The 72089-nt window shown below is 38.7% G+C and overlaps 2 protein-coding genes and 1 long non-coding RNA gene across 4 annotated transcripts; 2 read left to right on the forward strand and 1 right to left on the reverse strand.

Annotated features, from left to right (window-relative positions):
• The first annotated feature begins 31393 nt into the window (after window positions 1-31393).
• LOC126585823 (uncharacterized) lies at window positions 31394-53489 on the forward strand. 2 transcript variants are annotated; one of them, XM_050250371.1, is made up of 23 exons: window positions 31394-31641; window positions 31816-32147; window positions 32379-32482; window positions 33216-33284; window positions 33730-33790; window positions 34778-34917; window positions 35650-35839; window positions 36307-36368; window positions 36585-36673; window positions 45621-45693; window positions 45787-45846; window positions 45936-46082; window positions 46203-46241; window positions 46364-46398; window positions 47083-47169; window positions 48161-48326; window positions 48982-49059; window positions 49375-49511; window positions 49981-50057; window positions 51318-51387; window positions 51590-51655; window positions 52848-52997; window positions 53077-53489. In XM_050250371.1, the coding sequence occupies exons 1-22, from the start codon at window positions 31582-31584 to the stop codon at window positions 52974-52976; spliced, it is 2271 nt and encodes a 756-aa protein (XP_050106328.1). In that variant the 5' UTR covers window positions 31394-31581; the 3' UTR covers window positions 52977-52997; window positions 53077-53489. The 2 variants fall into 2 exon arrangements, with proteins under 2 accessions (XP_050106328.1, XP_050106327.1); XM_050250370.1 differs by having other exon boundaries at window positions 31395-31641; window positions 53124-53489.
• LOC126585826 (uncharacterized) lies at window positions 36685-45311 on the forward strand. Its single transcript, XR_007610658.1, has 2 exons — window positions 36685-37379; window positions 44130-45311. It is a non-coding gene; the product is annotated as an uncharacterized LOC126585826 (long non-coding RNA).
• A 262-nt stretch (window positions 53490-53751) lies between the features above and the next one.
• LOC126585825 (transcription termination factor MTEF1, chloroplastic) lies at window positions 53752-54763 on the reverse strand. The gene has a single exon (XM_050250373.1). The coding sequence runs from the start codon at window positions 54670-54672 to the stop codon at window positions 53818-53820; it is 855 nt and encodes a 284-aa protein (XP_050106330.1). The 5' UTR covers window positions 54673-54763; the 3' UTR covers window positions 53752-53817.
• Between the last annotated feature and the right edge of the window lie 17326 nt (window positions 54764-72089).

The following is a 72089-nucleotide window of genomic DNA, read 5'->3' on the forward strand; positions in this document are numbered from 1 at the left end:
ACCACTCAATGAAATACAAGGCATGATACGATTCCTGACCACTCAACGGCATCGCGGAGCACGAGGGATTCTGGACCACTTAAAGGAATCCAGACGGAGCAGGGAACCGGACCACCCAACGGAACCCCAGCCAGTTTCGAACCACTTAACGGAACCGAGCGGAAGTCCAAGGAACATAACAACGGCTCGAAGAAACAAAACATGAATCAAGTGCTCAATTTACAAAGGCTTAACAAAATGAAACAAAGCACAAGTACTAAATTTAGAATGGGTCAACGAAGCAAGAAATGAAACAATATCGAAACAAACAAATCCCACACTGGGTTGACGATCCACTACTAGTCCTCACATTTCACAAACAATTCAACATGTATTTCAAATCACATTTCACAAATATTCCCAATATATATGTCAAATCACATTTCATAATAAAAAATTGATGGCTAAACATTTAAAATCACATTTTAATAGAAATCACATTTATAAAACCAAGTCATATCCACAAAGAATACTAAATACGAAAACAGGGTAATAACCATATCACATATATTCAAGTCACTCACTAACCAATGTAGGCCCACTAGACTTCACTTAGTCTACAGTAATACTAATTTTAGTATTTAAAACCATTCAAGACATGTTGACCAAAAGTCAACTCTCAGTTAACGGTAAGGTCTACAACCCTATGTAATTCGATCCGGAATATCCAACCACTGATTTTCGATTTGTAATTTCCCAAGAGTCTCATTTATCTTCTAGAACAATATGCTAAAATTTTGGAACGATCCAATGGTCGGATCTCCGCTAATTGCTAGAATTAGGTGGCGATCAACAATTAGTTTTACAAACTTAAAAATTCAAGTAATCAAAATCCGTATGTCGGATTCCTGATCCATAAGTTTCTATTATCCTCAAATATTACGTACTATAACACATCGAAGTTTGGCGACCATCCAATGGTGTGGCGTACCATAATGAAAATAGGTCCAAACAATCAAATTAAATCAAGCAGATATCAAATCTGAAATCAAGACATCTAATTTAACTTAAAAAGGCATCGTTAGTCCACTAGCCACGCACCGTCGCAGGTGGCGGTTTCTGACGAACGGAAACCTAATTTTCCGACTAACTCTAAAAATTATCAAATTTTGTAGGCAAATGGAGCTCAATGAGATTAACAACTTTCATACATAGGCCGAAGTCTAATTTGGCTGGGAAATACCTAAAAAATGCCTCGATCATTTGGAAACCTTAGAAATGGATACTCTTGATTCAACACCAAAACGAACTCTGACGCCCCAGCCAATGCATGGGCTTTGTTCCTGAGTTTGAGGGGAGTCTATTGGTGGTGGTGGTCGATGGAATTGGCTTCAGGAATGGTGAATTGCCGCCATGGGACCCTCGGTGCCACCGACGTCGTTCTTCGCAAAACTAGAGCCAAAACTCGTCGGGTTTGAGTGTAAATGCAGGAAGGAGGGTCGTGGAGTTAGTTCTAGGTGGTGGTTTGACTAATTTCGTCGGAAAAATCAACGATTTCATGTCGAAAATTCACGCAGGGACGGGGTCAGGTCACGTAGGTGTAATGGGTCGAGAAGTGACCTGGGTTGGCTGCCCTTCCCTTTTTCTTATTTCCTTCATTTCTCCCCCATGATTGGCCCGTCTCTCTATCTTTTCCCTATTTTCTCTCCTCATCTCTCAATCCTAGCTACACACGTGGCATAAAATAAATGCTCCAGCAAATCTGGAGCCTTCCAGATAATGGCCAAATGACCATTTCACCCATGTCTTTGCTCGTTTATATCTCATTCGTTATAGCTTCGTTTGGCGAACGGTTTTCGCCTACACACTCATGAGGTCGAGCTTTATCCAAATATGTAAATAAAAGTGACAAAACATATAGGAATTAAATACGTCCGTGAAAAGTCCATTTAGTTCATTAAGGGTGTTTTCGTAATTTTACTTACAAAAAAATATACGCCATAATTATAAACATGTCAAAACTAAGAATACAAAATACGTAATTTTAAATAGTGAAATTCGAGGATGGATTTCACATCCTTTCCCCCTTATAAAAATTTCGTCCTCGAAATTTCCATTGTCATCCCCACCTACTCAACACTTCAATAATTCCACTGAGAACGAAACACTAAATGGTGTTCACACTTCATCTATTCTCAGATTAAGCTAACCTCAAGTTCAACAGTTCCAAACTTTAATTCACCACACAAAAATAATCATAAACATAGCCATGTCATCAAAGACAATACCACTTCCACGACACAATTATTAACGTCCACAGGTAAAGGTACTTAGACCTAATACCTAAGCTCTGATACCACTAAAAGTTGTCATGCCCTGATCCCGACATATGTCCAGGATCGACACGTGACGTCACCAAGTACTTGTATATCAAACATACCCCGTCTCCGGGATATGGATAAAGCAAAACTCAAGATTCAAATTGCATAATAATTTCTCATTTATTCTATGGCTGCATCTAACCTATTTGTTAGACTGCCTATGTACCCTCTGATGGGATCAAGGCATTCGTAGTTCACCATTTGTTAAAGTTTGAACTTTTCGCAAAACACTTCCTAGCAGAAAACATAGCGTACCACACTACACATCAACCATAAGCCAAACAAGAGTTGTCGTTATGGATGCAAATTTTCTCCTCCTCGATCTTGGACGATTTTGCACCTACAAAACAACTAGCACTTTAGGTTAAGGCCAAAAACCTCACGCGCCCATGATGAATGGGGGGGGCTTTGGCCGAAGAACCTCCGATGCCAAAGCTAGAATTTTAGAGAGAAAGAGTGTTTAGAGCATTTGGGATTTTTTGTAAGAGAATTGGAATTAGTGTTTGGTGAAAATGGGAACCAATATATAGGAGAGGAAGGGTGTGGCCGGCCTTTAGGCCAAGGAAGATTTATTTTGGGGGGTTATGGAGATAATGGGCTAGTTATTTTGAGGAGTTATGGAAATAATTGGCTAGTTAATTAGCAAATAATAATAACCTAATTAACTAGCTATTTGAATGTCATAAAAGGGAAAGAAAATGGTAGCAAAAAGCAAAAAATAAAAGGCATGGCCGGCCCTAGTGGGTAACCGGCCTTTGGTATGTTTTTTGGTTATAATTTGATGGTTTAATTGATAATTAAGGGATTGATTAGGTAATTAATCCCTTAATTAGTCAACTTTGGGAAATATGAAAGGAATATATTATTTAGCTAATTTATTAGCTAAATAATGGAATATAAATAAAACATATAGAATAAATTATATTTTGGGAATTACCTTATAGAAAGGATTTGATGAAATAGGCTTTAAATTGTTACCTATTTTGGGCACTTTTGACTTGGTTGAAAGATGATTGCCCGCTGCTCGTGCACAGGAATCCCGGTATGCCTCAAGGGTATTTTTGTCCTCTTTTGTCCAAAAGTCCACGTGTCGCCTAGTGAATATTTTTGGCTCCACAAATGCCCCCACAGTTGTTGGGCTGCTTGCAGAAAATGGCAACAGGTGTAGAGATTTTCTCGCTTTAGGAAACTCTGAATTGCTTCCTATTTTGTTGTTGATTCTCTCTTTTAATAGGAAATTAAATCCTTCTAGGAAAAGGAAATAAATTTCCTTAAAGTTTATTTAAGTCCACCTTAAGTGGATTATTAAATCAACTTTTAGAGAGAAACTTATTCAACCTTACAAGAGAGAAAGAGAGCTTAGAGGATATTTGTTCCCCCTCCTCTAGCAATCTTCTACGTCTTGCTCGTGTAAATGATCGTCTTTCGTTGCGTGCTTCGTCTTCTCATTGTTTCTAGGTAAGAAAAAATTAATTTTTCTTGGAAGTCTTGGGACTTGAAATTGGCTCAATGGGGGTCGAGGAGATTTGACAATGGACTTAGGGAGGTTGCGGCACTGTTGCCGTGCCTGGGCTATGAGGAAAAAAATGTGTGGGGGCGCCTACCCCCTGTCAAATGAATTGGGCCCGTGCCCTAGGAAAGAATTGAAGGGCCTTATTTGGGTTTTTGTAGCTAGGCTTTAAGCCTTTTTGTCTTTTTTTTTTTTTTTTTGAAAACAACTTTCTAACAAATCTTCCTCGTACTTTTATAGATTTTTCAGGCATGTCTTCCTCGAGCCACAAGAATGATGATGGTGTGCCCCCGATGTATCGTCAAGGTGGGTCTTTGAGCAAGGTTGACTACTTCAAAGCTACTCACTTTAAGATTAGCTTCGATGATTTGTTTAGAGATTTTCTTGAAGCGTATTGGCATGCCATTCCGTCGGGAGTGCGTGTGAGGCGAGTTAAGGATGGTAGCAGCCGGGAACCATGCAGTGGAACTCGGAGAGCCATCAAGTTCCATCCTTACTATTTTGTGTTAAGGTTTACTTTCCTTATGCCGCGTTTCTTCCAAGAAGTGCTCTGCTCCATGAAATGTGCGCTTGCCCAATGTTCCCCAAATGCGGTCCGAGTGATGGTGGGGTTCCACAATTTGAGTCAATTCTTTGACTTGGGACTAACCACCAACAAATTTTGGTATTTCTTTGACATAGGTCACATTGATGGAGTTGGGCAACTGCAATCTTGTCATAAGCTTTTTGATAACTCAAGCAAAGGAGATCATGACTGGGCCAAAGAGACTTTGGAGATAAGTGGAGAATGGGAGTCTGATTCTTCCCCCGAGCTGCGTGTACCAACGGTCTTCATATCTGGTAAGCAAACTGCTTAGTCTTCTTGACTGCTTTGCTTTAGTGCCAAGTTACTCTTCAATTTTCTGATTGTCTTCCGTTGTTTTTTGTAGATTCAGAATTCGGCTCAACTCCTAAGGTTTCTCCAGACATGAAAAAAGTACATGTCGCTTTGGGTATCCCTTCCGAATATCGTGAGTGGCGTTGGCTGCTTAGTCTTCTTCGTAGGGAAAAATGTGGGCTGCCCCCAAAAGAAGAAATAAAAGGGATCAAGGCAGACGCGATGGCTCGTCCTATTACTGTGATAGAGCCTACTATCAATAAAGGTGGGAAAAAGAAACATTCTCCCCCTGCTCAAGAGATGCATGTTGAAAAGAAAACGAAGACTGCTCGTGAGGATTCTCCAGCTGTTCCCAAGATTGTGATTGACTTGACTTCCTCTAAAGGCGAGAAAGAACGAACTGCTAGATTTGTGTCGGTAACGCCTATTGCTTTGAAGGCTGCTAGGTCGATTGCTAAAAAAATTGCCCAGCGCAGAAGTTCCTCCATGCTTTCGGTACTGAAGTTTATGCCAAAACGTCTGTCTGAGGCTAAGTCTGGCTCACCCTTGAAGAGGCTTGCTAATATGAAGAGTGATAAGGTGCCCCTGCTTGCTAAAGTGGCACCAAAACCTGCTTCTTCCGCTGCTGCGACCAACTTGTCTGCTAATAAAAAGGAAACTGCTCGCTCAGGCAGGCTTGAAGAATCCACCAAGGCTGTTTCTTGGAAATTGCTGAGATTTGTGCGTTTTTTAAGCCAAATCTTCTTGAAGACATGGATGTATGTGCCAAGTTTGTTGATGGCGTCAAAGAGATTGTTGGTTCGAGTCTTCTCGCGAAGCACACACCCGAGTATAGGAAGACTGCTCTGCTAGCCATGATGCAGAAAACAACAATTCTGGCAGCCGAGTCTATGTTCCTTGACCAAGAGGATAACAAGGCTGCTAAAGAGATGGCAAGAACCATGGCTACCGAAGCTTACTCCTCGGTCAAAAAAATCAAGAAATTAGAATCTGAGCTTGTCGCTTTGAAGGGATCCAATATTTCAGCCCCCACTTATCTGTAACTTAAGGCTGCTCGCCAAGAGATCATGGATTTGAAGACCAGGCTTGATGCAATCCAAGTAAAGTATGAAAGTGCAGAGAAGGAAATTGAGCGTTACATACCTTAGATTCAAGATCTTGAGCATTCCATCTTTGAATTTCGCTCTGTTGCTTATGCCAAGGATGAAGAATTGATTGCTACTTACAACCAAGTGATCCACTTTAACAAGGTTGTTGATAGGCTTAAGCCTCAAGTGTTGGAACTTCAAAGTGTTTTGAAGACCAACGACAATCTGAAGAAGGAAATTGAGGAGTTACGGTGGGTTTGTGCTTGCCTGCTTGAGGAGAATGAGCAGTTGAAGGGTGAGAAAGATGGTTTCGAGGCTTCGCTTACTCAGAATCAAGCCGATTTCTACAAGTTGGGCTATGTAGATCATTTTTATGGGCGGCCGTCTGACTTTGAGTTTTCTGGTAAAGACTTCGAGACCTTCTCTATTTCTCCAGAAGACTTGCTCGCTTTTACTTTTGAGTCTTCTATCGGTGAAGTAGTTGGAGGAGTTGGTACCCAGGCTGGAGCAGCCAAGGGTAAAGAGTCGGAGGATGCCGCTACTGAGAACACCAAGGCTGCTGAAGGTCTGGCGACTTAGTAGTTATGAGATGTCCAAGCTATTGAAGAGTAGTCTTCTGGGTAGCCTTTAGGTTTTCCTTTGTTGCTTTTGCTTGAACTTCTTCGGTATTTGCTAGTTGTTTATCAATTTTGCTATAAAATTTAATAAACTTGCTTCTTTTTCTTTTCCCATCTTCGCTTCTTTTTTGTCCATGCCCTAACCTTTAGATCTTATAGACCAGTGGCAGGAGTGCTACTTTTCTATAAGTAGACAGGCCCGCATAGCCTACGCAGCTGTAGGTGTTGGTGTAGAACTTTTGCAAAGTTGTTAGCCATAAGGTTGGCAGCCGGATGCCTTGCTTACAGAAGCAGACGAATCCGCATAACCACTAGGCTGTTTAACCTTGGCTCTTTTCAATTCCGTAGGTTGTGTAGCAAGTATCACAACACTTTAGGACTTGGTGTAAGTTGTTCTGCGTTTGGTAGAAGTGAAGCTTATCAACTACGTAGCATGTCGGCAGTGGATAAAATCTTCGCGTATGCACGCTAGCTTGTTTAACCTTTCACAAGAATGTGCGGTTGCATAAGTCTAGCATGGTTCTACTGCTTGAAGGGCAGGCCATAGGTAGTCTTCCGAAAATCTGTAGGCTACCTTAGTGCACTCGGTAGCAGCTTTAGGTTTCCAGGGCAGCCGTTCGTTGGGTATGCTGCATAATGTGCCCCCTCCGTCTCTAGGGCCCGGTTCCCTGCAGATTAGGACAATAGACCCATAATCCTTCAACTAGCTAAGTGATAGGAGCATATTTATGCGACTTAGTTAGCTTGTTCTTGTGCATTTATGTTGTTATTTCTTAGTTGATTTAGTATGTCAAGCCATTTTCGTGTGGTTGTAGGTACAAAGGGTTAAAGAGGCAAAGAAGTGCATTTTGGTGCCTTTTGGAGCAGTTTTGGGCATAGAATGGATATCACATGCATAGAGCAAAGTGGTTGGACGAAATTAAAGATCTAAAGAAGCTAGGAATGTGCCAAGGAGAGGAAGAAAATAAATTGAGGACCAAGGAAGACAAGGAAACCATTAAGAATGAGGAAAGACTAGTCAAACTTGCCTTATCTTGTCGTTATCTTTCCTAATCCTAAATTACCAAAGATTTAGACACACGAAGGGTTCCTAAATACTTTGGGACATTTCATTACATATTCTACAAGTCCTAAATTCTTTGGGACACTTCAACTTCATTATTCATATTTTTGCATATGTTGAAACCCTTTTTAAAACACCAAAAACGTCCATCCAACTTGCTCCATATGCATGCAATCCATTTCAGCCCAAAATTGCTCCAAAATGCACCAAAATGCACTTTCTTGCCAACTTTGTTATTAGGACCTACAAACACACAAAAATAACTTAAAATACAAAATTGACTAAGAAATAACAACATAAATACACAAGAACAAGCTAACTAAGTCGCATAAATATGCTCCTATCAAATTCCCCCACACTTAGCTTTTGCTAGTCCTCAAGCAAAACAAAATAAAACCTAGACCTTCCAACATTTGACTCAAGGATTTTCAATGAAACATGACATGAAAAAGATCACCACTCACATAGATTTAAGCAATCATTACCTTTACCACTTCTTTATTCGAAGCCCTCTTCCTTGTAGTGCACAGCTCCTTCAGGAATTTAGCATACTTGGGGACTTGTTTAATTGCATCTAAAAGTGGAATGTCGACTTGCACCTTTCTGAATGTGTCAAGGATGTCTTTGTCACTCTTATCCTTCTTTGATTGCATAAACCTGTGAGGAAAGGGTGCATTGGGTGGAATGGAATTAGAAGTCATGGAATTTGAACCCAACTTACCTTTGGTGGTCGAATTAGGGTGTGTAGGTGGCTGCGGCAAGGTTTGCTCAATCCTTGACATAGGCAGGCCTTGTTCATTCTCCTCAAATTGCCTCTTTTCGTCCTTCGTTGAGGGTCCGATCCAACTTCTTTTCCACTTCGCAAGGTAATGGCTTTGGCAGATTCGAAGCCTCCCTTTGGATTCACATCAGTCGAACTAGGTAACTTACCTTGTTCTCTACTAAATTACCCCATGAATTCTACCATTTGTCCCATTTGTCTCTTCAATTCAATCACCTCTCGAGCTTGATTTTGCACTTCCTTGGCGTAATTGTGCATATCTTTGGCTTGAGTTTCCTGACCCTTTGCCAACGTAGTTAGTAACTGAATAACTTGAGCATTATCAAAAGACGAACCTGAGTTATTTTAGGCAGGTTGTGTTTAGGGTTGTGTAGGTGCATACGGCCTTTGGTAAAATCCCGGAGGTTGCTGTCTAAATGCACTTTGTTGTTGGATTTGTTGGGGCTCCCTTCATTTGAAATTTAGATGATATTTCCAGCCTGGATTGTATGTATTCAAGAACGGATCATTCATTGGTTAGTTTTGACTCCCAAAACCCACGATGTTGGCAGATTCCCACCCTCCGTTCTCTATTAATTGAGGGCACTTATCCGTGAGATGTCCATTCATTGAGCACACGCCACAAGCAGCTACACTTTGTTCTTTTGGTTTTCAACCACCTGTGAAAGAAAAGTAGTAAGATTAGCCATTTGATTTTGAAGTTCGGAAATAGCACTTACCTCATTAACTTGTTGCTGCCGTGGGTTGTCTCTTTGACCAACGCCTTCATATTGTTGAGCATTCAATGCTTGGTTAGCAATTAAGGTCTTGGCAGCCATGGGTGTTTTGTCCACCAAAGCTCCTCCCGCTGAGGCGTCTAGCATTTGGCGTTCAATTGGTAGAAGCCATTCGTAGAAATATTGAAGAAAAAGCTCCTCCTTCATCTGGTGCTGTGGACATAAAGCAACAAGGGTTTTAAAATGCTCATAGTAAGTGAGAAAGGATTCACCTTGGTTTTGCTGAATGCCACTAATCCTTTTACATAGTAGAATGACTCAAGAAGTTAGGAAAAACTTCTCCAAAAATGCCCATTTCATACTCTCACATAATGTGACAGTTCCGGGGGCTAGCTCATACAACCAATCTTTAGCCTTTTCCAAGAGAGAAAAGGGAAAAGCCTTCATTTTCAGAATGTTCCCATCAACATTCACAGGGGTCATGCTCGAACAAACAATCTCGAACTCCTTCAAATGTTTATTAGGATCTTCCATGGACAACCCATGGAACTTAGGAATATGGTGCAATAAACTGGACTTTAATTTAAACTCGTCGGTCTTGTTTTGGGCCGCCCTTAGATATTGAATGCATAAAGGCAGAGCATTGTCCAATCCCGAAGCGGAAAGCTCCTTGATTGTTCGATTGTCTACTGTCATATCTTGGACTTCTTCAAAAGTCCTTGCTGTGGCCTCATCTTGCTTTTCTACTTTATCTTCTTCAAGATCTGGTGCAGGTTGAGAGGGTTGGGGATCTTGTTGATTCCTTGCTCGTCTCAAAGTTCGTTCAAAATCGTCGTCAAAGTCAAAGATGTGCTTATGAACAGGTTGAGAACTTCGAGTCATAAACCACTTAAAACAAGAAAACAAGTAAAATCAGCAACTAGGAACAAAAACACATGAAAATAAACAAAAAGAAATAACAACGGATTAGCAAAGTTGCTAATCCCCGGCAACGGCGCCAAAAACTTGATGCGAAAATTAACTTAACACGCAAATTTAACCCTCTTTTGACAACTGTAGTATATGTATAAGTAGGGATCGTTCTGGACCAGAGATTAGGTGATGTGAAAATTATGTTGACACACAAATTAAACCCTCTTGTTGACAATTGTAGTATGGATAAGTAGGGATCGTTCTTAAACCGGGGATTAGGAGGGATTGCTAAATCACTTGAAAACTGACTCAAATACGTAAAAACAAGTTTAAAACACTAAACTAGACTCAAAGAAAGCAAAACTAAACTCTAAAACACTAAAACAAACCTAAAGACTCAAAACAGCCCAGAAACACTCAAAACTGCCTTAAAACCACAATCTGGGCAGTTTTGAACAATAAACACAACTTGGACGAAAATTGGTTTTAACTTGACTTAAGACACTTGAAAACACAAACTAAAGTGATTTCTAACTACTATGACTCAACAAAATAAAAGGGGATTGATTTTGGACGAATTTAAAAACAAAACAAAACTTTGTAAACTAGAGCAGATTTTAAAACGAATTTGGTGAAAGAGAATGGATGGAAGGCTAGCTAAGGGGTTCTTCTCCACACATGTTATACTCGCATACAAAACGATTTCTAATTGCAATTCAATAAACCATGAATACTCAACACTCCAAGTTAATTAGGTCCGCTTAAATTAACTTTCAGATTTCCCTTATATCAATGAATTGGACGGAAAAAGCGCATCGCAACCAAATTATTCCTCAAAAGTTCCCTACATGAAAGCGCATAATAGAGATACAATCAAAGATCATTACGTTCAATGGAAATCATAAGTATTGACGAGGCACTCGTAACTATGAAAGCGCATGAAACTTATGCCAAGAATTCACTTAACGCAATTGTGATCAACAACTTTTACTACTTATGAATATAAGTTCATAACTATTAGGTGAAACTCCCTTACATTCTAGCATCAAACTTATGCATGAAAATTAAGCGTGCACTCTCAACCAACATACACAAATTAGTTTTAATTCATATAGATAAGTAAATTGAATCCACAACTTATGAAACGCAATTAGAAGTAATCAAATCATATAGCAATCATAATCATGGTTTCGAATCCCCCCCTAGCCAAGGGGGGGTTTAGTTCCTCATACTCGCAAAGCAAAGATACATAAATTTAGACATTAAAAACCAAGGAAAGAAAACACCTAGACGATCCAATTTGGACAGCAGGTGCATCCACGAGTCTCCCTTCCTCCTTGCTGCGGCACTTGGACTTTGGACAGGTTCTTTGGGGTTATGGATGGCGTAGAATGGATGGGGGATGTGTGATGGTGTTTAGGGTTGATGGGTGGTGCGGCTAGGGATGATTTAGGGCAGAAAATATGGAATATGGTGGTGGAAGGGTGCGGCAGAGAGCAAGGAATGATTTCTGGCGTGAATTGATGTGTATGAGAGGTGGTGATCTGATCTAGGGGTTTATATGAGTATATATAGGCACTTAAAACCCTAGGTGAATCAGATATGGACTTGTATAATTAAAACCCATCAGGAAAAGGCTTAAAACAATCAGATTTTGAATGGGAAAAGGCCTCCTAGGTGCGGCAGGTAAAGGATAGGGTGGATAAGGCTTCTAGAAAGCCTTGCAAGGCAAGGAAAACAAGTTCTAGAAAGGGGATAGGTGCGGCACCTTATGTGTGCAGGGATAGGGCTTCTAGAAATCTAATTTTAAGCATTCTAATCTAGTTAGGAACCCCACTTTGCAGCTAAAATATCAATGAATTCAGATTTGGATAAGATAGGATAGGATAAGGTTTGTTTGGATAAAATAAGCTAAGACAAAGTTATGGATGATGTTTTGGATAAGATTTCTTCACTTGAGCTGATTTTTTTTACTTTAATTCCCCTTCATCAAGTAGGAAACCTTGCTTAAGTAGGAATCCTCATCCTTCTAGGAATCCATCTTTGACTACGAATCCATCCTTAGCTAGGACTCCTCCGTTGATTAGGAATCCTTCGTTGATTAGGAATCCTCAAATCTTCAAATCTTCATTCTCGTCCATTCCCTTGGCTCCAAGTATGTGACTTCCATTCCAAGCTCTATTTTGCTCCAAAAGGCTCCAAATTGCATCATTTTATGTAATATGCCCTTAAAACCTGAAAACACATGAAACTAGCTTAAAAGACTACTTTAAACTAAGAAAACATAACAAACATGCATAAGAACTAGCTAACTAAGGCGCATAAATATGCTCCTATCATTAGGAGAGCTTGCTAATAACCTCTAAACTGACTCAAAAGCATAAAACTAAACTTAAAAACACTTAACAAGACTCACAAGACTCAAAGCAAACTTAAAATACTCAAAACAGCTTAAAACAACCAAATAAACTTAAACTAGACACTAGGAATAACTTTGGACGAAAATTTACTTTTACTTGAATCAAAACACTTAAAAACACAAACTAAAACAGATTTGAAACACTTTGAAACAAGAAACTAAAAGGGGGGTTTTGATTTGGATGAAGTTGAAACAAACAAACAACTATGAAAAACTAGACAGATTGTAAAACAAATTTGAGAAATAAGATGATGGATAGGATAGCTAGAGGCTTTTTCTCCACACATGACATGTATGCAAACAACTCGATTTCCAGTTACTACTTCATTGAATTATGAACGACAATGCCCCAAATTAACTATGACATCACTAGTTAACCCTCAGATTTTCCTTGTTTTATTGGATTGGATGACATCATTCGACAACCCAAAACATTCTTCAAAAGTTCCCTACATGACATCATAATAGAAATACAATCAAAGATCATTACGTTTAATGAAAATCATAAGCATTGACAAAGCACTTGCAACTATGACATCATGTCACTCGTGCTAGAATTAAACTTAACGCGATCATTTATAAGCGACCTCCACTACTTATGAATATAAGTTTGTAACGATTATGTGAAACTTTCTTATATTCTAGCATCGGATTTATGCATGCCAATTAAGTGTCGACCATTAATCAATAAATACAAATAAGTTATCAATCAAATAGTTAAGCCAATTGCATTCATGATTCAAGAGTTCATAACTGGAATTTATCAACTCATATTGCACATATAATCATGGCTTTGAAATCATCCCTAGCCAAGAGGAGTTTAGTTCCTCATGTTCGCAATACAAAGATACATAAACTTAAACATTGAAAACAAAGAATGAAAACACTTAAAAATGCTCCAACAATCCAACTTGAATGGCAAGCACGTCCAAGGTCCTCATTCTTCTCTTTGTTGTGGCAAAAGGTGTGGTTTGATGGATTAGTGGTAAATTATGGTGGTGGATGGATATAGGTGAGTTATGGTGAAGGGTGGATGGGTGGATTGTGTTGATGGATCTAAATCTCCTCCCACTTGGCTGTTACACACCCTTCCTTTTATAGAGGAGTGCACGGCATGAAGGTGTAAAATGGAGTGGTGTGTGCAGCAATGATTCAATGGAGTGGTGCTGAAATGATTCATTGAAGGGGACATGGAATGGTGCAGCAATGAGTGCATGTAGAGGAGGTTAAAACAATGAAATGGTGCATGAAATCTAATATGATGGAGGGGACAATGAATGGTGCAGCAATGAGTGCATGGAATGGAGGTTAAAGTGATGAAATGATGCATGAAATCTGAAATGATGGAGGGGACAATGAATGTGCATAGCATGGGTGGATTTATGCACTTTTTACCTTGTGTTCCAGCTCACTTCCACATGTCCTAGCTGTTAGACAACTTTCACACACATGTTTTGCATCATTTCATCTTCCAAACACAAACTTTTGGCCACTTTACACCTCTTCACACATGCACCTGCTGCTAGATACTTTCACACACATGCTATGCATCATTTCAGCTTGCAATTATGTTTGTAGTTGCTGGAAATGTGAATACAACTTGTAAAGCAATCCAACAAATGGCATCTTTCACTTTTTTTCCTTTCAAATTGTCCCTTAAGTGTATGTATCTACACACTTCCACACTTCAACTTCATTATTCAAATTTTTGCATATTTTGAAACCCTTTTTAAAACACCAAAAACGTCCATCCAACTTGCTCCATATGCATGCAATCCATTTCAGCCCAAAATTGCTCCAAAATGCACTTTCTTGCCAACTTTGTTATTAGGACCTACAAACACACTAAAATAGCTTAAAATACAAAATTGACTAAGAAATAACAACATAAATGCACAAGAACAAGCTAACTAAGTCGCATAAATATGCTCCTCTCACTGAGCCTTGAAAAAGACCATTATAGCTACTTCTAGGAATCCCGGTGCAAGCCATCATGCACCTAGTTATACTAGGGCAGCCAGGCTCATCCACGTCTGGATATTCGGAGTATTGAGTTTATCCTCCCGCCTTGGAGAGCATAGTTGGTCCCTCAGGGGGTTCAATTCCTGCAGTAAGTCCCAAAGGGGGGTGCGATCTTCTTTTGAAGTGCAGGAAAAGATAAGTTGTTGTAGACATGGAATCGAGCCAAGTTACAAATTATTTCCTAATTATTTATTGAAAAATAAACAAAATAAGTGAATAATTTGGCTGCAAAAAATTGCATGATGATTAGATAGTCCTCAGCTTACGAGGTGGTGCTCGTTGAGCTGCTTGAGTTTTCTAGTCTTGATATAGTGGGAAGTCACACATGGTATTTCCTCAAATTGTAGGCGTTCCATTGCTTCTCGATCTCTTTATCATTCATCGTAGCAAGGATGTAACTACCATTGCCGCCTACTCTGCTGATCTTGTAAAGACCTTCCCAGATGGGATCCATCTTTTTCGAGCCCTCTCTGCGGGCATTGATGAAGGCCTTTCTTAGGACCAGATCTCCAGGTTGAAACTGCCAGATCTTGGCCTTTTTATTGTAGCTGGAAAGAACCTGCTGCTGGTAGGCTACGATGCTGGTGATGGTCTGTTCGTGCCTCTTTTCTGCCAAATCTAAGTCTATAGCCATCTCTTTACTGTTCTACTAAATGCTTGGCAGTAGAGTGTTGATACTTGGCACAATGATGTTGGGAGGAATGATTGCTTCCAAACCAAATGCTAAAGAGAAAGGAGTTTTACCGGTCGCTCGTCTTTTGGTGGTGCAATATGCTCATAAACATCCGAGGAGTTCATCTGGCCGTTTCCTCTTTTTGTCGGTGAAGGATTTCTTGAGGCAGTCGAGGATCGTCTTGTTGCATGCTTCAGCCTGCCCATTGCCTTAAGGATATCTTGGCGTGGACATGTGTTGTTTGATGCCGTATTTTTGGAAGAACTTCGCCAAATCTTTTCCCACAAATTGAGAGCCGTTGTCGGTGACGATGGACTGAGGGATGCCAAATCGGTAAATGATGTTCCTCCATATAAAGCGCTCTATTTCGTCTGAGTCGTGGTCGTCATGAGTTCTACTTCTACCCATTTGGTGAAGTAGTCGATTGCCACGATCATCATGCATCTGCCCCTAGTAGCAGGTGACATAGGCCCTACTAGGTCGATTGCCCATTGCATAAACAGCCAATGACTCATCTGTGGGTGTAGCTGACTGGCAGACGGTGTTAGTACCGGTTTGTAGCATTGGCAGCAATCGCACTTTTGTTGTACTAACTCCTTAGTAGGGGTGGGTTCGGTTCCCACCGGTTCGGTTTTTTCCTAAAACCGAAACTGAACCGAAATTTCGGTTCGGCTCGGTTCGGTTCACATTTTTTCGGTTTTTTTCCGGTTCGGTTTCGGTTTTTTTTTTTTTTTTTTTTTTTCTGTCTCCAAAAAATAAAAAATTTGAAAATATAAAAGCTCACATTCTCCATCCACGGTCCAACTTCGGGAAATAACATATTTACAACAACAAAACCATGATGAGAATGAGAATCCAAGTCTTCCAAATTCCAATTTCCAAAGTCCAAACTTAAATAAACATGAAAGTTTAAGTCTTTAAAAAGTCCAAATTTAAAATAAACATCACACAAGTCAAATAAACCTTCAAAGTTTCATCACTTCATGTCTTGCACAAATAAAATCTTCCAAGTCCTCAAGTTCAACGCTTAGGCGGCCTAGGAGGCAACATAGCACCTTTATTTGAGCTTCCACTTGTCATTTCTACATACAAATAAAAAAAGAAACAACATGATGTAAAGCAAGCATGCAACTTAGCATCTAATTAAAATAGTCTAACAAAACCAAATGCAATAAGTAAATTTACCTTTCTCAACTTCTTCACAAAACTCAATCTCCTCAATGGTTGGCTCATGATGTAATGCTACATGAATTGACCTAAGCCAATTTTGTGTACATATCAAAGCTTCCACCATTTTTGGACTCAAAGAGCTACGGTATGGATCAATTATTCTTCCACTTGTGCTAAAGGAGGATTCCGAAGCAATAGTTGATACCGGAATAGCTAAAATCTCTTTTGCAACTCGTGCCAAAATAGGATACTTAGAAAGCCCATTCACCCTCCACCAATTCAAGATATCAAAGTTTGCCTCTTCTTCCTCTTCCATAGGATCCAAAAGATACCTATCCAAATCATTGTGCACAATACGAGCTCTCTTTGCTTTTCTCATTTCACTTTTCTCTTTCAACTTCCTTTCAATCTTTGTCATGCTTTTCTCATTCCCACTTGTAGTTGCCGATTGAGAACTACCACCACTACTTGCACTTTGTTGTGTATCAAAAGATGACTCTTCTTGAATCTTGTAAAGATCAAACAACAAATTTTTCACCGCATTGGTTGCAATTTCAACTTTTTCCTCGTCCTCCTCGTCCTCGCCATATAGTATCTCATAATAATCAACCACCTTCTCCAATTTATGGCGAGGATCAAGCACAAGTGCAACAAAAACATATTGATTCATATCCTCAATTGAACCCCAATATTTGTCATATTTTTCTTGCATCAACATAGATATCATAGACAAGAATTCATTATCTTTGTTTTCAAGGATGAGACTTTTGATCTTAAACAAATCACCAAAAGTAGTATGAATTGTTGGAGTATTAGAACAACCACTTTTAAAGTGACTTCATAGAAAGGTCTAAAAAAGGATGCAAATATTCCCGCCTCACTCCAATCATGAGTCGAAGGTGGCCCCTCCCTTATATTATCATGATTTTCTTTAGTAAAGTAAGGAAGGTAATGACCATCATCTACTTTCAACCTATCAAAAGCCATCTTGAACTTCAAAGCCGATTCCAACATTAAAAATGTGGAATTCCACCTAGTAGGGACATCTAAAATCACAAGCCCTTTGCCTTCTATTCTCACTTTCTCAACACACCTTTTAAAGCTCTCCAACCTTTGAGGGGAAGATCTTACATACCTAACCGCATTACGAATGCTTTGTATGGCGGTATTCAACATTTTAATCCCATCATTCACCACCAAATTAAGGATATGAGCAACACACCTCATGTGCAAATATTTTCCATCATGCAAAAGTGCATTAGGAATCCCCCACCCACTTATTCGGTGCACCAAATCCTTTAAGCCGGAATCATTTGCCGAAGCATTATCAACCGTAATAGTTAACACCTTCTCTATGCCCCACTCCACCAAACACTCCTCCAATAGTTGAGCAATGGATTCTCCCTTATGATTTGGAATGACACAAAAGTTCAAAATCTTTTTATGTAACATCCAATCATCATCAATAAAATGAGCGGTGAGAACCATGTAATTTATTTGTTGTATAGAAGTCCATGTATCCGTTGTTAGACACACCCTAAATGTCTTCAACTGACTTTTCAATTTCTCCTTTTCGGAGTAAAACAAGCCAAGTACATCTTTAGCTATTGTCTTACGACTAGGTACTCTCCACAAAGGACATGCATGCATGCAAAAATGACGAAACCCATCTCCCTCGACGAAAGAAAAAGGTAACTCGTCTATAATTATCATCTCAACACAAGCCTTAGTAACTTCCACTTGAGAAAAACCAATAGCTTCCAACTTATCTTTTGTGCCGGCAAAGGTTAAGATCTTTTACCTATTTGCCGCAAATATTTCCTTATTAGGACCATAGCTCCTACATCTAGCTAAGTGATTTCTTAAACTAGTTGTGCCATTTTTATCCGTGTCGGCCATATATGATTTCTTGCAATACATGCACACCCCTTTAACTCTACCATCCTCAATTACCCTATCAAAATGCTCCCAAATTGTAGATCTTGAATGACTTTTTAGTGAATCCAATTTATCCAAAGGAGTGTCTTCTTTACTTACTTGATCACTCGAGCATGAGCCACCTTGTTTTGGAGTTGCATTGGATAAATTTATGGATCCACCATGAGTAAGAGGAGTATGTTGAGTTGCCACCATGGGGAGTTGAGGTGGAGTTGATTCACCAACAATGTCCTTCAAAAATAAGAGAAACAATCTTTACAATTAATTATTAAATAAATTGAGACATAAAAACCATAGAAAGTATAAAGATGACAACTTACTTGTGATGGAGTAGAAGTAGATGAGTTTATTTTTTCACGGGAGCTATTTGATGATCTCATTGAGTTTGAGCTTGAGCTCGAGGGCGAGGCCTTTGATGCACTTGACTTCATCTAATTAAGATACAAAACAAAAAGATAAGACTTTTACATCCCAATACCTACTAAATTAAAAGCAAAGTTGTTCAATTGTCAAACACCAAAACCTAGAGATTTCGAATTAAAAGCAAAGTTTAACAATTTATAAAACTCGTGTTTATTTAAGTCCCCAATTGATGCTTTCATGACCTTTACCACCTGACCTTTAATTGTTAAAGAATGATACTGCATGTGTCTCTTCCCTAATCCTATAATTTCATATTTGAGCAATGTACATTTCAGCTGTTAGAAGGCATATTTTCTTTGATAGCGTGCAGCTTATTCAGCTTGTTAACTGATTCATTTCTCAAACATTTGTTTTCCCAGGGAGTAGAAATGTCGTGTGAGATCTACCGAGGTGAGGCATCTTTTGTAGAAGAAAGAAGTCACAGGTTATAACCCATTATAAGATTAACAGGTTACTAGATTGGAAACGTATACTTGTCGTTTTTTTTTTCATTTGTTGACTTGTTTTTGTTCTTTCTATGGTTACTGAATATGCAGTCTCTTGGTGTTATGTTACTGCTTTTGATTTTAAAAGCACATGTTTCCCACAAGTCTAATGCTAATAGTACGTTGGGTATTCCTTTCTGTAGTTATATAAAATTGCATGGAAGAAACAAAAACCAGGAATTAGCACATCCAAAAAGAAGGAACATATAAAATAGGAAAAATCAAGATTAACCAAGAGACCCAAAAATCTAATTTGAAATCTGGCAAGATCTGTAGACAGTGCACAACAGATGAAAATTAGAAGTTTGAGCAAGTCTAGGAACCCTAAAACTACAGGCTAATCACACAGTAATTTACAAGATCAACCCCAAACCCCCAATCCATCTACGCCTACCTCTACCTGGCCTAGTGCTGTAAACCCAAATTGGTAAATGTAGCAATCAAAATGCAAAGTTAACAAATTCAATTGCTATGAAAACTCAAAGCCGAAAGCAACAAATTTCGAAATGAAGGTAGAGAGAACATACCAAGCTGGACTTGAATTTCTCCACAAACTCACTGTTCTTAAATCCACCGAGAAATTCCCGCTTTTCGAACTCTTTCAATCTCGTCTTCAACAACCCTAATTTTAAACAAATTGAATGAAGACATGAATTGGGGGAAACAGATGGGTCATGGGTTTCAATCGAAGTTTTCAAACAAGAAATAAGAGAGAGTTTTTGAAGCACCTGAGTCACTTCCAGTGCTAACTCGCCCAGTGCCGATTGCTGATGGGAGAAATAATAGAGAATCCTCAGTCACTTCCAGTGCTCTGACCTGTTTAAGACTCGGGTTTAGAGGTTTGGTTTGAATCTACAGCAGAAAATTAAACGTGAGAGTGTAGTCGAGAGTACTAACCTTTTGAGAGACAGAGTTTTGAGAGTCAGACTCGGGCTTTAGAGGTTTGGCTTTGGGTGAATTCTCAGTCATCGCCGCTGGGAATGAGAGCAGAGAGATAGAGTTTGAGATAGAGTTTGAGAGGAGGGAGGGAGGGAGGGGCTGCGCGAATTGGGAGTGCGAAAACAGGCGAGACCGAGAGATGAGGACTGGACCTTGGTTTAGGTTACACTCGGTAAAACGGTGGCGTATTAGAATTAGGATTATTAATTAATAAAATAGCATAAAACGACGTCGTTTTGAAGACTTCGGTTCGGTTCGGTTCGGTTCGGTTTCTGAGGTTTCCGAACCTCAGAAACCAAAACCGAACCAGACAGCTTCGGTTCGGTTTTTTTTTCGGTTCGGTTTTTTTCGGTCTTGGTTCAGTTTTCGGTCCGATTTTTTTCGGTTTTCGGTTTTTCCAACCCATCCCTACTCCTTAGCATCTTAGTGCATGGTAGGCCAGTAGTAGCCTGCATTAAGAGCCTTCTAGGCTAAGGATCGGCTTCCAGAATGGTTCCCACAAACGCCTTTGTGGATTGAGCTTAAAACCTTCAAGTTATCAGGAGGTGCTAGGCAGCGGAGATGTGGTTCGGTGTAGGATATTCGAATGAGAATGTCATTCCACATATAGTAGCGTGCCACCTTGATTTGGAGCTTCCTTGACTTCAATCTTTCGGCGTGTAGTGTGCTGCTGACCAAGTAGTCTATAATAGAACTTTTCCAGTTGAGAGTTACACTAACCTGTGACACTTCAGCTATCGGCTCCATCTCTATGCTTGGCTTGTCTAGATATTCCACCGGAATGAAGCGTTTAAATTGGTGGTCGAAGGTGGAACCTAAACCAGCTAGTGTATCTGCATGGGCGTTGTCTGCCCATGGAACTTGAGTGAGAATGTAAGTCTGAAATGCCTCAAGCTGTTGGCGTACTTTCTCTAGGTATTGTGCCATCCTTGGGTGTTTTACCGTGTATTCCCCAGTAGCCTGGCTAGTGATTAGTTGGGAATCAAAATGAATTGCGAGTTTCTTCATCGCCAAGTCTTTTGCCATTCGGAGGCCTGCTAATAATGCCTCATACTCAGCTTTATTATTGGATGCTTTGAAGCCTAGAGTGATCGCTTGCTCGAGCATTGAGCCGTCTAGAGTAACAAGGACTACACTTGCTCCCGAGCCTTTATAGTTGGATGCTCCGTCGACATGCAATATCCAGAAGTCCTTATCGAGTGGAGCAAGCATGGCTAATATGCTTTTGGCTGCTTCTAGGGCGTCGTTGGGCAGCCCTGTTGTGTCGCCTAGGCTAGGCGTGAATTCCACTACAAAATCTACCAAGGCTTGGGCCTTTATCGCTGTGCGAGGTCGGAAAACTAAACCATATTGGCCAAGTTCCAATGCCCATTTCATCACTCGTTGAGAAGCGTCCGGACCATGTAATATTGATCGTAAGGGATACTGAGTCATGACAATGACTTTATGAGCTTGAAAGTATGGTCTAAGCTTTCGAGCCGCAACAACTAAAGCCAAAATTAATTTTTCGATCTTCGGATATCTTGTTTCCACATTGAGAAGAGCTTTAGAAATGTAGAATATCGACAGTTGGGCCCTAGCTCTTTTCGTATGAGAGTAAAGCTCACTGCTACTTCGGAGACTACCAAATGAATGTATAAATCCTCCGCTGCTTCCGGCTTAGATAGTAAGGGAGGTGATGTGAGATAATTCTTCAAGTCTTGGAAAGCTTTTTGCACATTCTTCATCCCATTTGTCTCTTTGTGCCCTCTTGATAGCTTTGAAAAAAGGCTTGCATCGATCGGTGGATCGTGAAAAGAAACGGTTGAAGGTTGCTGCTCGTCTGGTCAAGCTTTGGATCTCCTTCAAGGTAGTTGGAGATTTCATCTCTAGGATTGCTCGGATTTGCTTGGGATGTGCTTCAATTCCTCGTTGGGTTACTAAGTACCCTAGGAATCAGCCTGAACATACTCCAAACGTGCATTTGGTAGGGTTGAGCTTCATCTTGTACCTTTTAAGGATATTGAAAGTTTTTGCCAAATTGCGAATGTGATCTGATCGCTGCTTGCCCTTTACCATGATATCGTCAACATAGACCTTCATGGTTACCCTAATTTGCTTCTTGAACATCATAATTACTAGCCTTTGGTAAGTGGTTCCCGGGTTCTTGAGGCAGGCCCCCAGGTGCTCGGATTCGGTGAAAATGCCATTGATTCGAATCATCTTGGTTGGTGGCTCCTCATCTCTGTCTTCATTCCTTTTTGGTTGCGCAGCTGGCTTGTCCAAGTATCTATCGACCTTGCCTTCTTTCACGAGCTTCTCTAGGTAGTTCTTCCAAGTGTAGCAGTCGTTGGTTGTGTGACCAGGACTTTGATGGAATGCGCAATACTTGGTGTGGTCCAACTTGGAAGTATCTCCTTTTGACTGTTTCGGCAACTTGAACCATGGTTCGTTCTTGATGTCACGAAGGATTTGATGAATCAGAATTGAGAACTTAGAATAGCTATTGGTTATCGGGCCTTCTTTGGTCGTGGGTCAATCCCTGCGCTTGACCTCATGCCTACCCTTATTGGGCTGCTTTCTATCCTCCTTCCTTTAAGCAGCTGCCGACTCTTTTCGAGGTTGTTCGGACGCCTTTTTCACTTGTCGAGCCTCGTCCCAAAGTGCATGCTTCTCTACCAGAGCAAAGGAATCTGCTAGAGTTAGGTTTTCTTTCATGATCATTTCTTCGAACAGTGGGTGGTCTGCTGGGAGTCCTTTTTGGAAGGCTGCATTTGCTATCAAGTTATCGCATCTGACGATCTTCGCCTTCTCTGCTTTGAATCTCTTTACGTTATCGTGAAGTGACTCTTTTAGGTTTTTCTTTACGTTGAACAAGTGATCGGACTTTTTCTTAATCGAACGATAAGATGAGTATTCTTCGGTGAAAACTAAATAAACATCATCAAAATTCTGAATGGATCGCACCAGCAAGGTATGAAACCAATCTTCTGCCTCGCCTTGTAAAGTAGTGGCGAATATTTTGCATATAAGGGCGTCATTATTCCGATAAAAAACCATCGCGCTTCGGTAATGCTTCAAGTGTCTTTCTGGATCCCCGTCTCCTTTGAAAGATGTGAAGTGCGGCATGCTAAACTTGCATGGAGGCTCTGCCTGCTCGATCTCATTCGTGAAATGTGACCTACTTATGTTGGTCATATCTCGCCTTAATGTTTCATCAACCATTTCGTTGCGTCGGAAATCACGTATCCGTTCATTGAAAAGCCTTTCTACCTCTTCTTGGATTTGCCTTTGTTGGGGTAGCGGAGCCTTCGACTGCCCCTAGTCTTTACCTGCCGGTCTAGGCTGCTCTTCTACACGTTCAGCTCGTCTATGTCGTGGTTGTGATGTATAAGATATATTCCTAGCAGGTGAGGGATTTCTTTGCAGGCTACCGGTTGAACTAGAGCCGGATTGAACGGTTGTTTCCTTCCATTTGTCAAGCTGCCTGCTTCAATGTGATGTGGAGGATACTCTTTGCGGGCCTAACCGCGAATAAATGCTTTGCCTGGAAGGCTGCCCATGTTGATTATCAAAGCATGGCCCCAACCGTGAATGTATACTTGCTTATGGGCCTAGTCGAGAATGCACGCTCCTCCGCGCGCTAAAACGGGAGTATACGCTATCTCGGGGGCCCAATCGAGAGTGTGCACTACCTGAATGCTCGATTTGTGGTTAGTTGAGCAGTTGCTTTCCGGGACGCTGTTTGATAGGTTTCTCGTTTGCCCTTGTCCTACTTCGGGGTAGTTCATCTAGGGCACGTTGGATCTCGGTACGTTGCAAAAATTGATTCACCAAGGTTGTTTGTTGTGCAAGGGCGCTTGTCAATTCTATGACTTGTCGAGGCAAGTTTTGTTCGCCATTCGGATTGGAAGAACTTGGATGAAATGCACCTCCTTAAACAATAGAAGGGTGGATGACTCCGAGTGCGATATTTGAGTTGGGGAATGTCAAATCTGTGGAGAAATGTGGTGAAAACGCCCCAACCTCGACGATTGGTCCAGATGGTTGAGATAGTCTCGGGCCGACTTGGGCAGCTTAGGAAGCCATGAAATCAGGCTGGGCTGCAGGAGCAGGCTGGATCACGGGAGCAGGCTGGATCACTAGAGCAGGCTGGGCTACGAGAGCAGGCTGGATCACGGGAGCAGGCTGGGCTACGGGAGCAAGCTGGATCACGGGAGCAGGCTGCTCAGTGCGTGGTGCATGCGAATGCGAGGCTTGGGCTTGGGTCCGTGCAAACTTGGATGGCACGGCTTGGGACATGGTGGAACCTCGTAGTGGTGGTGCCACTATATTTACAACCGTATTTTGCCTTGTGGATCTCCGCAATCTCATTTCTTGAGTATTAGAATTCACTTGTGGTATTTTCCAAATTTTTAACCATTATATTTTTCTTATACGTTTTTTCAAAGAACCTTTGCAAGTAAAAAAATTCTAATAATAAGAAAGTATGAAAAATATTCAAATGGATTAGAAAATAGAGAAAAAACCTTTTTGTGCAAGAGTCTTCTACGAGTGTGGATTTCAACTCTCAATGAAAACACAAATTTGTGGATGCAAATTTTCTCCTCCTCGATCTTGGACAATTTTGCACCTACAAAACAACTAACATCTTAGGTTAAGGCCAAAAGCCTCACGCACCCACGATGAATGGGGGGGCTTTAGCCGAAGAACCTCCGATGCCAAAGTTAGAATTTTAGAAAGAAAGTGTTTAGAGCATTTGAGATTTTTTTGTAAGAGAATTGGAATTAGTGTTTGGTGAAAATGGGAACCAATATATAGGAGAGGAAGGTGTGGCCGGCCTTTAGGCCAAGGATGATTTATTTTGGGGGTTATGGAGATAATGGGCTAGTTATTTTAGGGAGTTATGGAAATAATTGGCTAGTTAATTAGCAAATAATAATAACCTAATTAACTAGCTATTTGAATGTCATAAAAGGGAAAGAAAATGGTAGCAAAAAGCAAAAAATAAAAGGCATGGCGGCCCTAGTGGGTAACCGGCCTTTGGTATGTTTTTTTTATTATAATTTGGTGGTTTAATTGATAATTAAGGGATTGATTAGGTAATTAATCCCTTAATTAGTCAATTTTAGGAAATATGAAAGGAATATATTATTTAGCTAATTTATTAGCTAAATAATGGAATATAAAACATATAGAATAAATTAGATTTTGGGAATTACCTTATAGAAAGGATTTGATGAAATAGGCTTAAATTGTTACATATTTTGGACACTTTTGACTTGATTGAAAGATGATTGCCCGCTGCTCGCGCGTAGGAATCCCAGTATACCTCAAGGGTATTTTTGTCCTCTTTTGTCCAAAAGTCCACGTGTCGCCTAGTGAATATTTTTGGCTCCACAGTCGTCATGCAATTTACACACACATATGCTTTTCAACACCATTCAACAATCACATCAATCAATAACATATACAATATACCAAAATGTAGGGCTAAAGCGACACAATTCGACCGAAGCCTAAATCTCTGAAAAATTTGATTTTGAACCACTTAATGAAATCCAACAACATCGGGTTCTAGACCACTCAACGAAACCAAAATACCAAGCGGGATTCCGGACGACTCAATGGAATTCAGATCAGGATACGATTTTAGACCACTCAACGGAAATCGCGAAGTAAAAGGGATTCTAGATCTTTCAACGGAACCCGAGTGGATACGATTCCAGATTACTCAACGGAATTGGGAAGTACAATGGATATCGAACCACTTAATGAAATCCAAGGCAGGATACGATTTCAGACCATTCAACGACATTGTAGAGCATAAGGGATTCCGGACCACTCAACAAAATCCAAACGGAACAAGGAACCGGACCACTCAACGGAACCGAGCGAAAGTCCAAGGAACATAACAACGGCTCGAAAAAACAAAACATGAATCAAGTGCTCAATTTACAAAGGCTTAATGAAATGAAATAAAGCACAAGTACTAACTTTAGAGCGGGTCAACGAAGCGAGAAATGAAATAATATTGAAACAAACAAACCCCCATGACATTGGGTTAACGGTCCACTACTAAGCCCTCACATTTCACAAACAATTCAACATGTATTTCAAATCACATTTCACAAATATTCCCAATACACAAATCAAATCACATTTCATAATAATACAACGATGACTAAACGTTAAAAATCACATTTATAAAACCAAGTATATCCACAAAGAATACTAAAAACAAAAACAGGGTAATAACCATATCACATGGGGTGTGATATCAACACACCCCTTTTTACTTCTCTCACACCCTTTTAATTTTCGGCCGTCAGATCGGATGAATTAAAGAAGATCAAAGGATAGAAATTAACAAGAGGTGTGAGAGAAGTAAAAAGAGGGGTGTGGATAGCACACCCCATATCACATATATTAGTTTTACAAACTTAAAAATTCAATTCATCTAGATTTGTACGTCAGATTCCCGATCCGTAAGTTTCTAATGTCCTTAAATATTATGTACTATAGTGCATTAAAGTTTGGTGACGATCCAACGGTCGAATCGTCGATTCATATAATGATCAAGTGGCGTACCATAATGAAAATAGGTTCAAACAATCAAATCACATCAAGCAGATATCAAATCTGAAATCAAGACATCTAATTTAACTTAAAAAGTCATCGTCAGCCCACTGACCACACACCGTCATAGGTGGCGGTTTCAGATGAAAGGAAACCCAATTTTTCGACTAACTCTAAAAATTACCAAATTTCACAGGAAAATGGAGCTCAATGAAGGGAACAACTTCATACCTAGACCAAAGTCTAATTCGGCCAAAAAATACCCGAAAATTGCCTCGATCTATCAAAAACCTTAGAAATGGATGCTCTTGATTCAATGCCAAAACGAACTTCAACTCCCCAACCAATGCATGGGCTTTGTTCCTGAGGTTGAGGGGAGTCTATTGGTGGTGGTGGTCCATGGAATTGGCTTCAGGAATGGCGCATCACCGCCATGGGACCCTCGGCACCACTGACGCCGTTCTTCCCAAAACTAGAGCCAAAACTCACTGGATTTGAGTGTAAATGTAGGAAGAAGGGTCGTGGAGTTGATTTTAGGTGGTGGTTAGACGAATTTCATGGAAAAATCGACGATTTCATGTCGGAAATTCATGTAAGGACCAAGTCGGATCACGCTTCTGTAATGGATCGAGAAGTGACCTAGGTTGGCTGGCCTTCCCCTTTTCTCCTTTCCCTCAATCGTTTATATCTCATTCCTAATAATGGCCAAATGACCATTTCACCCTAGTCTTTGCTTGTTTATATCTCATTCATTATAGCTCCCTTTGGCGAACAGTTTCCGCCTACACACTCGTGAGGTCGAGCTCTATCCAAATATATACATAAAAGTGACAAAACATATAGGAATTAGATACGTCCTCAAAAAGTCTGTTTAGTTCATTAAGGGTGTTTTCGTCCTTTTACTTATCGAAGAAAAACTATACGCCGAATTTAAATAGTGAAATCTGAGGACAAGATTTCACCACCTACACACGATATAAAAAAAAATTCAATTAAAATTATCATTCCAACATATATTATATATTATAAAAAAGCACTAAACATATTATAAAAATTGATAAAATTGAACAAAAAATTTTGGTTTGGAATTGAATCAATAATTCAATTAATCAATAATCAAGAATTCAATTCATTAATAAACAATAATTCTATACATCACTAATTACATGATTCATATCAATAATCGATACCCATATTACGCTATAATTCTACATCACTTGGAAAATTTCATATTAAATTATAAATTTATAATTTAAATTTTATAAAAAAAAGTTTGCGAGTTGGTCGTTAAAAAGGACTTGTGGGCTGTGCCTCAGTGGCTTTGGAAGCTATAGTGCAGCAGCTTGCAGTTGCAGTCAATGGGAATCTTGTAATGATATTTTGAAATTTTGAAATTTTAGGAGTTGAATGTTGCACTTGTATCCAATGGGAGAAAGAACAGAAAAAAGGCAGAAAGCAGGGCAATGGGGGTGGAGATTGGGAAAGTTTCAAATGTGTGAGGGTTAATTGGGAGACAAGTGTCTTCCTTCTGTTAATTTTTTTAATTTTTTAATTTTTATGCCCTAAAGCATGGGCTGTTCCACTCTAGTGTCTATTCTGGACTTTGGACAAAATAATTTTTTTAGGGTAAATTACATTTTACCCCCCTCAAGTTTGGGGTCGATTTCAATTTCTTACAACATCATTAAAACATTTCACTTTCATACCTTAATCACTATTTTATTTCAATATAATACATCCGTTACATTTTCCATCCATTGGTCCGTTAAAAGCTGACGTGGTTGCCACATTTGTGTTGATGTGGCTGCCATGTGGCAAAAAAAATAATTTTTTATACATTGAAAATATTATAATATTAACCCTATTTAAAAATAAAAAAATAAAAAAAATCCAAACCCAAAAATCCATCCCCGCAACTCTACATCCCACCCCACCCCCTACCCATCTTTTCCTTCATGTCCGTCCATCCCCTCTCTATCCATCCCCTCCACCCCTTCATCTATTCCACCCAAGCACCCCTCAACGCTGGTCCCACCTCTCTCTCTCTCTCTCTCTCATTTGTAAAATGTTGAATTTGAGATGCGGGTGTGGTTTTTGAGGTCTAGTGTTTGAGATCTTGAAAGGTGGAAAAATGACGCCAAATCATTACGCCATGGATGAAGCAACTCGTACGGTGTTTTACGAGACATGACGTCACATTACGAGGCCCTACACTCCCAATTACCCTCATCAGCAGGTTCTTAATGTTCTTGAATTTCAAGTTAATCAACCCTATGTTCTGCTTAATCACTCAATTACCCAACTTCGACGACCTTCTCATCTTCGAACCTTCCAACCTCGACCTCTTCTGCCTCACCTCCTTCAACCTCCTGCCATGTTTCTCGAGTTCGACAACTTCTCGGAGGGCCAACCACCCAACCCTTTCTCCTCGACCCCCAAGCCCACCGTTTCCTTCAGCTCCACCGCCACTGCAGCCCACCTCCGGAGCCTCTTCGTCGACTCTGACTTTTTCGACGGCCTGGGCAGAATTCTCTATGGGTTTGGGGGTTAGGTTATTAGGGTTTCGGAGTGGGAATTTTGTAAATGGGTTGGTTGGTGGGTAGAATTAGTTATTGAAGTGCTTCAATGGGGATGAACCATCAGCTAAGCGATGGATTTTGTAAATGGGAGTTGTAGAGAGGTGAGGGGGAAGGAAAGGGATCTGGGTTAAGGTTTTTCTGGGTTTATTTATTTATTTTTAAATAGGATTAATATTATAATATTTTTAATGTATAAAAAATTATTATTTTTGCCATGTGGCAGCCACATCAACTCTTAACAGACTAATGGATGGAAAATGTAACAGATGTATTATATTGAAATAAAATAGTATGTGAGGTATGAAAGTGAAATGTTTTAAAGATGTTGTAAGGAATTGAAATCGATCTTAAACTTGATGGGGTAAAATGTAATTTACCCTTTTTTTTAATACCTAAATATTTGGAAACTTTTTTTTGGCGTCCTTTTCAATTTTGGCCCCTGGACAGGCGTCTTGTTGGCATTGGGCCTAGGCCAGCCTTGGCGAGAGAGGTGGCGATGGTGATAGTGATGAGGATTGTAAGATTCCACATTGCCCAGGGGTGAGGATCTTGTAAGCCTAATATGTATATTCCTATAGCTACCTAGCATGAGGCCTTTTAGGAGCTCACTCGCTTCGGGTTCTATTGAAACTCCAAAGTTAAGCGAGTTCACACGAGAGTAATCGCATGATGGGTGACCCACTAGGAAGTTCTCGTGTGAGTTTCCAGAAACAAAACTGTGAGGGCATGGTCGAGGCCCAAAGCGGATAATATCATGCTACGGTGGAGTAGAGCCCGAGATGTGGTAGGGGCTCGAGCGGGGATGTGACAATTTGGTATCAGAGGCAATCCCTGGCCAGAGGTATGCCGACGAGGACGTTGGACCCCTAAGGAGAGGTGGATTGTAAGATCCCACATCGCCCAGGGGTGAGGATCTTGTAAGCCTTATATGTATATTCCTATCTTTACCTAGCACGAGACCTTTTGGGAGCTCACTCGCTTCGGGTTCCATTGGAACTCCGAAGTTAAGCGAGTTCGCGCGAGAGCAATCGCATGATGGGTGACCCATTGGGAAGTTCTCGTGTGAGTTTCCAGAAACAAAACCGTGAGGGCGTGGTCGGGGCCCAAAGCAGACAATATCGTGCTACGGTGGAGTCGAGCTAGGGATGTGGTGGGGGCCCAGACCACGATGGGACAAGGATAGTGGTGACGATGGTGGCGATAAGAGTGGTGGTGACAATGGTGGTTGATGTGTCGGTTTTGATGATAAAAAATAGTTGAACACTAATTATCTTTATACGTATCTTTGTTTTTTTATTTATTTTTCTTTTGGATTCTATTCTTGGAAAACACAATTCATTTTGTAACTTTGTTATTTAAAAACAACATAATAAATGCATTTTACACTCATGTAAACAAAAATTGTTCTATAAAGTATTATCAAACAACCTCTTAGCTCTTCTAATAACAATTCCACAAATTCTTAAAAAAAACGTATTAGACATAACCATATTGATGAAAACATATGTGCAATTTTCATGCATTGTATAGTTTCGACTTCAGTGCAACTTAGATAGGAATATCAGATTTCAATTCAAGAAATTCCAAAATATTCTATCCGATTCAAATATGAAACTGAAATTTCAATTTTCGAAAAGAATTGGATAGTGAATGTATTTGAAATTATGAAGTCGACCCGAAATTTTTTGAAATTTCCCTAACTCTATTACATACATTTAATTATGTACTTATTAATTTTAGATATGTTTCATTTGTTATTTGTTATACAATATACTCAAATACTTGGGAGCAGCCTCTCCATAAATGGGGGTAAGGCTAGCCGACATTCACCTCTCACAGACTTTGCGTAAAGCGGGAGCCTTGTGCACTGGGTACGACCTTTTAATTACAACTCCCTTAGTATGGATGAAACCATACAACTCCCATAATTTTTAGTCTTCCAAAAGTTATAAAGTTGGCACAAATTTTAATTACGAAATGAATTAATCATTTTCCAAAACTTATTAAATTGAAATTAAAAATATCTATTTCTGAGATCTATCAAAAAATCTGGCCCAGTTCCTACTTTTAAAAGGTAATGCTATCTACACACCACTTTTTATCACTTACACACCCATCTCAATTCTCACTGTCACTTCAAATGAATCGAAGAAGATAAATAGATAAAAATTAAGGTGTATTCCTCTAAAAATTTCAAATAAAAACAAAATAAAATTAGGAAAAAGGGGAAGAGTGTTCAATACCAAATAAAAAAGGTTCCATAAAAGAGTTAAAAATTGTCTTGACAAATCTAGTATCAAGAACTTGGAGAGAACAAGCTAATTTGTTATGCTCTCGCACCCAAACATTTATATGCTCCTCAACCCCTCACAACTCTTCGTCTTCTCAACTTCATCGAACTAGAACCCTTTTCTTTTCCGATCACTCCCAAAAACTCGCTCTCTCGCTCTAATGGACATCGATTTCAAAGAATACCAATTGCGCTGCCAACTCCGCGGCCACGAAGACGACGTAAGATCTCTCACCCACAAAACCCCTTTCATTTTTTCACACAATTTATCAGAATCTACAATCAATTTCGATAATTTTGCACTGTTAATTTACCGGAAGGATTTGAACTAAAATTTGGGTTTTTTCTGTACTTGAAATTTGGTGATTGATGATGAACAATGAGTTTGGATTTAGGTTCGTGGGATTTCTGTGTGTGGCAATGCGGGTATAGCCACCTCGTCGCGTGATCGAACTGTTAGGTTCTGGTCCTTGGACCCTTCTGATGAACGGAGGTACTCGGAGTCGAAGATTCTGCTCGGCCACACCAGTTTTGTGGGCCCAGTGGTGTGGATTTCACCCAATGAGCAATACCCTGATGGTGGAATTGTGTCCGGCGGGATGGATACAATGGTGCTGGTGTGGGACTTGAGGACTGGGGAGAAGGTGCAAACTCTTAAGGGCCATCAGTTGCAGGTCACAGGCATCGCTTTGGATAATGGGGACATTGTCTCATCTTCTGTTGACTCGTGAGTTTTTGGTTTTTACCCTATTCCAAGTTTGCTGGATACGTTGGATGAACTTTTTGCATGTTGTACCATTAACTTTCGTTGTTGTTTGTTGACGCGTGATGTGGTCAAAGATTTGATCTTTGCGCTATATTCATTTTGCCAATGAGCAAATTATTGTGAAATGAGTTGGTTTGGAGTTACCATGCTGAAACTGTGATGTTAAATTTCTTCTGCCGTCTTTTTCTACAGTACTTTAAGGCGATGGAGGAATGGGCAGTTGGTAGAGTCTTGGGAGGCTCATAAGGCAGCCATCCAAGCAGTTATAAAGCTTCCTTCGGGCGAGCTTGTCACAGGTATGGTTGTTAACCTGTTGCAAGTGATGTCTCTATCCAGTACTTCCCCCCCCCCCCCTAAAAAAAAAAAAACAAAACAAAACAACAATAAAAATAAAGTGAGCAGAAACTAGAAACACAGTAGTGAACTGTCAATTGTTTGGCCCAGCTGAGCCAGTAAGAAGACTCTGCTACAGTGGTTGGATAGGTGACATTGTGGTTGAGGGGGGGTTACTAAGCCAGCCGGCTTAGCTGACCGCACCATGTGATGCATGTTGGATGAGTAGCTTTTGGGGCTTGTAAGTGGCACATTTCATGTTTAGGCATTGTGTGTAGTTGATATATATGCTATGTGATACATGTAGGTAGGATCAAAATTTCATTAGATGAGAGTTCCTGGTCTCTTAGCTGTGATAACTATGAAAGTTTGCTGCAGTCAATTATGTGCCCTACTAGCATTTTAATTCATTCAAGACTTTGAGTTGGTCATAATGTCAATGGGAACCATGTTACTTTTGGGATTCTAGACTGCTAGTGGACACTACAATGTCATTTCTATTACGCAATCAATATAAGACACACCATACCATGGAAGTTTCCGGTACCTATTATTTGATTTTTATGCCCTGTTTACATTTCTACTTTGGTCCCTAAATTTATGGGAAATCCACACATGATTATTTTCATCACAGTCTGTATTCAAATGCATTTATCTTTTTCTTGGAATGGTGTTTATTCTGTTTTCTCTATCTAGGTTCAAGCGATACTACTTTAAAACTTTGGAGGGGAAGTACATGCACTCGTACTTTTGTTGGGCATTCAGGTAATGCGTTTTCCTATGTTAATTTTATTAGGTCATTTGGATTTTGTAGGCCCTGAAGAAATGTGATAGTGTTTGGGAGTATTAGACGTTGTGGCTTACTGAAGAACTAAGAGACTGTTTTACTATGCTTTGTGATTTCCATTAATAGGATATTAAATGAGAGCTAGAAAGATAACATTTGGATATAAGTTGCCATGAAGATGATTTGATTTGAAGATAACTCGCACTCCTGAGTCCTCACTTTCACAGAATGTCTTTTGGCTTTAAGTTTTTTTCTTTTGGAACATAAATAAAATATAGCCGACCCCACTTAGTGGGAAAAGGCTTTGTTGTTGTTGTTGTTGTTGAACATAAATAAAATGCATAGAATGCCCTATTTAGAAAAAGGACTTGCACAGAATGTTTGCAGTTACTTATGGTATGCATGTACTAACATATTTTGCAGACACTGTAAGAGGCTTGGCAGTGATGTCCGAATTGGGAATTCTTTCTGCTTCACATGATGGGTGAGCTTGATTTTGCATTTGTTTGTGCTTATATTGAATCTAGTTGGTTTGAGGATATTCCTTTAAAATGAACATAATTCTGAAGCCATGTCTTAGTGTTGGTAGGGAATGAGTAGAGAATAACTTAATGTGCATTCAAAATGAAAATAAAACATCCAAAAGCTGCTTAATGTGCATACAGAAATCATGTTTAAAAATCGATTGTCAGACACTATAACTAGGAGCTTGTTAACTCAACTCTAGCACAGAGAAAATGAATGATTGGATTCTAATTCTGTCTTGATGTACAACATATAAAAAACGATGCTTATTCTACAATTAATGCTAATTACTGCTTAGAGTGTAACATGGTCTTGTAGTATTATGAAGATATATTCACATAGTGTAGTGCTATTCGCACACCCAATTTTACCTCCTACACAACCTTGTTAATTTTTAACTATGGATCTTCTTCAATTCATTTGATTTGATGGCTGGAAATTAAGATAGGTGTGTGAGAAGTAAAATGGATGTGGGGATAGTACTACCCATTCACATACTGAAAGACACATACATGAGCACTCATAGAGTATGTAGTCACAATGTCTCTTGCTTTTGAAAATTTTGACAATTATTAAAATATTGGGAATATGTTGAATATATTGACTTATATTGCGTAAATGCGCCCATTATAAGACAATTTTCTACCACGTTATTATTTTACTAACTGTGAGTCTGAGCAAGTCTCCCTTTTTGGCTAATATTGAATTTAAATTTATGTTGTCAAATTTCCAAGTGTTACTAGAAAATGTCCTGTTTGTAAACTTATTAAATAATAAATGCTCCATTGTTTCTCCTCGGATATGCTAGTTGGTGTCTTAATTTCCTTGTTTCTCTCATTCAATCCATCACCCACCCAAAAAGAAAAAGACAAACAAACAAAAACGAAGGTGTCTGTTTGGATTGAAGGTCTCTATAACTATACCTTTTGTTTTTGGCATGCTGCAGTTCCATCAGGTTATGGGCTCTAAGTGGTGAAGTTTTAATGGAGATGGTTGGTCATACTTCAATTGTCTATTCTGTTGATTCACATGTGTCTGGACTAATAGTCAGTAGCAGCGAAGATTGTTTTGCAAAGATATGGAAGGGTAACTGCTGCTGATTTTTATGCTACTTTTTTTATTTTTCACTTATAATTTTTATTTGTTCTATCATGCAAATTTTGGTGTGCTTTTCGCCTGCTCTTGTTCGGTGTAAGAAATTGAAGTCACTCACAGGCAGGCTGTTGGTCAGTTGTGTTAGTTAATTCCCAGCTTGCTATTCATACATGAGGAATACAAAGTTAATCCAATTCTTACTTTGAAGAAATTGCAGCAATTTTTTTGTGGTTTTTTATGACCCATTTATACTCTTTTGTGGATGGAAGGACTATATTGCAAAAAAACCTTATGGGTCTAGTAGCTTTTCTTTGTTTTTCTTGTGTTTGATTCCTGATGGACTCCTTGTCCATCTTTCTTTGTAATTTTCCTGTTTTCCCAGGCGTTCTCGTTTCTTGGAAAACAATTGCATCAAAATTACGAATGTGATTAATTTTTTAACCTTAATTCTATCAAAGAATTCTTGCTTGGTGCTTGGTTGTGGGATGGGGAATAAAAAAGAAAGATTCAAACACCTTACTCCAAGGATTCTTGGACATTGGACTTTTTTTTTTCTTTTCTTTATGTTTGCCAGTGAAATTTGCTTTGTAGAAAGCATCAGAATGTTAATTAGCAATTTCAAAATCTGAGGGCATAAGCATCAGTTTTATAGTCTTAAGTTTAGGTAGAAGTGGTCAATTTTGGCCTGAATTGTAATTTAAGTGGAAGTACTGTCTTTTACAGATGGAGTTTGCATGCAGAGCATAGAGCATCCTGGCTGTGTTTGGGATGCAAAATTCTTGGAAAATGGGGATATTGTGACAGCATGTTCTGATGGAGCTGTACGCGTCTGGACCATAAATCAGGATAAAATTGCAGATGCCCTAGAAGTGGAGTCATATTTCTCCCAACTTTCTCAGCACAAAATTAGCAGGTGTGGCCATCTTCTGGTTTCCTGTATGTCATGTAGCAGCTATGAACCTGCCATGCCTAATAATATGGACTTGACCCATCTGTCTGTCTGCACAATGCTCCAGAATTAGATTGACTATAATCTCTTATAATAATATAAATCCTTTTGTAATGGTTACCTGATAGGCATATGTTGTCTTCTAGTGATCTCTTACCCCCCTCTAGTATTTAGTTCTTGTTTTCCCCTTTCCTTTACGGAAGTCTATGGCAGGGTATCTTTGAGAATATAAAATCCTTCATTGGGTATTCGAAGCCTTCACGCCACAATATAAAACATCTAGACCACCTAGCCTATTGGTTTGCATTAGATGCTCTAAATTTTGTCAGTATCTATTTCTTTGTGATTTAAGACATCATTTCTTGGTTAGTATTTGTTTCATCTTCTTCACCTTTTTTACTTGTATTTATGCAATAACTTGTTTCTCTTAGGAAGAGGGTCGGAGGATTGAAGCTGGAAGAATTACCTGGACTAGAAGCCTTACAGATTCCAGGTGCGATTTCAATTTTACTCTAGAGGATTTTAGTGTAACTTTTCAATTTGAGAAAGACAAGTCTTTTTTACTTATATCATGTTATACTTTTTTATGTGGTTTGGGCGGCATCAGTTAGTGAGATCTTCCGCTAAGTTGCTAAGATTATGTGATTGTTGTATTCTTTTGACAAGTATAAATCTCACATCAAATTATGTTGTCTGGTATTGTCATCAGGAACCAGTGATGGCCAGACAAAAGTTGTCAGAGAGGGGGACAATGGTGTGGCATATGTATGGAATATGAGAGAACAGAAGTGGGATAAGGTAATTCACTTTTTCAAATTAATATCCATAGATCACCTTCAATGGAAATGTCAAATTTAGGATATCAAATAAAATTTAATAGCTTACATGGCAATTTGACAACAACAACAACAAAGTCTTGACCCATTAAGTGGGGTCAGCGCAATTTCTATATGTATGAATCCTAGAATGCCATTGTGCTCGTTTTTGCCCTAAGTCTTCAGTTAGCTCCCAAGTACTCCATGTCTTTTTTTAAAGTCTCTTTCCAAGTCTTCTTAGGTCTTTCCCTACCCCTTTTGCCATTTGCTTCTATCTCATTATCGCATTTTCTAACTAGAGCATTTGAAGGTTTGCGGTTCACATGTCCAAACTGCCTTCACCGATTTTCTTTCATCTTATCTTCAATTGCGGCCATACCTACTTTACCTCATATATCCTCGTTCTTAATTCTGTGCTTTCTCGTTTGGCCACACATCCAATGAGGCATTCTCATCTCTGTTACATTCATTTTTTTGTTGATGCTTGAACGCCCAAGATTCCGTGCCACAAAGCATTGCTTCCCTTATTGTCATCCTATAAAATTTTCCCTTGAGCTTTAGTGGCATACGACGGTTGGACAACACACCCAATGCACTCTTCCACTTCATCCATCAAGCTTGTATTCTATGGTTGAGATCTCCATCCAATTCTCCGTTTTTTTGCAAGATAGATCTAAGAAAACGAAATCGTTCACTCTTTGGTACTTTTTTTTTTTTTTGAGAAGAAACAATTTTATTAAAGAATAGAGAACAGCACAGAAGTGGATAAGAAGTCCACTAACTGTATAACAAGGAAACAACCATTAGGATTTGGCTACAGCAGCCATTTCTAGACCTAGCTCACTTAACTGCTGCTAATAAATCCCATAGAATTTGAGATAGAGAAACATTATCAAACTCTTTAGTGACCGAGGCCCAAAGAGCTGCCCAATATTTTACTCTCCCCCAAAGTTCTTCTGCCCCCACTCCAGTATAATCTTCAAAAATCCTCTTGTTGCGTTCCAGCCATATATGCCAGAAAATTGCCGATACCAGACAACCCCACAAAACTTTGGATTTTTTCCTTTTTCCAAGTGCCTGAAAGTTTGTGCTTAGTAGCTCGAAACACCCTTTAGGAATGACCCAACTTGCTTTAACCTCCTGTAACAATTTCCACCATAGTTGGATCGAGTAGGAACAATGAAGAAAGATGTGATTTACACTCTCCTCCTTGGCTTTGCACAAGCTACACCAATGCGGTGATAAGCACATAAGAGGGTTTCTCCTTTGAATTCTGTCGCATGTGTTTAGATTCCCGTTGGCCACAAGCCATACAAGTATTTTAACCTTCGGAGGAACTTTTGATTTCCAAATCTGAGGGTAAGGTGGAAAATAGTGCACACTCCCATTGTTGCTCAGTAATGAACGATAAGATTTGCATGAGAACAAACCTGAAGCCTCCAGATTCCACCTTCTGATATCCATCTTTAATGGAGACAATCGAACCTCTTCCAGTTTCTGTAATAATGTGGCCACCTCTACTATCTCCATCTCATTCAAGTTTCTCCTAAAATCAAAGTTCCAACTCAAAGGACTTGATGAAACTTCCACGAAGCTCGAGATGTTTTGATTATGCTTCCTCGATAGTAGGAATAATCTAGGGAATTGCTCCTTCAGCGGTCCCCCTGTTAACCACCCATCCTCCCAAAACCTCACCCTCTCTCCGTTGCCCACCTCAAACGTGCAGCAACTGAGAAACTGATGAGAGCCACTCGAAATGTCTTTCCATGGACTTCGACTTGAAACCCTCATTTGAGGAAGTGCATCCCATCCATTAGCTTGTAGCCCATACTTACTTCTTATCACCTTGTGCCACAGAGACTGTGATTCCCTTGGGAGTCTCCACAACCACTTAGCCAATAATGCTTCGTTTTGATTCCTCAAGTTCCCCACCCCTAGACCTCCTTCCTCCTTGTTTTTAGTAACTAACTCCCACTTGGCCAAATGTGTTTTCTTACCCTCCTCCATGCCTTCCCATAGAAACCTCTTCATTAATTTTTCTAGACGTCCTCTTACCCCGCATGGAATTTTGAACAAGGACATATAGTAAATCGGCATGCTTCCCAGGACTGATTGAATTAGAGTTAATTTACCTCCTCTGGATAGGAAAGCCTTCTTCCAACTTTGAAGTCTTCTTTCCATTGTTTCGACCACCGGATCCCAAAACTTTATTGCTCTTGGCCTACCTCCAAGGGGAAGCCCCAAATACTTTATCGGCCAGCATCCTACCTCGCACCCCCAAGAAACTGCCAACCTGTTTAGTTTCTCACTTTCTGAATTTATCCCAGCCAAAAAGCACTTGGCTTTGTTGATTTTCAATCCTGAGACCGAACAGAATAAATTAAGCACTTGGATTAGGTTGTTCCAGACTTCCTCGTCTTCCGTCAAGAAGAAAATGGTGTCATCGGCAAATTGAAGATGAGATATCTCCACCTTTTCTTGGCCGATACACAAGCCTTTGATGAGATCAGTTTCTTGTGCTTTCTCCATTAACCTGCTCAAAACATCTACTACTAAGGTGAAAAGAAATGGTGACAGTGGATCGCCTTGTCTCAAACCTCTTGAAGCTTGAAATTTTCCCCTTGGCCTTCCATTGATCAAAACGGAGAAATTTGCAGAGCTTAAACATCCTTGCATCCATTTCCTCCATCTATTGCCAAAACCTTTTCTTTGAAGTACTTCTTCCAGAAATCTCCATTCAACATGATCATACGCTTTTTCAAAGTCGATCTTAAGCACCAATCCCTTCTCTTTTTTCTGCCTCACCTCTTCTACCACTTCATTTGCAATGAGGACAGCATCCAAAATTTGTCTATCCTTAACAAACGCCCCCTGATTCGGAGAGACAGTGGTATCCAAAACCTCCTTCAATCTTGAAGCCAGTGTTTTTGCTATAATTTTATACGATCCCGTTACTAAGCTTATTGGCCTATAGTCCGTCACTTTCAAAGAATCTGATTTCTTCGGGATCAGGCAAATAAAAGTCTCGTTCGTCACTGCATTTATTATCCCTTTCTCAAAGAACTCCTCCATGATCTTCATTATATCCTTCTTCAAAATATCCCAACAATGTTGAAACATTTGCATAGAGACACCATCTGGTCCTGGTGATTTATCCTTTCCACAATCGAAAACTGCTCTTTGAACTTCTATTTCCTCAAAAGGCCTCTCAAGCCAACTTGCCTGAAGGGCGCTTATTGGAGCCCAATTTATCCCTTCCAAACCCCAACATGCCTCATCGTTGCTACTGAATAAGGATCTGAAAAAATTGACAATATGCTCTTCGATCTCTTTTGCATCCTCTATTATTCCCCCTCCAACCGACTCTAACCTCTCAATATAATTTCTCTTCCTTCTCCCATTTGCAACTCGATGGAAGAATTTTGTATTACCATCCCCTTCCTTTGCCCATTCCACTTTGCTTCTCTGCCTCCATTTCACTTCTTCTTTGAAAGCCAAGTCTCCTACAAGGGTTTGGAGTTCTTCCCTTTTACTTCTAGCTTCAAAATCTAAGCCTTCCAACCCCTCTCTCCTGTCCAACTCCTCTATGTTTGTTTCCACTTCTTTCAATACTTTTTCGATCTCGCCGAAGCTCTCCTTACTCCAGCTTTGCACCTTTTTTTTCATGGCTTTTAACTTGATCATAAATTTATAACCCTCCCACCCCTCCACTTGTTCCGATTGCCACCATTCCTTGAATTTATTCCTGAATTCTGGATCTTGGAGCCACATGTTTTCAAATCTGAAAGGGCATGGCCCCCATTTCACTTTGTTGGTGTCTAGCTGGACTGGGCAGTGATCAGAAATGACCCTAGCCAAGGCCGTTTGTCTAGCCTCAGGGAAGATATCTTCGCAACCTGTAGAGCATAAGGATCTGTCTAATCTCCGACACACAGGTTCTTCTCTGAGGTTTGACCAAGTAAATTGTGCGTTGAGCAGCTCCAAATCCTTGAGTTCTGTCTCTCTAATGAAATCATTAAAATCCCTCATGCTTTTAGTCAACCTCCCCCCGTTTGATTTCTCATTTATAAATCTAACCACGTTAAAATCTCCTCCTACACACCATCTTGGTCCACACAAACCATAGAGTCCCGCCAGTTTTTCCCAAAACTCCCTTCTGTCTCTATTTTTACATGGACCATAGACTCCAGTTAGCCACCACTCCATCCCATTGGGAGCCATGATTTTTATTGATGCAGAGAAAACACCGATCAGAGATTCGGTTACTGACATGTGTTTTGTATTCCAGATTACTGCTATGCCCCCAAATTTTCCTTGTGCAGGGGCATAAATCCAGTCTTTATATCTGCTTCCCCACACACTGGCCACAAGGCTTCTGTCAATCATAGCTTTCTTAGTTTCTTGTAGTATGATGATATCGGGCTGTAACCGTTGGAATTGCTTTTTCAAAGTTAGCCTCTTCCGTCTACTTCCCAATCCTCTAACGTTCCAGCTAATTATCTTCATTAAAACTGGTATTGCCCCTGTGAAGTTTACTATCTCCCTTAAAACCATCCTCTTTCTTGCCTCTTCTGACTTTCCCTTTCTTCGCTTCTTGTAACAGAGACCTTTTCAACGGAAACAATGAAATCTTCATTTTAGACAGAAATTTGGAATTTAGATGTTGTGCCTCACTGTTGGCTAATTGGCCTGCCAGTTTTTTCCTTCTTCTGTACTTTAATACTTCCTTGTTTTTTCCTATTGCCTTAGTAACAGACTTCTCCTCGTGATTAGATGCCTCCTCCAACGTTGTCACTGCTTCCAAATTTGAATCTTTGAATAGGTTGTGGAGGTCTTCACAGGATAATTCAAAATCTTCAGATGTTTCTTTTTCCTCTTGAGAGTAAGCCTCCGCCTCCCCATCAGCAACAGAAGATTGGGCTGAGAAATCTCCGTCGTCGCTGTCTAACAATTGAGCCGAATCCATGCCTAGAGCCTCCATCCTTCTCCACCATTGATCTGCTGTATTCTTCTCGGTCGACCCGCTCGGTGATCGGGCACGGTCATCATCGGTCTCGTTCTCCAGATCTTCCTCTAATTCACTATCAGAATCAGTGAAAGTGAGGTTAGAAAGCCAGCCTTTCGTCAGGCTAGGCCCTTCTAGTTGATTCTGACCAGAGCCAAAATCTTGTGGTGAAAGAATCTTTAGCCGCAATCCGCCCCTGTCCAGTTGACCAAATCTCCCAAAGAAATTCGAACATGTGCTCAAGGAAGATCTAATTGGAATGCTTGCTGTATAAAACTCCGTGGCCTGTGGTTGCTGGGTATCGCCCAATGCCGTACATCCTCCAACGGTGTGCATCGGCAACCTTAGATTCTCCAATGGATTCGCCAACGTTCGAGACTTAGACAAAAGTTCCCTCTCGGATTGAAACCGATGTCTCATCCCATGGATTGTTTGAATAAGTGGGCCTCGGCCTGACCCATCCCAATGAGATTCACAGCCCATCGATTTACCATTTATAGTTGTAAATAAATTTTTAGCCCCCATAGGCCCGGTCACCACCATGTTGTCTCCACTATTTGGGCTTTGTCTATCAAAGCCCACCCCTCCATCAAGTATAATTGGACTAAAGTTATTTTTGTTGGGCTCACTCCCATCGTAAACCTCTACAACATTTCTAAAGCATATCTCCACTCTTGTTCCATTAAAAAACTCCCTTCTTGATGAAGTCTGTGCCCCCTCTGTACTCGAGCAACCGCCATCTTTCCCATCTAATTCCAGCCTTTTGCTTTTACCCAGAGAAACATATGCAACATTTCTAGTGCATATCTCCACGCTTGTTCCGTTAAAGTACTCCCTGCTTGATGAAATCTGTGCCCCCTCTGCTCTAGAGCATCCCCCGTCTTTCCCACCCTGTGTTTGAAGTGGCGCCACGTACTCTCTTTCAGAGACAATAATGTCAGAGAGTTGGTTTGCAGGCATCTCGTAACTCGTGTCCGCAGTCTCAGTCCCGTCGTGACCAAACATTCTGTCACCTCCGATAGTGACTGGGCAGTCGATGGCGCCGATTCTAAAGCTGACGCATTTCCCCGTCGCGTGGGTTACCTCCCCGAGCTCTGCCGTCGCCGGATGAGTTAATCCAGAAGTCCGTTGTAATTGCTGTTCCTTTTTCAGAGACCCAACTAAAGCTTCCGGTCTACCCCGATCTTCAGCCGAAATCATGGGTCTCGTCGCTGGCGAAAGCTGCCGGATCCTGACCCTGAAGACTAGATCTCCGTCCGCCACTTCTACTACCTCAGGGATGAAACCAGTTAGGTTGGTTTTGAGTTTTATCTTTGCTTCGAGCAGGAAACCGAATCTAGCGGTTGTTTGATCAATATCCGCCAGGCCTCCGCAAGCCTCGCCAATATCCTGGAAGAATTTTTTGGTCCAAAGATGCGGTGGTAAACCTTCCAATGCAACCCAACCTCCATAGCTGACCGCCAGTCTTTGATTTGTATTCAAACTCTCCCACCACCCCGCCAATTTCACCTCGGGGTACTCCTTCATGCCTATTGCTCCAAGTAGTGCTATTTTTTTTGCTTCCTCCTCGTTCTGGCAAACAAACAGTGCTTTGTTGCATTGAAATGGCGAGAGTCTGATGTCCATTCCCAGAAGATTTCGAAGTGAGGCCTCCACCTCCCTCCATGGTTGATGCACCACCTTTCTCTCGCATACTACAACACTTCCCCAACTGTAAGATTCTCTAGAGCACTTCCTCTGATTCCAAGTGAATTCTTTCCAAAGTTCCTCTCTGGCTCTCCGATTGGATTCCTCCTTTGTCGTCTGCCTTCCTCCAGTGACTGCATCCCTATATGAACCTTGAACACCGGCTCCCGACTTATTTCTTCTAGGCTCAGTTCCCACCCGATTCATCTTCCTCATTGTAGTCCCCGTCTTCTTTCCCCCTTGCAATATTTCATTCATCAGCTCCTCCAGATTTCTCCATCCGATACCTTTAACACCTTTTGGAACGAAAATATTTCTGACAAAACCATCCTTTTCAGTTTTGGAAAGGACAAGGACCTCCCCATTTCTGTTCTGAAATCCTTCAACCCAAAACTGATAGTTGTGACCTTTGTATTTTCTGAAAAAGTTCAAACCACCTGTGGCAATGACCGCCTTTAACTGCTCAATGATCCACGCTGCACAACCCAGATCAAAAGATATCTGATATCCTCTGGTTCTCGTTCTCTCTGTTACCCGAATCCTTTCGCCAAAAGATTTCTCTTCAATCTCTAAAATGAAAACCTTGTGCTCAACTTTAAAATCCCTGGATAAGTGTCTGTAGCTCATCTTCCTAGCTCATCTTAGTTACTGCTAACTAGAGGATATTAATCACTCATTTCCTTTCCCTTTCAGGTATTACCCCAATTTTCACTCTGTAATTCCATTTCTTCATAGGCATAGCCTGCAGAACCACTCTTTGGTACTTCCTATCTCCAACCCTCACCCTTATCTCATTTGGACCTCATTCCCACTAAACTTGCACTCCATATACTTAGTCTTTGACCTACTTAGGCGAAGACCTTTAGATTCCAACATTTCCCGCCAAAGGTTAAGCTTCGCATTTACTCCCTCCTGCATTTCATCTATCAACACTTTATCATCTGCAAAAATCATACACCAGGGGAAACATGGATCATTATTCAAGATGAAACCAACGACAAAGAAGCAGCATGGGTGTTTTATGGTTTAATAAAAATAAAAAGACATTGCTGTTAAAATTGACAGCAAGAGGAAATATTGACATCCACTTAGATTAAAACAGTTGGTATGGATTGCTTGTACAGGTGGTTTGGCTAGTTATTAGGCCTGCCTTGTGGACTCCCTCCTTTTCAAATCCTTGCAATCATGTTATCATTGCAGGTGCACCAGCTTCTTACTTAAAGGCAGCTCTTTTAAAAGAAAATAAGTGTGTTTTGAAAGAATTTATATGAACAACATTCCTGTGGGAAAAAAAATCTATGCTTTGGGCTGCAGACACTAGAGTTTTGAAATGGCTCAAGTGTTTGTGCTTTGCAGATGTTGGATTTTAGGACATACGACTGATGGTATTTATATTAGTGTATCAATCACGTTTAGGTTCCCATACCTTTTGCTTTGGGGGCTAATTTGAGGGTCAAGATGTATGGTTTCAGTGTAAAAAGATTTGGGACTAGCACATTTATTATTCAATTTGCCTATGCCATTCATTAGGTTAGGCCTCTGATTTATGGGTGTATTTGTACTTTCGCCACTTATTCAACATATGATTGATGATGCAGTGATCTTGAACTTTAATGATTTCATATCATCATTTAAGTTTAGGATTAGTTCTAGGGATTTACATTTTTTGAGCTGTTGAATTAGGTAATGCCTGCATAATTGTTTGCAGTCCAAACAATAAAAAATGTAGAAAAAAAAAACAATAAAAAATGATATGAGTAGTTTTGTACTTTCGCCCCTTATTCAACATATGATTGATGCGGTGATCTTGAACTTTAATGCTTTCATACAATCATTTAAGTTTAGGATTAGTTCTAGGGATTTACATTTTTTGAGCTGTTGAATTAGGTAATGCCTGCATAATTGTTTGCAGTCAAAACAATAAAAAATGATACGAGTAGTTTTGAACCCCTGTTGGTCTCATTGTGGTCCGTAACAGAGACATACCTTTGTGTTTCAGAGATTTATAGGTTGAGAGATAATCTTTTTTTCATGGATCAATTTTTGTCTAGTCCTTTAGTACAATTTACCTTTTAAAGTATTAATCCTCATGCTGGGTTCACAGTACCTCAAGGTCATACAAATGTGCTTCCTAAATAAAGAACTGAAACAAGAGCTAACTAAAAGTTTCATGCTGCTGATGTTTGTGTATAATTCTTGAAAAGTTGGGAACCTTCATCTGTTACTTCTTTCAATTCAGATTGGCGAGGTTGTCGATGGGCCAGATGACAGCATGAAGCGTCCTGTTCTTGATGGAAACGAATATGATTATGGTCTGGATCTTACATCTGTGTCAATGTTTGATCTGATTTTTCTTCTCTACGTAGATATTTTAAAATTTATGAACACATATTCTTGTTCTTCAGTATTTGATGTCGACATTGGAGATGGAGAGCCTATTCGTAAGCTGCCTTACAATCGATCAGGTATCAGTCCTCTTTTAGCCCTTAGTTGTAGTTGGTGTGACTTAAAGACATTATTGCAAGAATGTGACACTGAGTTGTTAATGTTTCAGATAATCCATATGATACTGCTGACAAGTGGCTTCTGAGGGAGAACCTTCCTCTTTCCTACCGAGAACAAGTTGTCGCTTTCATCCTCCAAAATACTGGACAAAATAATTTCGACCTTGATCCATCATTTCGTGATCCCTACACTGGGTGTAAGTATTCTGTCGTGGCCATCTAACCTTTATAGGTTGGTGATTCATGTGATATAGCGTCCTTGTTTGCTTTCCATTTTTCACTTGATTAACTACTTGTTTATCTTTTCATTATTTCAGCAAGTGCTTATGTACCCGGACAATCTTCAAACAAGTCTGGTATGTATCTTTTTGCCTTTTCTATTTTCTTTAATTGAATAAGATATGCCATATTTTTAATCTTTACTATAAATTTACCAATAACAGTTATTGATTTTTTTTTGTTTCTCTTATTGTAACAGCTTCTGCAAAACCTACTTTCAAGCATATTCCTAAGGTAGAATCTTTCAGCTCGTGCTAAACTTTTGAGATGTATCTATTAGATTGCAATGCACTGTGAGTTAATGCAAAGTATTGGCTGATCGCATTGAAGTTATATGTTTTATCCATGTACTATATACTTAGCTCAATAGTGAAGGCTCTTAGCTTCAGTACTTCTAAAATAGTGTTTTAGATAAAGACCAGGGTCGATATGAGACCTATTGGCACATCCATGTGGTTGAAGCTAAGGCCGAGTTGAGTGAGTATTTTGAACTTATCGATGATTTATTGTATTGAGTGTTCTGTATGTAAACTAACGCGCACAATTTGATTATTTTGTACGATCTGGAAACCCCACTTAATAACTGGGTTTTAAAAGCTGAGCATGTATTAGATGTTGATAATTTCTCTGACAATGTAGTTATAGCTTAGGCCAAATGTTTTTTATTGTTTGTCATTATCCTTCAAATAAGGGAAAAGGAAAAATAACTGAGGTTGTGCACTATCATTAGATTGCTTATGGGCTTAATGTTTCCATAGCTGTTCCCTAGTAGTTGGGGTAAAAACTTACTGCAACTAAGTCTAGTCATCTTTGGGAATGCTTTATTCTTAGACGCAAATACTGGTAGTCACAGTTCTACACTGAAATCATTATTTCAATCTCTTTTTTTTTGCCTGGATGGGGCTTTTATTGTTTCAGAAAGGAATGCTTGTTTTTGACGTCGCCCAGTTTGATGGGATCCTAAAGAAGATTACAGAGTTCAACAGTAATTTACTCTCTGACCAGGTTTGTTGTTTTGCATGCCTGAAACTTTCATTTGTTTTTCAAATTATTTTCATTTTTTACAAATTGGCATATTGCTGTAGACAGTAGCATTATAACTTGCTATCATTCAACTGAAAATAAATCCCGCCGGTCCCTTTGTTAAGTTTTTACCAATCTTTACAATTATGATTCTTTGTCATTGTTGAAACGTCCTCATATTTAACAGATAATTGTAAGCTACCCATTGCTTCATTTCTAGTTGTATGGTGATGCATATAGGGAGTTATCTGATATTTACTGAAACACAAATTACAAAGTTAGTAGATGATGCATTGTTAAATAGACAGGCTTGCTACACTAGTTAAATTTGAATTTTTCTTTGGGTTTGATCACTCAATTATGCGTGTTCATTCTAACTGAACAAGAAGAAACAGAGTGCAAGGTAATTAAGTTACCATCCTCACCTCACTCCTAATTGAATTACTTATAAGCACTTTGAAAAGGGAAGAATTATATTTTTCATAGAAACTATTGAGGTTCCTACTTCTATTATCACTGTTTTCTGATATTTACTTGCATTGTTATTATACATGTAGCAGAACTTGTACTCCATCAAAACTTGTTTAAGTATTTTTATTAGTTTATATGAAGTATATGAAAATAACTCCAAATTAATATTAATTCGAAAATATGAAAATAACTCCAAATTAGAGTTATTTTCATTATTTTTAAACAAACTAATAGAAATATTAATTTGGAGTTATTTTCATTGTTTTTTTTCCTATTCCTTTCATTGTACATGATAGGGTTTTGAACAACTCCAAAATAATATTTTTATTACTTTATATCTTTATATTTATTTATATTTTTAAATTCCAAGCTTGTTAGCCGAACCTGAGGAGCAGCTTGGTACAAGTAGTTTTCTTTTTCTGTTTTAGAATTGTGTCTCTTTTTTTTCTATTAACCATAGGATGTTTTCCTGAATAATGGATCCTTTGGTAATTTCTTGAAGGATAAGAAGAACTCATCTTTAAATGAGGTTGAGATTTCCAGGTTGGGTGCTATAGTTAAAATATTGAAGGACACATCACATTATCATTCTAGTAAATTTGCCGAAGTTGACATTGCTTTGTTGGTGAGATTGCTAAAATCATGGCCAGTTGCAATGTTATTTCCAGGTTAGTGTGCGAACTTTTGAGGAATTCTGTGTATAGCTCTGTTCATCTTTTAGAGGTCTTGGAGCACATTTATTCCATCTGTTTGGGTTACAAGTTGACACTAAAAAAATCATTGTATAAGAATGAACTCAAGTTAATAACTGGATGGTTCATGCTAGACTACGCAATCTCAAATTGATTCAACTATTTGAATTGGCTCGTGGCTGATTGTGTCTTAGGCATTATAACTGAATCTTGCCAGCTTGCAGGTTACCTCATTTTTTTTACACATGTAGCTGAAGTGGATTCTTAGCTTTATGATTGATGGCTACAGGTTAAAAAAATGAAAAATGGTAGAGAAAAGGACATGAATTATCTGAGTATAAGTGTGTATAGTTGATTTTTCATTTTGAAAAGGTAAAATTCCTGCATTGGGATTGGGGCCATTTATACATAACACGACTGCTCATAACATCTCATTTTTCATATGTATGGCAATAAGAGTCAGTATATTTTCTTAGCACAAAATCAGTAAGCTTTGTTTTAATGTGAATTGTTGAATGCTCGTTCATTGATACATCGGAAGTCTATGGGTGTGTAGTTTTATTGTGTGGACACCTTATGTTTCATAAATAATTTTGCCTACTCAAGTATATTTGTTATTTTATATCTGCAGTTATTGATATTTTGAGGATGATTGTTCTGCACCCTGATGCGGCAACTCGGCTTCTCCAGCATCTTGAAGCTGAAAATGGTACTCATGCTACATATATCCAATGCTGTACTTTTATCTTGTGCAGTAGTTTCTTCTTATCTTAAATAGATAAGTACTTCACTTTTTATCGTGAACTATAAAAATACATAACAATAAAGACCTGTTGAAAGACCAAAAAAAAAAAGACTGGTTGATGAGGGCTGATCTTCTAGGAACATGCTCAAGTTGATATCCTTAAATGCATGCTACATATGGTATAAGAAAAAATTAACAATGTTGCAAATGCCATGCTTCTCATTGTTGCTGTCCTCTTCAACTTTTATCTCTATTTCTTACCTTTTGTTGTCTAACCAGATTTACTAATGGAGTTGATCAGAAAAGTTGCAACAAATCCGCCACTTCCTGCTAATCTCTTAACAAGTGTTCGTGCAGTGACCAATCTTTTCAAGAATTCGTGCTACTACAATTGGTTACAAAAGCATCGGACTGAGGTTAGCCTTCCTTCAGGATTGTTCATGTGACCATTATGGTTTTTGAGAGGATAAAGGGGTTCTTTCCCAGTCACATTTGCAGATCCGTTTCCACCTTGCATGATTACTTGTACAAATGTAGTTCTTTGTTAATGATTCGGCAGTTATATAACATGTAAAGTTGTAAATTAAATGTTTATTGCATTCTTTCTATTTTTTTTTTATGATGAATATTTTCTGTTAAGGATATCTATCCTTTGATTGTTGCAGGAATCATTATATTGAGTTTGATTCGATCACTTGCTTGAATGAATCATTAATATAGATATATTGTCCGGTTGTGTGAATATGTATTGAACAACTAAAAAGATGTGTTTTTGTACTTGAGTAATGACTGTTATGGCAAGTGGTACACTGCTTTTCATGGTTAGTGCATCTTGGATTCTGGATATCATGATTTAGTAATTTGATTTGTTGAATGGCCTTGCAGATTCTAGATGTGTATTCAAGTTGTTATTCATCTCCAAATAAGAATTTGCAGTTATCATATGCAACCTTGATTCTCAAGTAAGTTTACTATTGCCTGCATATGTAATCTGTTTCAAGTAAAACTGTGATCATAATGCATGGTTGACCTTGTTTTCCTTTTCCTTCCTTTTGGATTTATTTCTGCAGGGAAATTGTTTCTGTAGTGTATTAGCATTCTAATTATAAACGTTGTTTGAATAAATTTGAGGCTTTGTAGCTTTCACTTAATTTATAAATTTGCTTTAGGGCTAGGTTTTTATAAATATTGACATGCTGAAATTTTCATTTTTTATTTTATCGACAATGAAGAATTGGTGACATGGACATCATAGTGATATGTAATTTGGATTTTGTTGGTTTTGGTGTCAGTGAGAACTGGTGGGTTTGGTGTCAGTGAGAACTGTTAAGATATTATCATTCTCTTTGTGTACGGATGTCTCAATGGTGTCACCAACATGTTACTTTTAGGATATTTTGTGCTTTTGTTGTGCATATTTTTCCACGTTAGACACACCCACCCACCTTTAATTAAACTTGGTAGTAGGAATACTAGCCTGCTAGTATGGTCACATAGTTATAAAGTAAAAAAAAAAAAAAAGCTTGCAATTTAGAATTTGAGTTTTTGTTTTCGGTTAAAGATACCAATTAGAATGCTTATGTAAATGAAAGTAAGAAGTGTTTACGCTTTTGACTTGAAGTTTGAAGGTCCTATGTGTCACAGTATTTTGATCCAAGTATATCCTGATTCATATTTATGCTATATCAGACTTGTTTAATTGATATGTTTTTAGTTTCTCATAATAAGAAATGATGCATTGTTTATAGTTACCTATTTAGCATTTCCTAAAGTTTCATTTTGAATTTCTATATTTTAAAATAAATTTCGTCTTTTCGATAATAATATTTGCTATCAACATTCTACCAATATTTCCACCATTACCGACATTTTCATCTTTGTATACCTCTGTGTTCAAGTTTTTAACTTGTTATGCATGTAAAGAAGAAAGTTAAAGGGAGGTTGAAAGTTATACTGTCTGCCTGTCATATATGATATATGCATAATAGGTTATGCATGGACAATGCAAAATCAATATGTCTAATTAGTAATAATACATGAAAGAACTTGTCCTTCCACCCCCTATCTTTCTTTCTCCAAATTTGTGATAGTTCCACGTAATAGGATGAACAAAGACTGCAAAGCCAACCAAAAATGGAAAATTTGATGTTTGTTACATAATGTGCTCCACGCTTGTTATATAATACTCTTTTTTAAGCGAGTTTTTCCTTTGGGATTGATAGTTATGCTGTTTTGTTAACCGAAAAGAAGGATCAAGAAGGTCAATCCCAGGTTCTTTCTTCAGCACTTCAGGTATAATACTTAATACATCATCTTATTACTTGCCTTTTCTTCTTCTGCAATTATTTGCTTATTTATTCAAGTACCATCCTCAAAAGTTGAACTTGGACGTAAGAGGCCCCCTGTTTTTTTTGAGGTGGACTAGAGTATCTTTCTATCCTGTAGAGAATTTCTAAAATGTTGTGAATCATGAAAGTGATTTATTTTTGGGCAGATTGCAGAAGAAGAAAATCTAGACGCTGATGCAAAATTTCGGGCTTTAGTTGCCATTGGATCACTGGTATGTGTTGAGAACTCATAACCATTTAATGCTGGTACTTGCCTTTCATGAAAATCAGTTGGCATATTTTGCTTTCTTTCTTATTTTTCCTTTTCCCCCAAGGGCATTTTTTTGTGTGTTTTCATGGTCTTTCATATATCTTGGTTCAATGGTGCCCTATCCTCTTTCAATATACCAGAATATCTTTTCTTTTGTAGAGTGTGTGCCATTTTGTAACTTTTATCATATATGTGGTACAACGGGCCAGTTCATGGCTTGGGTATGGTACTTACTTTTTATGTTCATTAGAATGCTGTTCACTTGTTTAGCAAGTTTCACAATTTTGAAATCTCAAGAAAACTCTTTTGAAAGTAAAAATTATTACAAAAAGCCGAGCGATTGTCCCATTGCACATGGAGAGGTGTATTAACATAATGTAATATGAAAGAATCAGAAAATACAAAAGGAGATGGCTAGGTAGATCACCTGTGCAAATCGACAAGCAAACCATCATCTTCTCTGCTCTAATGTTAACGATCCTTTTGTTCCCGTACAACGATGTAGTTTAAATACAGTGTAGAGGAGTAATACTGTAATAGCCGCCTTGTTTGCTGATCCCCACTAAAACATCAGGAAGGTGTAACAGTTCTTGGAAGAAACCTGCTCCACACCATAATACAGAATGTGAAAAAGAGGGCCATCATCTTCCATGCTTACAATTTCGAATGTATTTTAAAACTTTTACGACTTGATGTTTTGTCTTTAAGCAATTTCCAAAATATAGGTAGATAGTTAAATACACAATAAGGGAAGAATACATTTACATATTGTTATTGGGTAGGGCAACAAAACTTATGTTAGACAAGGATAATATATTCTTCACCTAATAAATATACAAATTTTTTTTCCAATAGTCTTAAAATGTTTTCCATGATCAGCCATCTCTTAGTTTTCATGTTTCCTTGGTTGTTTTTTGTTCTGCTTGTTTCCTGGATGTTTTTTTTCTTGTTTAGGTCTTTTTTCTGCATGCTTTCCTAGTTTGAGATTATTTTACTCGGGTGGACCACTGTTTCACTTTTCTTGTACATGTGAGTCTCATATAGCTGTCTAGATTATCTTGAATCATTTTACTCTATCAGAAATCGCCTCTCAGTGGTTATATTGGTCTGATCAGTAATGCTCATTATGTTGTTTTGCGACTTGTCTAAAACAGATGCTTGAGGGCTTTGTGAAAAAGATAGCTATTGACTTTGATGTTGAAAACATTGCTAAAATAGCAAAGGCTTCCAAAGAAACCAAGATTGCTGAAGTTGGAGCGGACATTGAACTTTTAACAAAATAGAGCTCGCTCTCTGAATCCTTGGTAAATTGCCATCCTCAGCTGTGAAATTGTTTGGGACATTTCAACTACGCTGGAATGTGTGGCTATGTTGATCTTGCAGGTTGCTAATTCTTCCCTCTCTTGCCATCTTTTGATTACTCTTGATAGGATTTGGAACCGGTGATTTACCTGTCGAAGTGATTCTCAATATTGGACTGCAGTAGCCGTGCAATTTTGTGGAGACATGCAATTGCACATGATTCCAAATATATGCATCATTTTGACGTGTGAAAAAGGATACAATGATTCTGGTTCGAAAATAGTATCCAACGATTGAGGAACTCCCTGGTTGGGTGTTACGACGACGACAAGCTGTCAAACTTCTCTCTTGTTTAGAACTGAGTTTAATCGCAGTCTATGAATGAGAAATGTGTCACGACGGTGTCAATTGTACCGGGTCAAGATTGTCGATGGAAATGCACTTGAAACGTGTGAACCCTTTTTATACAGTGCCTAATTATTCATTACAGACAATGGTTGGCAATTCTTATATCTCTAATTCGTCTTCTGGAGCGTGTGTTCTGAGTTTCCAATTTGTGATCCGTTCTTATACAATTACGGTCACGGTAACGAATGGTATGCAGGCTGTCCTCCGGGGATTGTTTTCCCCTCGATGGATGTTCTCCATTAACCGTACAAATTATGATTTTCTGAATAGCGAGCCGTTGGGCTACTTATTCCAACATCTATCTCCAAGAAATCCACGTTCGATATGCACTCGCATACGGAACAAAAATTGTTAAACTTATGTTTCTACTCAAATCTTTTAACAAACTGACTTACATGCCATTCATCGATTTGATTATTTCCATTTTGTATAAAACTTTTGGTCACTCCACAATAGCATCCGATTCAACGGAATCTCGACATTCCTTTCTTTCAAAAGCAAATGCCTGGGGACAATTCTCTTCTCCAAACTGAATCCAAAATACTGCGGAAACTTCTTCAACTCCTCCACGCTCCTTCCCATATCCTTCACCAAATATTCATACTTGGGCCGCAAGTTATCCTCCACACTGTACCCGAAAATCGCTGGCAGCCTCGCACACACATTGGCCGCCTCCTCGTACGAAAGCCCTAAACTCCTCAAGAACCTCATCTTCTTCTTGAGCTTTTCCACCCTAGTGTTCAGCAAATGTGCATTCAGATTCGACGGTGACTTGGGCTTGTCAATCCCCAACTGTTCAAGATAATACAGTGTTGGGCGGAGGCAGAACTCGACATCCGCAAATAGGAGGTCGGGGCAGCGAAGGATGAGGCCGCAGGAAAACGCAGGGTCAGCGGAGAGATCAGAAGCCAGGAAATCAAAGACGGGGGCAATGTCAGTTGGATCGAGGGAGGGGGAGAAGAGCTTAGGGGAGAGGAAGGCCAGTCTTGGGAAGTCGGGGTCCGTAAAGCCCTTCGACTTGAGGAAACCTACGGTGGCGAGGATTTGGTCGGTGGCGTCGGGGAGGGGGAGCTTTTTGGGGCTGGTTTCGGGGGAGATGATGCGCAGGGTTTTGAGGTACCGGAGGTTTTCGCGGTAGGATGTACGGAACTTGATGAAGTGGGAGGGAGGATGGGGATTAGGGTTTAAGGTGGCGATAGAGGAGGAGGAGGAGGAGGAGGAGGAGGGAGAGGGAGGAGGGATGATGGAAAGAGTGTGAAGCAGTGGCATCGCAAGCAACTGGGAAAAGAGGGAGTTTGGTGAGTGTGTGGGCGTCGTTAATTTAGGCGGTAGGCATTGAGAGGATAAGGGGATGGATGGATATGTTATGGAGGATGGCCAGCCGATTGGGCCACAATGAAATTTCCAGTACATTTTTTTTTTTTTTTTTTTTTAAAGTTCTTAATACAACCACATATTTAGGGCGAGAGATTTGAATTAAGCCTAAGTGAAAACCATAACAAAAGATGGTTGTTAATTTATGTAGTTTAATACTATATCAGAAGCTACAAATAGAATCAATCTAATTGAAACATAAAGGCTTTATACACGAGAATTAATTCAAAATTACGAAAAAGATAAGTAACTTGCCAAACATTAGACAATAATTTATAAGCAAATGATTCCAGAAATTATCACAATGAAAATATATGTGTGGGAGAGGGAGACCAATAGGAGATAGACTTGGGCATGATCAAGAGATGTAGCATGTTACGGCCAATGTGATCAACAGATCATTGGCCTACCAGCTGACAGATCTATTGTATTAAGAAACCAGCAAAACCCAAAGTACATGAAACACCTCGTTTGAGATCTCTAGTTCCATCCCGCAAAGCCACAAGAGTTATATAAACACCAAGCTCATATTGTTCAATCCATTTTGCCTCAATTGGATTATCATTAGCAGGCGATGAAAAAATCTTCGATCTCGAACCATTCTCCCCATCTTGAAAATGCCCAGATTCCTTGCCATCAAAATTTTTCAGATACACTACTGAAATGATCCATCACCGTTTGGCTTCATGCCATTTGGCTCCAAACCATTTGGCACGAATGCCTTCTTTATGGTCTCTGTATCATGAACCCCAGGTGGCAGCGTTACTATTTTGCGATATTGTCTTAGAGGGTATTTTCGTAACTCACGATTTTGAGAAAAAAAAGCCAATGATGTCATCTTCCACATGTATTAACTTTTTGTCTCTTCTTGAAGTGTTTAAAAAGTGTTGTCTCAATATAAAATTAAATATTAAAAGTATACTCTATGTGTAATTTTCCATAATGAGGAAGCTTTATATAGAGAGACAAAAAAAATTCCTATACTCCAAGGAACTCCACTAGTTTTTAAACATGTCAAGGAAAGATAAAAACATAAAAACAACTAAAGCCTAACACAAAAACATAGAAATAATGTTTTAAAATACTAGCCATACCCTTAAGGTTTTAGGGCTATTAATAGAACCCAACCTTTCACAACTCATACAAAATTATTATGTGTCATAAGTTCAACCTATCCTTAACTATTTCTGCGGAATCAGTTCAACCGATCCTTGACTATTTGCAGAGTCAGTTCAATCAGTCATCGACCATTTTTGTAGAATCAGTTCAACCCGTCTTCGACCAATTTTCGGTTTTCGATCATTTTTGCAAAATCAGTTCAATCAGTCCTCAATCATTTTTGTAGAATCAGTTCAACCTGTCTTGGAAATTTTTTGCAGAATCAATTTAACCCATCTTCGACCATTTTTGCAGACTCAGTTCAATGAGTCCTCGACCATTGTTGCAGAATTAGTTTAACCCGTCTTCGATCATTTTTGCAGAATCAGTTCAACCCGTCTTTGATCATTTTCGCAGAATCAACTTAATCAGTCCTCGATAAGTTTTGCAGAATCAGTTCAATCAGTCCTCCACCATTTTTGCAAAATCAGTTCAACCTATTGTTGACCATTTTTGCATAATTAATTCAATCAGTTATCAACCATGTTTGCTGAATCAGTTTAACCCGTCCTCGACCTTTTTTGCAGAATCAGTTCAACCTATATTTGACCATTATTTTTCTAAATTTTCCCAGCCTAAGTCGGTGGACTTGGCTTTTCCATTATTTTTTAGATTTTCCTAGCCTAAGGGAAGAACAATCCTGCACGGATTGACTGAAGGCGCAATCACACATTACACGATCTCGCAAACAACACTATACATATTATTCCAAAATTAACACATTATATACAAATCAACATTTAATACTTTATCTGAAAATGTGAAGGCAAATGAATTAATACTACATCAGAAGCTACAAATAGAATCAATCTAATTGAAGCATAAAGGCAACAAGTATACACGAGAATTAATGCAAAACTACAAAAAAGATAAGTAACTTGCCAAACATTAAACAATAATATATCAGCAAATGATTCCAGAAATTATCACAACGAAAATATATGTGTGGGATAGGGAGACCAATAGGAGATAGACTTGGGCTACCGGCTAGGAGATGATCAAGAGATATAGCATCAATGTGATCAACAGACCATTGGGCTACCAGCTGACATATCTATTGTATTAAGAAACCAACAAAACCCAAAGTACTTGAAGCATGCTCGTTTGAGATCTCTAGTTCTATCCCGCAAAGCCACAAGAGTTATATAAACACCCAACTCATTTTGTTCAATCCATTCTGCCTCAATTGTATTATCATTAGCAGGCGATGAAAAATTCTTGGATCCCGAACCATTCTCCCCATCTTGAAAATGCCCGGGTTCCTTGCCATCAAAATTTTTCAAATACACTACTAAAATGATCCACCACCATTAGGTAATTAATCTGGGGAGTTTATCATCCCATTGGAGGTAAGAAGCTCTGACTCTGCTGCACATTTGTTTCATTTGTTCCAAGTGGATCCTTGGGTGAATGAGTGGGCCATGATTTTCATTTATTTTAACAGAGTCAATTCCCCAAGGATGAGATCAAGTAAGAACTGCTGATGGAATTATTTGTCTTCATGCCATTTGGCTCCAAACCATTTGGTATGAATGCCTTCTTTCTGGTCTCTGTATCATGAACCCCAGGTGGCAGCCGTTACTGTTTTGCGACATTGTCTGAGAGGGTATTTTCGTAATTCACGATTTTGAGAAAAAATACCAATGAAGTCATCTTCCACATGTATTAACTTTTTATCTCTCATTGAAATGTTTAAAAAATGTTGTCTCAATATAAAATTAAATATTAAAAGTATACCCTATGTGTAATTTTTCCATAATAATAATAATAATGATGATGATGATGATGTAGCTTTGCTTTAACAACTTGGAAATTTGGATGGAAAGCATTCTTTCACAAGTGCGATTTATCTCAGGTAAAACCCTAAACCTATGATCAAGGTAGCATCGTCTGTGATTTTTCTTTACTGAGTTATGATGAATAATCAAATCTAGCTATGAAGTTTCACATGCGTCTCTGTATTTCATTCTTCTTCTCGCTATTTCTTTTTTACTGGAATTATGTGTTGGTTGTTGCCCGAATAGAAATTTCAATTGGTTAAGCTTTTAGGGCTGGAAATAACATTTTCTGAGCAAGAAAACAGAGGTAAATAAATAAAACTGTCGATCGAGTGCAAGTTCTCTCTTAACGAATCCTTAACCTTTTTTCTTAATGTTATTTTTCTTCAGCGGGCTTAAGCCCATGTAATTGGCTTCAAAATTCTATGTTCTCTTCAGATAAATGTTTGGTTGTTGTTTCTCTCCTTTTTTTATTTCACAGCAAATACTTATGGTTGATAATCGATGTTTTATTTTGTAATTTCGAAGGCTATTGATGGTTATATGGAGATCATAAAGGTTGGTAATTTCGAGCTTGGAACATTCTTGTTTTATGTAGATGTATCACCAATAAAAAAAACACATCTATCAACACTTAAGTAATAAACCAATCATCAACTTCCATGTACTTTAGTTTTTAAAATTTAGTTCAAAAATTTATTCTCCTTTATATTACTCATTTATATTTGGATACCAAAAATAGACACAACTGATGAACACTCTATTAGTAAGGACTGCATGTATAAGCAAGAGAGTGTACCAGTAAATAATATCAGCTTTTGATGTCTAAATAATATAATTCTTTTATTCTAGTATTTCGTTGATTCGTTCAATTCAGTTGTAACTTGTAACTCATGCCTATTTATGGAGAAGGTCCTAGGTGCGCCTTCAGAGTGGGTGTTGTATGAGGGCGGAGTGAGACCAAAATTTGAGAAATGGTGGCCCTGACAAATCATTGAGGTGGGGTATGGTGTTTTTGTGAGTGGGTCATATGAGACAGCTGCCCTGGTATCCATACTAAATCTTTTTTGTGAGAATTTTGAAAATCTTTAAATATTGTCTATTTATCATATATTGTACGATTAGTTTTCGTTAGGTACTTTTTATATTTAATTTTAAATAAAAGTATTTAAAATAATTTCTGATAACATAATATAAGATAAATAAACATAATTTAAAGATTATCAGAATCCTCACAAAGAGAATCACAAAGAGAATCCAGAAAAGATCCTCGCTCCTTAAGAACTTCTCCTAATTAAGGCTACGAAAAGTTAAAATAAGTACTTCCAAATATTTTTAGAAAAAAGTATTTTCTGTGATCTTGTTTATCGTACAAAGCGGTTCTCTCAGACTATTTCCACCTTAGAAAAAAAATAATTACTTAATGCGTGTACCATTACCATTTGGCCAGAAAATCGTCGGCAACGTTGATAATAAGTTGCCTAATGCCTTCTCCTTCCGGTCGCTTTATATTCTTTACCCTGGACAGCTATGTAAAGATCTCAGTTTCAAGCATCTAAGTTGTAAAATATGTCATCAAACTTCTCCACAGATTGCTCCACCTACTTGTGCAAATCCTGCCAAGGTGGGAGCATATGTCAAGAGCAAGACAATGACAATATTAGCAATTTACAAGAGAAAGGTAGAGATTAAAAATTTGTTTTAATACAATTTTAATTCCTTAAGTTTTTTTTTGTTTTGTTTTTTTTAGAAAAATGGTGGCATACCACTTCTGGCAAGCCACGTTCCGAAAATGTGTATCAATGCTTAATGAACATGAAAGAGGATGGAGTTGGGGTTTGGAGGTTTTGGAGGGAGGGAGTGACTTCTGATTGTTGTGTGGAGTGAACGAAGATTTGGCGTGAGTGAAGATGGGAAGAATTTTTTTTCAAAAGTTTTTTTTTTTTTGGAAATAATAGTTGTCATTTATTGTCTTTTCATACAAGGGCATAATTGAAAATAACGACTTCATTAATCTAGTGAGTGTCAAGAGATAAAAGGTCATAGGGTTTAGTAGTCCAGTTGACTAGCGCATTATGCTCCATCTTCTGCACCAAATTCAAATATACTCCCACACAACTTATGATTCTCATTTTGAGAACTTGTGAGAATCTTTTTAATATGAGTCTTTAGATTAATCCAACGGTAGATAAACTTATGAGCATAAATTATCATATTGTACTAATCAAAACAAACTAGAGAACTGATTTTTATATTGGTTTATTTATTATTTTTGTTGGTGTTAAAAACTCAGACATAGTTTGGACTGGGTTCAACACGTATTTGCCTCAAGTGGTGCTTTTGGTCTCAGTGGCACAAGATGGCTCGAGAGAAAGATAAAATAGGCGTGCCATTGTTGGGTTTAGGGTTCCAACATACAGTGTTATGCTTGAGTGTGTGTGAAAGTTTCACATAAAATTGACTTCTTAACCAAATGATGTTGCACTGAGTGGGATGCTAGTTCAACTAAGTTCTTTTCCGTGCCTCGAGCAAATGAGGACTTAAAATTCAGTGTAACATTAAGTTTACTTGCCTAAAAAGTAAATGAAAGCAAAAATAGAAAATAAAACAACAAAATGTAATCATTTCATGATTGAGTCAAGACTACAAATGCTTACAATAGTACAATATGTGCCGATGGGCAGAGCTACATGACTTGAAATGTAAATTGACTGGCAATGTAAAGAAATCAATAAAACTCTAATAAGATTCAGGTCATGAAGAGAGCGATAATGCTAGAGAACTCCACCGAGATCACTAATGTCAGATTAGACTTAGTACAAAACATGTACCTCATAGAGGAAATCAGGGTGGTTGGAAGTGCACATCTACCAAATTATACCACGAGATGGCAAAGTTGTAAAAGTGTTAGATCTCAGGGATCATAGGCAGTGTTTGATTCGAATGACGGCTTTGAGATTGTAGCTAAAGAGTTAAAAGAGTTTTGTTCAAGAGCAATTAGGTTTATACTGAATAGCAGTTGGGTTGATTGAAGAATCACTCAAGGTTTTATTTAACCGTAGAGATTGAATTTGACGAAGGCCACGAGCGTGAAGGCCTTTGGCTCTATTTATAGGTAGTGGAAAATGAGCAACCTCGACATATCGCTGAGCTAGAGCAAGGGTAGACCGTTCATTTGGCACTAATAGTAACTGTAATTCTTGGTAGGTGATTTTTTCAGTTGTATCTTGTGGCAGTTGCCACGATCTCAGTAGTGACATCAGTGTGTTGAATGATGCAACATATTTCTTCAAGATACAACTGCTGTCACTATATAACAAAAAAAAATTAAAAATTCATTACTCAAAGAATTTACTATATATTTCTTCAACTTCATAATTTTCTATATTTTAAATTTGGGAGTGTTGTACGCTTCACATTTTCATTAGAATACGTCATTTCCATGATTAGTTGTTTGATTCGATGGTTGTTATTTTTTTATGATAACAATATATACAAAATGCCGAAAATTAACTATTAATGTATAAAACCCTTTCGATCAAGATAGCCGTTGGGGTGTTAGTTCGTTTAGCAAAAAGGAAAAACAGTTTTTTGTTAAAAACAGTTCCCAAATGGTTTCTGTTTTCTTTTCCCAATCACTAGGAAAATTAAAAAACCAAACAAGTTGTCGGTTTTAAAACAAATAACTATAAACTGTTTTTAATTTTTGTTTAAAACTTTAAGTGTTACCTATAGCAGACCTCAGACCATTCTCATTTCCAGAAGCACCTGAACAAACGAGGAACACGAGCTTCGATCTCAGGAGTCAGAACCATTCCTAGACCTTCTTGAAAATTAAGGTGAGCTTATCAGAGAAAAACCCTAATTCATAGCAGTAATATGTTGTCTTTTGCTGATATTGAGGTATTATACTTTTCTGAAGATACTTTAATTTGTTGTATTTTCTCCCTTATCCTAGAAAATTTGGTGCCGTAGTTTATTTATATGTTTGTCTTGCTACGCTAAATTTCCTATGTTTTTTGTTATTTCTAATTGAACTTAATTTTGGTAATTTATGTGGTTTAGGATCTTGAAGAGCTCCCATGGATATTGGAGGTGATGATGTTTGTGGTTTTGAGTGCAACATCTGCCTGGCCTTAGCGGAAGACCCAGTCATAACACCCTGTGGCCACCTCTACTGCTGGAGTTGTTTGATGAAATGGCTTTTCAAGTCACATTCCAACAATGAGTGCCCAATTTGTAGAACTGGTGTAGAGTTCAGCCAACTCATATTTTCTTACGGAAAATCGAAACTTCAATCGGATCCAACATCTGGATTCAAATGCAACATTTGCTCCGAATTAGCCCGAGACCCGATTGTCACACTTTGTGGCCATCTTTATTGTTGGCCTTGTTTGAACAAATGGCTTAACAAATGGAATTCAAATTCCAACTGCTGGGTTTGCAAGGCTGTTATAGAGGAGAAAACATTGGTCCCTCTGTATGGAAAAGGGATCGAATCACACGGTGCCGCAGGTCTGGGATCATGGTCTGTAAGTCTTGAAGCCAACTGTTTTGTTCAACGTGTGTTTGCTACGATCAGAGCCTTGTTTCGGTTTGGTCGACGTACCATGGAAGTTTGTATGACAAGGGTGTTACCAGTTATAGCAATTCTCGTAATGTTGCATCCCTCTTTGCCAAGGGAAAGAAAGAATGATTTGGTGGAAAAGGTTTTGGTTTGGAGCTTGTGGTCTTGGTTCATTTTAGTCATTTGGGATGTCCTCATCAATGGGAACATTAAACGACATAAAAAATTGATACATTAAGTTTCATTCCGGTTGAAAGTAGTGAATTGCCCTAGTGGTTAAGGTCTTCCTTTTCAACCCATTGCGTTCCAAGCTCAAACCCGTCATCTTCTCGTAATGTAACTTAGAACAGAAATATCGCTTCATTTAAAAATTTGATTCCAAATATGATTAACTTATGTACAGCTCTTCCAAAACGGATGAATATTGTTTATATATATTGTACATTACATTGATACACTTTTTATTGTCGCTTATGGTACAGTTTTTATTGTCGCTTTACTTGTGGGATTTGAATTTGTGCATATGTCATATGATAGGCCAAAGCAAGGGATTCTATTATTAATTAACTCCTTATTTCCCATGTACCAAATAAATCAATGATGTAAATATCAAATAACATATCAATGATAAAATTGTCAATTTATTTGATATATTTTAGATGACTAAACGATTTCCGGTTCGGATGATGTTTTGTAAGTATGATTTTCAAATAATGATTGAGAAGTTGAGCAATTCCGATTATAAAATAACTATAGTGAAAATATGCTATTTGCAAATAAAAGAATGAGTTCATCCCTCAATGAAAAACAAAAAATGCAAATATTATCCATAAATAAAAACTCATTGTTGTAGGCATAATTTACTGAACAATTATGGAGGCCAGAGAGAGGGAAGGTGCGGCATAGAGAGAAGAAGAGAGAGAGAGATGTGTAATTGTGGGTGTGTTTTATTCCACCCCATTGTGCCTTTATTTATAGTAGTAGGATAGGTAAAAAACCTTTCCCTTTAGGATTACAACATTTAATAGGTAATCAACTCCTAATAGGAATATAAGACATATTTCAAGATATACTAGGATTTACACAATTACATTCCTAATCTAATAGAACTGCAACACTCTCCCTTGAGTGTGTAAATACTCAAGTAAATAGCGCATCAGGTCTTTAGTGATGAAGCAAGTATAGTTGATGAAGTCGTCGACACAATGAGCGAATGCGAGTCTCAAATCAACGGAAGAATGCATAAAAAGTAAAACTCACAAAACCTTGCTATGGTAAAACCCAAGGTGGGAGAAAACCCATAGACTAAGGAGAAAAGTGAGCAGTTGCATTAAGTCAAAATTATATGTCTTTTGGACGCAAGTAGAAGAACTCACAAGGTATGATCATCCCAGGATGGGTGCCTCGTTAAAACCTAGTTAGGTAGCAAAAACCTAGTGGGAAAAATGCTCCTAATCGTAGGGAAAAAGAGTACATTAAGATCAAGTGAGTATACTTCTGGATACTCCCCCTGAGTTTGACATAACTTCCAAATGAGAACTACAAGCATTGCATATGAATAGTTAGGCATACCAATTCCTCAGACAAGATTCTGGAAGTTTAACTTCGGCAGTGACGTCGTATAGAGGTCGGCAAGGTTGTTTGGGATCAACTTGCATGATTTCAATCTCCTGATGTGTTGCTAATGTAGATGTGGACGCAATATGTCTTGGTTTTGACTTCGTTGATGTATCATGGCTTGGTCTGGTTGATACATGCGGCATAGTCTTCATAGATCGTCATCGGGACTCAACGATGGATGAAAACATAGCAATTATTTTGAATATGCTCAACAAGAACTCCTAACCATGTCTCACTTGTGGCATAGTGAAGTAAGGTAAGTCTTGGAACGATTTGAAGATTTCGCAACTAAGGTCATATCATGGACCTCCAAGATATTGCGATATCCCTAACGGTAAAGACATAACAATTTGGGGATTTTGCCTTGTGCGGGTTTGATAAGTAACCTGCATCAGCATAACAAACAAGGCAAACATCATTTCGAGGATCAGGGGGTTAGATTCACTGAGATGCGTTGGGATTTGCCCATGTAGTACCTTCAGGGTATGTCTTTAATACCAATTCAATGGATGCATGTAGGCGCGATGCTACATCTTTACCAAGATCAACAGCGAAGGATATGTCCTGTCTAAATACAATGAGCTAAGTACAACGAATCGCAAAGTTGAACCTTAGATATGGAATTTTGGATTCTATAACCTCTTCAAGGGTTTCATTTGCATGTAACGTATGGACGATCAAAGGTATACTCAAAGGTAACACATTCGAGGTGTGGTTCGACTGGTAGACCAAAATACTGTTAAAACAATGCTTCAACTTCAGGTCAAGGCATAAATGAGTTTTCCTAAAATCCTTCATCTCAAATTCCATCTTCAGGTGCGAGGCAGTTTTCTCAAGCTCTTCCGGAGTCTTAGTGAGATTCGTGTCAACAACATAAACTGTAACTCTAGTAATTTGGAATAAGACTTCATAGTTTAACATACAATGGCATAATTCATATCCTTGACTAATCAAATAATCACTTAGACGGGTATACCACATCCGTCGGATTGTAAGTGAATGCCTCAAACAAGTTAAAAGGGTGTTCCGTGGTTTGGAACTATTTGAACCAATCAATGTAATTCTTCGAGAACTTAAATGTAAATCTCCGTTTCTATATACCCATGAAGAAAACACTAACCACATTTCATAATGCTGCTATTAATCACATGACGTTTGAGTGAAACCTTACACCGTAAAGTATGCATCATATCACATTATTTTATTCATCTCATAATGTTTCCTTTCCCATTTGTAACACAATAGGGTTACCTTGGGCAGTATAGGAACAACAGGTCCAAAACACAATTTGGTAAGGAATTTGACCTGGATTGTAACTTTAGTTGTCCAATCAATTCTACGTTGTCACTTAATCAACGGAACACAGTTCGATATCGTCGTTTTTCATTTATGTCGGTAGCTACCATATAAGTGAAAACATAATCGATGATAATCTCATTTCAATTCCATTTAGCTCATCCAAACTAGTATACTGGACTAAGAACTTTAAGTCTCGGGAGAAATCCGGATTAATCTCATGAGATGGAAATGATTTGAGACGGCGATCGAGTTTAGATTCATTGTTGTGCCGTATCTTCCTTTTCTAGGGAAATGAATCCTACAAACCGAATGATCTGTCGTGCTCCAGGCCAAGACAGATTGATTAGCTATTCGCCAGTGTACTAGACCGTCCAACAGAGGCGTCCAAACCATCCAACAGGGGCGGCACACCCTCCAGGGATGTTGACTCGACATCCGTTAAGTACGTCTATCCTTGCAGACATGTTTGCAGCTGGTATACGATCCTGTCACTTTAGCTAGATCAGAGGAATGTGTCTAAAGTAACATTCTGAAAACTAGAATTCATCACACTTGCTTATCACAATTGTGCGATATGGGGATCAAGATGAGACATATTGGGGAATGTCTACGCAAATTCGAGTTGTTCTACAGGAACGTTGACATTCTTATCTCTCCTTAACGGCGGGAAAACTGTCTCATTAAGGTGACAACCCGCAAATGAACGGTAAAGAGATCACATGCAAAGGCTCTAAGAGAGCTAGTGTGAAGGAGAATCATGATCAACAAAACATACACATCCTTCTTTAAGGACCCATAGTGGTACGTTGCAGCGGCGCAACTTGGCACATGGAATGCACACCCAAATGCTTAAATACGAAAGTCTTCAGGTTCGTACCCAGTAACCATCTGTAACGTCATATAGGTTGGGTGGCAATGGGCCTCAAGGCGGACCAACATATCTGCGTACAAGAATTGCATAGCCCTAGGCAGAAACCGAAAACTTGGTATGCTTACCAAAATTTTGGCGATCATTTAAATTTGCGCTTTATGATCGATAGGCGAGGCTATTTGGGGTGAATCATGGGAATTTGATGTTCAATTATAAACCCAAAATGACATGCAATACTTTATCAAAAACCGTCGATATAAACTCTCCGGTATTATCCAATCTCTCTAACCTTAAGGGATAAGTAGGGTGGTGAGCCCTTAATCGGCCAAGAGGTTTAACAGTAATGTGTGTGGATAAACATGTGACCAGTTTTTGGATTCATCAACCAAAACCATAAGTATTTATATGGTCCGCATTTTGGTTGGATTAGTCCACATATATTCCTTTGAATCCACTTATGAAAAAGGATGATTTCGTATCTTTGCGAGGGATGATTTAGAAAATCAATTTCTCTAATGAGCAGGCTTGGCAAAGTGTTCTTGTAGGCACAAGATCCTTACTTCGGGTAAAGAGATGCGTTGTAGCATCATTGTTCGATCTAAGTATCCAAAAAGGCCGTGCCAAAGCAAGTAAACTGCTTAATTACCCGACTCTAGGCTGGCCACATGTGGCGTGTTTCCAATTAGAAGACAACTCATTGGCCCTAAATCAAAGCTTCATGCTCATCTTTGGAGGTGGTGCAAAGATATTTCACTCTATTTTCATCAGTGATTTCATTTATGATCGTTGTCATCTCGAATATCCTTAAAAACTCAACGTTAGGGAGAATTTAAGGTCCCTTAAATGGTGATGCAGTACCATTCATACAACGAGAAGCGTGCCAAATGCTTTTAATCAGGTTAGATAGACCTGAAATCGTTGTTAGAGATATGATTTAGGTGTAAAGTTAGTGTGCGTAGTACGCATTCATCCAGACAACTAACTTTCCCACATTCCTACCTAATCATGTGTTGAATTGAATCAGTCACATGTATTAAGAAACATGATTCAATTAACTCATATTCAAGGACAATATCAATAAGATTATCCATAAGTAAAACATACACCAAATTTGAATCCAAGAACATAGAAAATGTTCACAAAGTAAATGGTTTACTAAGGGGATTCGGCCAACAAGGCCATCCATGTCAAAATTCTACTCATTCAACGATGTTCGGTGGAGCAAAATCAATCTTACATATTGACTAGTAGAATAGTACTCCTTAACAACATTGGTAGGGGCACGAATAGGTGCATAACCAATGATCTATTCCATCAAGACGGAAGTAGATTCTGCAGGGTTAAGGTTTAGGAATACTATCCTTTATTCTCAAAGTTTTAGGTCTTAGGTGCCAAGGTTCATGCTTTGGGCATGATGCCACACCTTGGCAGGCTCTGATTCTACCATATGTTGTAAAAACAAACCCAAAATTAGATTGTGAGAGAATATGCCATTCAGTGTCTCCCTGCCGAAATAGTGCATCACCGTTCGATAGGCTTTGACCAAATTGGATTGAGCTATTCGGTAGACTCTAGTCGAACTGAGTCCATAGTGTTCTCTCACATTTTTTGTAGTAATCAGATCTGAGAATTTGGTAAACTTTTGATTTTTACAACGCTGCTTCAGGAGCAAGGTAGAAACATGGAAAAAGAGAAAAGTATTCTCCAGTTAAAAGTTAATCGGATTTATAAACTTCAGAATTGTACTCATTCATGGACGTAATCATGGTGTGCTTCAAGCAATGTTCTTCATGATTAGACAGTCCGTAGAGGCGAGCCAAAGAGCCATGGAATTCTCGTTCGAGAGGTATTTTCATTTGTAATGCTTTGAGCATAAGTCTTCAAATTAAGATCATGGCGGAGGCTTATTCAGCTCTTCCATGCCATTGTTGGCTTCAATGGTTTCTCAGCTTCTTAATAGTCAAGTGGAGATTCACGTCTTGTGCCCACATATAAAATAGTTTCTATTAGAAACGTCCAAATCAAGAAAATCAAACTTGTGATGGTTCGACAATCCACTGAATTTGGAGGGAACAAGGTTGTGATTGGTGTTGTGGGAATGAATCATCCATAAGCATCAAAGTTAGAACATTCGGATTCTAAGACATGGTTTTCATGAAAAACATCGGGTTTTCAAGGGTGTATTGTTTTATGAAAACTTCGGGTTTCAAAGGCACTAAATTTGAAACTACAGGTTCAATTTAGTTTATGAATGTTTAGTTCATAAAGGAGAGGTTCCTGCAATAACACAGAATGCAATATACAACTAAGTGTAGTGGATTCGGGTTGCTTCAGGAATTCAAGTATGAGTGCTTCGGGACTACGAAAGTGAGCCAACGATTCAAAGAATAGCAATAAATTATTGAATCGTTAATATCCAAAAGTGATCTTCAGGTCAATAATTTTGGATTCATTATCAGATTAATGGATTGTAAGTCACTTTTAATTAATTCAATAGATCGGGACCATTCGGGGTCGATCGTAGAAGCAAAAATAATGATGTTCATGTCATATTCACTTTAGATGGCTTCAGACCATGTGATTAGAAAATATAACCTGAATTTGGCTTTAGGCTAGGACACCCTACATAAGTGGGTGTGACAACAAAACAATGGCCAAAAATTGGCATTTGGGTCGAGAGAACAGTTGCAGCCCAACAAGTTTATGTTAGCTGCTATCCAAAATGACGTCTTGTAGTAAAGGTTGCAGGCTTTGGGCTTGGAAAAAGCTGCTGCAGGCAACTTAGGAACCTGCAAAGCAAGTTGCAAGCTTGCTGCAGTTACGGGCCAAGAAAAGCAAGACCCAGCAAGCTTTCTGTAAGCTTTAGACTGTAATAGAGGCTCGAGTTGAGAGGAAAAAGAAAGCCCAGAAAGCTTCAAGCGCTGGAACGGGCCAAGGGAGAATAAAAGAACAAGCCTAGTCAGCTATTGGAGTCTTAAGCATGGGTTGGAGGCGCTACAGGCCTAGCGATAGTAACCCAAGTGTCTGGCCTCGTTTGTCACACGCACAGTAAAGGCCAAAAAGGAACTACTATCCTGGCTTGGCTTCAGGCCAGCTGGGCGCAGCTTGCTTGGCTCACAATTTTTTTTTGGTGCGGCTCAATGATTTTTCCTTTTTTTTCGACATCTAGGGTTTTTCAAACCCTAATTGCTTCTAATTTCTTTCGATTCTTTGACTCACAAATTCCACATAGCAAAAATTGTGTAATGAATGAAACAAATATATATATTGACAAATATATGAACATACACAATATATATAGAAAGGAAAATATAAACATAGGGGGGTTCATGCATCATGGGGAAGGTTTTCATGCTTCAAGGTCGTTTCAAATATCTTACTTTATTTTAAGCGTACCTGAGTTGCAGAAAACAATAAAAGCCTTTGAATTTGTAGAAGTTCCTTCTTAGAAAGACAAAATTGCATCTCCAATGCGTTGTACCACGTTCAACACAGAAAAATTAAATTGAATCAATAGCATGTAGATCAATTCAAAATAATAAATTAATCACGAAAAGAATGATTAAAACGTAATACTCCCATGATTGAAGAATAAACTCTATTTAGCGCAGTGTCAAAAGCGTGCTGATAACGTGTTGTAGGCATAATTTATTGAATAATTATGGAGGCCAAAGAGAGGGAAGGTGTAGCATAGAGAGAAGAAGAGAGAGATGTGTGTAATTTTGTGTGTGTTTTATTTCATCCCATTGTGCCTTTATTTATAGTAGTAGGATAGGTAAAAAAACCTTTCCCTTTAGGATTACAACAATTAATAGGTAATCAACTCCTAATAGGAATATAAGAGATATTCCAAGATATACTAGGATTTACACAATCACATTTCTAATCTAATAGGATTACAACACCCATGTAGTTATTAGATTTTCTTTTTGGAATATGATAGGAAGGCTATCTTTTTTAGACCACAATTATGAGAAAGTTTTTCAAGTGGCAAGTATTTAAGCAGGTACTCCACGTGTCATTAAATAAAGAGGGACACACAAAAAAAGGTATCATTTACTCTACTTGTGTAATGACTTGTGGCGTACCACTTAAATACCCAATACTTTAAAAAATCTCTCCAAAATTATGAAATAAATAATATTATTTATTAACCCTTGTCCTTGGCGTAATTTGTTTCTATCTTATAACTCATTTATTAGGAAACTTATTTTATTTGGGAAACGTGTCGAGCTAGCAACAAGCTAGCAACTAACCCAATGTTTGTTGTAACCATTTAAAGAAAATTGAAGTGAGTTGTCATGTCATATCATCAACTGACATATCAGATGGTTTAGTGGTAAAAATGAGTACTTTTAGTGAATGCTACCCAACCACTCTTTATATGACATGTGTCCCATTACTTGACTCCAGTTAATTTTGATTTAAATATTGATTATTAATTTTTAAAAATAGAAAAAAAGTTGACTAAATATAAACCAAAAACAAAAAAATACCAAACTTGTTGTAGCCTATTTTATCTGACTAAGGGGAAAGGGACGGCGACAAGGAGAGAGAGAGAGAGAGATAGAAGAGAGATTTGTTTGTAGAATCGTAGGGGAATGTGTGTGTGTGTGTTATTCCCTTATATGTAGTGCATTTATTTATAGTAATAAGAGGGAGAAGAAATCATTCATCCCTAAGGAATACAAATTCATATAGGAAAGAATAACTAGAATCAAATCTAATCTAAGATTTACACAATCACACTTAAACTAGGAAAGTTCATAACACTCCCACTTTAGTGTGTAAATACTCAAGGTAGATTTAGCATTAAGCAGAAGTTGAGGAAGTCGACTTGTCAGCACTGATTCTAGGAACAACGCTTATTATCAATAAGGTAGGAACTTGCATAAAGATGTAAGTCTCACTAAAAAACCCTAAGGCTATAGCAAAAACCCGAGTAGGGACACAATCTATAGTCTAAGGAAAAATGCATGATAGCTTCTTGAAAGTCAAAAATCTCCATCTTCGAACTCTTTGATTCGTCCACTTGTATAATGTTTGATTCAAACTTCGTATGACGCTACAACCTTTTGGGGAGCTCAGCAAACACCGGACCAATGGTTCTTTGAACCATAACGATAGCACATGTCCACATCCATGGTTTCGGGTGCTTTGCCCTTATTCTTGAAGTTTGGGACCTTAGGAGCGAGGTTAGGGCTTTTCTAGGCTTTTTTTCCTCCCTTAGATGGGCCTTGGCTCTGTTGACCTTGGCGAGGTGGCTTCTGGCCCCCCTTCCATGCCTCTTTTGGCGTTTTGGGCATTTGTTTGTGCTAAAGTTTGCTTCAGGCATAGCAATCACCCCAGTAAGTCGAGCTTGATTATTCTTCATCAACAGTTTATTCTACTTTTCAGCGAGAAGTAAAACAGAGATCAAATCCAAGAACTTGGTGAACTTCTAAGCTCTATATTTTTGTTGCAGGACAATATTAGTAGCGGAGAAGGTCGAATAGGTCTTCTCCAGGAGATCCTCTTAAGTCAAAGTTTCGTTACAAAACTTAAGAAGTGATCGGATTCGACAAACTTCATAATTATATTCATTCACAGACTTAAAGTCTTGGAAGCGTAAATGATGCCAGTCATGTCTTGCTTCATGCAAGAATATGTCCTTTTGGTGATCAAAGCAATCAGCTAAAGCGACCCATAGTGCTTGTGGATCCTCCTCAGCAAGATATTCAATTTGCAATGCATCGTGAATATGTCTTCGGATGAAGATCATAGCAGTGGCTTTCTCAGCTTCACTAATAGGGTTGTCCGTCTTATCTTCAATGGCGGGACACAAATTCTTTGCAGTGAGGTGGAGCTTCACATCTTGAACCCATTTGAGGTAGTTCTTTCCAGAGACCTCCAAAGTGGTGAAGTCAAGTTTGTTCAAATTCAACATGTTCCTATCACAAAATAGATGGACAAGATGTGGTTAGTGTAATGGAGAAAAAATATCAATCCATTCACATAGGAGTAGAACATTCAGGTTCTA

This window comes from Malus sylvestris, chromosome 10 (genome assembly GCF_916048215.2).
Source record: "Malus sylvestris chromosome 10, drMalSylv7.2, whole genome shotgun sequence".
NCBI classification, from domain to species: domain Eukaryota; kingdom Viridiplantae; phylum Streptophyta; class Magnoliopsida; order Rosales; family Rosaceae; genus Malus; species Malus sylvestris.

Bases quoted from the DNA above. Each gene is read 5' to 3' on its own strand.
- LOC126585825 (XM_050250373.1), bottom strand. From the start codon at position 54,672: ATGCCACTGCTTCACACTCTTTCCATCATCCCTCCTCCCTCTCCCTCC.
- LOC126585823 (XM_050250371.1), top strand. From the start codon at position 31,582: ATGGACATCGATTTCAAAGAATACCAATTGCGCTGCCAACTCCGCGGC. The intron at 36,674-45,620 runs GTAATTCACTTT...CTTTCAATTCAG, and splicing joins GAGAACAGAAGTGGGATAAG to ATTGGCGAGGTTGTCGATGG. The intron at 45,694-45,786 runs GTCTGGATCTTA...CTTGTTCTTCAG, and splicing joins TGGAAACGAATATGATTATG to TATTTGATGTCGACATTGGA.